This window comes from Gossypium hirsutum, chromosome D05 (assembly GCF_007990345.1).
Source record: "Gossypium hirsutum isolate 1008001.06 chromosome D05, Gossypium_hirsutum_v2.1, whole genome shotgun sequence".
Lineage (NCBI taxonomy): Eukaryota > Viridiplantae > Streptophyta > Magnoliopsida > Malvales > Malvaceae > Gossypium > Gossypium hirsutum.
In genome coordinates this window covers 52,243,876-52,315,964 of record NC_053441.1, presented here as the reverse complement: position 1 = coordinate 52,315,964, position 72,089 = coordinate 52,243,876, and the positions used below count along the sequence as shown (strand labels likewise).

Below are 72,089 nucleotides of genomic sequence, written 5' to 3'. Positions count from 1 at the left end.
AGTTTTAACATGAACAGTGAAATAAAATATTTAGGTTTGTTTAAGTATTCGAAAAGTTTTTAATGTTCCCGGTTTGAACCTGAACCATTTCTGTTGCATGTTTTAGTGTCTCGAGAGTTCTTTTAGGGACATATTGATTGAATGTGTGTGAATTAATTTTAAAAACAACTTTTTATGCTCCGAACTAGTAAGTTAAGTCAGGTAAAGCCTCGTGCTCGACTCCGGCAGCAGTCTCGGGTAAGGGGTGTTACATTTATAACTCATCAAAGATGTCTTAGTCCATGTTATTTCAAACATATGCATGTTTTCCCACAAGATTAGGGCACTTTGTCATAGTTAGCAACTAACATGCCCTATCGATGGCATCACCTATAACGTCAGGCTGGTTAGCAACTAACATGCCTTACCAGAAACTCAGCACATATGCCAATTTGATTAGCAACTAACATGTCCTACCAGTGGCCCATCATCTTCGCCAACTTGGTTAGCAACTAGCACGCCCTACTAGTGGCCCAACACATACGCCAATTTAGTTAGCAACTAACATGCCCTACCAGTGGCCCATCATATTCAGATATCGAGTTTGCGCACCAAGAAAGTCGTGTTTATTTCTTATCATTGATATGCGAATGGTTACATGCAACAACTTACCACGTTTAAAGGAGACGATTTTACTTTAATTCATAACCTTTAACTATTACATCCCAAAAACTAACAATATACAGGGACTCAGAGTAGACTCATAGGAAACCCACACAAATTGGATACTCACAGAAGAGATCCAAGTAGCTGGTTACCCCACAAGTCTTTTTCTACACTCCACAACTTTACTTTTATTCGGACACTTGTTGGTTCTTCTCTGACGAGGTTATTCCCTATTTTCTTGGGGTACAAGAAATAAAAACAAGGTAGAAGAAAAGAAAGAAAAGAACCCTCGTTACAACAACCACACCATTATTTATAGCCCACACAACTCTCACAATAACCCTACACGTAGCCAACCATGCAAAGCTGACTCAACACCCTTTTGTGGCTGACATATAATTTCTAAACAAATCCTACCTTAAACATACTTGCAATCTAGTTTATTTCCATCTAGGTCTTAATAAGAAACTAACTAAAACTATACAACATACCCACGTGGTCATAAAGAAAACTATCAGGTCCATGACCTAACAATTTGCCACTAGTAGATACTAATAGAAGGGTCCGTCAACATAAGGCTTGCCTAGAGAATCTATTGATTGGTGGGTCCTACACAACAACTATGCCAAGACGTATAGATCAATAACCTATACTTCGTCAAAAGATGAACCTTCAACCAAGTCTTTACCAACTTACCTGATTGGCCAAACAATCCGCCAATCATGACGCGACAACTAGCACTATCTTAACCTGGAGGATACGGCGTAAATCAACCTTTCTTGACCTATACTTTATCCAACAATCCGCCCACACAAAAAACCAATTGGGACTACACAGGGCAGGGTGTTACAGTGCTCATGCAGCGGCAATATTGTGAAAAATGCTTTAAAAATTATTTTAAAACGATTTCATGCCTTTTAGTGAAAAAGGTTTTATTCCCTGAAGTGAATGTAATAGTACATAACAATTATAAAAAATTAAAATATGGAAATCATGGTTTTCGTTTTAATTGAAGATGTTGTTGGAGACATATTAATAATTATTATCATGGTGGTTATAATAGTGGTACTTCTATCCACTAGAAAAATAATAATAAGGAAAAATAAGAAAATGATGGTCAAAATATTCGAAGGTTATTGAAAATTCATGCTACCAATGTGGTATGAAAATGCATTGGTCACATACCTGTCATATGTTTAAGCATCTAGTAAAACTTTACCAAAGCATCCATTAAAAAAAAGGGGGAAACAATATTGAGATAAATTTTATTATCCCAAAATGATTAAATGGAGGATAGTTTTTCGGAAAAAGATTAAAATTTTTTCTATGATGCTAAAGCTGACCATGCATACAAGGATGATTAATATGTTCTTAATTTGTGTCAAAATTTTGTTGGGATCCAAGCATTGAAATTTAAGTTTTTGGCTTAAGAATCATTAGAATCAATGGCTACTTGATATTTTCTTGGGGATGATATTTTTCTCTTCATTACAAAGGATGTTTATAATCATTTCTCATCTACGGTAACCTAAGTCCGCCTAATCAACATCTTTTGAAATTTGATGTGATTTCTATTAAGTGTAATTTATATAATTCTCTATCCATAACTCTATGAATTTATAAACTCTCCATGCATTTAGTTATTGAGATTTTTATGTAGAGATAAATGTTTTTAAAAGAATTGATTGATTTAATTTTAATTTTGATTAAGATGTATGATTATTACGAAATGGGAGTAAAAATACTTGTCCTGAATTTTGGGATATTTACCAAATCTGGATAGTTTCATGATTGAGAAAATGTTTATGTTTAAAATTTTATATCTGTAAAGTTACTTTAATCTAACCTTATAATATTTTGTATTTTATTGTGTTATGATATAAAAAAAAGATTATCTAATCGCATGCTTATTAAAGTGATTGATTAGTGACATGAATTTTTTTGTTTAACATTTGTTTTATTTATAGTTATTTTTTATACAAATATACATTTTCTTTTATATGGATAAATACAATTTTTAAGGATCCAAATTTTTTATCATCAATGTTGAAATGAATAGCAAAATTTCTTTTTACTTAAAATAAATTAGACATTCATTAAGGTTATATGACAAAGTAATATTTTATTACAGACTCCTGAAGAGCTAATTAATATTGCATTAGATTGTAAAAAGCTCTTGAAGAGCTAATGTTGCACCTTATTGTGATGCAAAATCTTGTAAAACATAATATTGTTATTTTTAGATCAAGAAGATATAAATATTGAAGGAAATCTTTACATGTTTTACATTAAAACCATGGTTGAAAATGACATGAGATACTCATGTTTTTGTATTATAAATATTCTCGAAGGAATACATTACACGTATATGATTGACATATGAGATAGTGAAAAGAAGTTCATAGTGTTGGTATGACCGGTTAGACCATCCCGAGTCAATAATGATGCAAAATAATTTGATGAAAATTTATATGATTTTATTGAAGAATTAGAAGTTACATTTTAATAATTGTCATCAATACTAGTTCTTTGGACAACATATTGAACTAACAGCAGCTAAAGTTAGAGGTTGATTGCATTTTTGGATGATAACCAAATAATATATGAGCTCATGTATCACATGTGTGCAACCCGAAGTTTGCGATATTATTTCTTGAAATAATTTGTTTGTGCACAATCTTTATAGTATGCAATTTGTGTTAACAACGCTGATGCATTATATCCCAAGCTTGATTTTCGTAGTTTTAGCTGGGATAATATTAAGTTGTCTATGCCTATATATGTTATACTTAATGGTTAGCAAAACTATGTCTCCATTTAATCGCTTAACCATTAATATAAGAATAACTTTACAATAAGCAAGTAATTTTATTTGCATCAAGCCAACATGTAAGAAATATTTCTCTCATGAGAATTGACTTTCTTTTATAAGCCATTAAATTTTATCTAAGAATGTCTAGATGTGCAATATCTATTTCATATTCCACCATAATGCACTAAGATGAATCATCAAGTATGAAGTTGAGAAAAATTAGAATTTTCATTAGATGATAAAAGTTGAAAGGAGATATATTTATAATTTTTAAAAAATATATTGTCATGTTGCAAATTTTCTCAATATTAAGGGGAGACAAGTTGGTTAAATAATTATGTCATTATTTTTTTTTGATCTTCACTAATATTATATGCACAAAGTTTGAAGGATAAAATAATTTTCCAAACATGTTTAGTGATGACATTTAGAGATTGCATATACTAGCTGAAACATATACAGCTAAAATGCTCCAAATAATTATATGTCCCAGAAGGACAATGTGATAAAAATAAGTCTTGAGCATGCTAGAAACATGGTAAACCATTCGATTCCATAAAACGAAAATTTCTTGAAAGAAAGGAGAAAGAACAAATATAGTCACATGCTAAAGGAGGTGGGTATTCATGAAGAGACCCAAGACATAACTTTTGATAAAACCCTAAAAGAGGTTCAGGTACCTAAAATTATGAATAAAATGAGATATCTCAACTAGTTATGTCAAACCAAGGATGATGGAGCTGAAAAAAGGAAATATTATGGAAAAGTGAGGATTTTGAATGAGAATATACTTGAATGCATTGAGATGAGAACAAGTCATCAAAATAAATAAAGGCTTCTATTATAACTTATGAAATGTATCTCGGACATGAAGTCCAAACATCCAGATGGTGTAAAGTCAAGGGGAGTACATGTTAGCATAATAGTGAAAAAAATACAAGTCATAATATATAGAATTGACTTGTAACACAAACTTTCACAAGACACTTGAATTTGGTTATGAAAAATGATCAATTTGTTGTAGATGCAATAGTCTAGAATTAAATAAAGTTATTTATTTAGGTCTAGTGAATTTGTATTAAGTTGATATAAATTATTTGATAATATTGATTCCTGAAGCATAAAACTCGAGTTTCATGAGAACATCATTAAATGTAAATATGATTTTGTTAAGGAGTTTTTATTAATTAATTCATTTAAACATATAGGTTATTATTATCATTGTTGATATTTATGTATCAAATATCATTGGAGTTCTTGAAGAATTTTCAAGAGTAATAATTATCCGGTAGATAAACTTTATAATGAAGGTATATCTAAAAATGAATTTTTTTCTCGACGTGAAGATCTATTGTTCAATAATGACAAAATGTTAAACAATGATATTATAAAAAATTGTTATTGAGTATCCAATAGTGTTTATATAATCAAAATTAATCAGACTAATTTTTCATGTAGATTGTAGATATTGAAGAGGAATATAAATGGTCAAACAATAATGTTATAAACGATGGTCTTGAAGTGCCATTTCTTTACGTGTCCAATGCACTCATTGTATTAGTAATAGTGAATGACACAATACATCATGCTTTATAAAGTTGTTGGTGACATCTAAAGGATGAGAATGCAATTGAATTTTATTGATATATTGATACGCGTCAACAAATTTTTTTGTATATGCTGATGATTTATTATTGATAAATAATATTGAATGACTCAATATTGAGTTATAAAATGATATTCAAATAAGGGGGAGCAAAATATGCACTGTTGTAACACCCTTCACCCAATGCAAAGAATAATCGAGATTCAATTAGGCACTCCCTACCGCTACATTTGAGAAGTTAATTTTCAGAATTGTATTGTGTAGTTTCAAATATCTTAAGTGATGCTTACATGAGGGAAGTAAATTCGCACTACATTTTTCTTTTAAGGTTGTGACATAATGTGTATTAAAGTATAATGTACTCATTTTTCCTTCACTAAGTTTTTGTCCCACAAGGTTTTTCCTAATAAAGTTTTTAATGAGGCATATCCTTTATACAATGAACATCCAATGAGGAGTGTTATGAATGCTATTAAGTGGATGTTCATTATAATCAACCTTTCACCTTTCATCTTTCTTAACTCTTCACCTTTCATCTTCTTGTAACCCCTTTCCTATTTATGTATTAGAAAATGAGGAGTCTAATGTCTCTCTTTCTCTCTCTCTCTCTCTCTCTCTATATATATATATATATATATATATAGATTGATAGATTGATAGATAGATAGATAGATAGATAGATAGATAGATAGATAGATAGATAGATAGGAGCATACTACTTGTAACGATGATGGAAAAGAAGAGAAATGCAATAGAAATTTCTCTTTGTTCTCTTATATTATTATTGTGTTCTCTGCATTATTATTATTATTATTATTTTATAATAGAATTATCATTATATGAGAGAAAAAATTTAAATTTATTTTAAAACGAGTAAACTTGAGATTTTAAGTGTAAAAAATCCAATTCTAAATTTGTAGACACAAATAATTTTACAAATTAAAATTGTAGTAATATATCATAATCAAATTCATAATCATTCTAATAGTATGTAAAATAAATATATAATATAGAGCGAATATGTAGTATAATAAATAATATGAATTACATAAAGCATAGGCTAAGAAAAGCAAAATTAGTAGGTTGGAGAATAATGTTGGAGCAACTATTTGACGCGTGCTAGCTAAGAATGCATGGCCTTAATCTAGGGTTAAGGCTGCCACATGCGCCGTCATGCATGACTCATATTTATCACAATCTTTTATTAATATTATCAAAATAATAATTTCTCATATCATTTTCGAAAATTCAATGATATTAAACTAAAATCTACATTTCGTTAGATTATATAAAAATCAAAATCAAACAAAATTTAAAATATTATATGCCATTTTGGAGAATCAAAGGCAAAGGAAAACATGTGAATGCAAGATATGATCCATATGGGTTTGGCTAACTGTCAAACTGCTACCGATCTTAATTATAAGCTCTGTGTTTTTCTTCTTCCATTCACTCTTTTGTTGATTAAAATAATATGGATAGCCGATAGCCCATAAGCCTTTTGGATTCCGCGTGATTTAGGTGTCATTCATGACTTTGTTTTAGCTTAATTTTAAGATTTGTATTTGGAAATAAAATACGCTTTATTATTTTACAAAATATTTGTATTCATATTAAATTGATAAAAGTATTATGAGTTTCGAATTGCATTTTATCTTTTTTATTAAAAAAATAAATAAATTAATTTATGTAATTAGATTAAAGAATAAATTGGTCTTTTTGTCAAAAATTTCATCAAATTTTACATTTAAAAACTGGTTTGACTATTTTGTCAACCATATCAGTTGTTAATAGTAGAGATGAATGGAAATTTTAATAGAAAAGACCAATTTTCTTTTTAATTAACGTGTAAGGATTAATTCATACATTTATTTTATTAAAGACGGTAAAATGTTATTTAACTCATAATACATGGATCTCTAAAATATTTTTTCTTATTGAATTTTATTTGTATTTATTAATAATTAATACGGTTATGTACAATCTTTACGTATATATATTCATATTTTAAAATAATTGTGTATTATGAAATTATTGAAGGAAGAATTATTTAAAAGCTTTTTAATGTTTTAAGCGATGGAAGTAATCAACCCTAGGCTGAATCCTGGCCCCCTCCGGTGAAGAGTTAAAACTGACTGACATTAGTCAATTACTCTCGCTTGCTTAGTTTTGGAAATTGCGTAAATCCAGTTGTAGTTGTAATTGATATGGAAATAATAGTGTTAGTCTCAGCGGATAAGATTTTGTTAAGAGGGATGAATTATGTTATAATAGTATTATTCTCAATGGATCAGAGATGAATTGGTAATTAGAAAAATAATTCGCTAAGGTGAGATGCACAATTAACTTAAATGATTTGGTCTCAATTCCCTACTTTTATTACTTTAGTCTCACTTGTTAAGAATTTCCCCAATTTACTAACTTGAAATGCCATCCCTTGTTAATATAACGTATAACTTTTACAACTCTCCATCTTTTAATGTTTAGATAGAAACCTCCCCCTCCTTTCACTACAGCTAAGATAGTACCACTCTAGTGTTAAATGTGTAACATTCCAAAAATTTTGGTGTTGTTAATGATACTATTATGTAAATACAAATAGTACATGCTTGTGAGAATAGAAGATATTATTTGAATAATATTAGTATAATTAAATTAGACACTCCGTTAGTATTGACATTGTTACTAATACAGGAGGATGTGAGTTCGAGCGCGTTGAAGCATGTTTATCCTCATATTTAAGGGTTTGGGAGGGATTATAGGTAGTTCTCGGTTTTGTATAAAAACACTTAGAAAGATCATTAGAATAGAGAAAAAAATGAATTTGAAATCCAAGTATTGACCCAAGGGGTATTTTTCAAAAATATGAAATGTGTGCATATGTGGAATAAAAGAAAATAAAAGAAATGATCAATTTATCCTTACGTTTATATTGATGAGAGATACTTTTGGGGACACAATGGTCATTTTAAATATTCATGGCTAAATTGATGTGCAAATGCCTATCACACATGTAGGTCATGCATCCACCTCCAACCTTAGTCTTGTGGACACCTACTGTGTTCCTACCTTAGCTTTTAATCATATTTCTATTGGATAGCTTTGTGATATTAATCTTAAATTTTTTTTCTTTTTCTAGTTGTCAGGTGCGGACCTGAATACGGGGATGATTCTTAGAATAGGTCAAAAAATGGGAAGATTTTTTGAGCTCGTTACGCTGCATCTACCTGAGAAAACTATCTATGATGTCACCACCTTGCAGCATTATTTACTTCAGTGGCATCTTCAACTTAGTCATGCCTCTGAAGGTAAACTTCATCCATTAGTGTCTCATGGATTATTAGGATCCACCAAATTTGAGTCGTTTAAGTGTATTGAGTGTCAACTTGTTAAACAACCACATTTGTCTTTTACTAGTAGCCCTTCTATTACTACATCTCCTTTCAAACTTATTCACTCTGACATTTGGGGTCCTTCCCCTATTTCTACTGTTAGTGGTTCTTAGTGTTTCATTATTATTATTGATGATTACTCTCATTTCACCTGGATTTACTTTATGAAAAATTGTTTCTAACTATCTACTATTTCCATTATTTTTTTAATATGATCAAAACTCAATTTTCTTCTATTATTAAAAACATTTTGTACTGATAATGCTACAGAATACAAAGAATCATCTCTTCTCCAATTCTTTGCTCAACAAGGCACTCAGGTTCAACATTCTTGTCCCAATACTTCCCAACAAAATGGCAGAGCTGAGCATAAACATAGACACATCCTGTATTCCACTAGGGCCCTCATTCTTCTAGGAAAATGTCCTAAAAAATTCGGGAGGCGAGGGGAGCAGCTTTAACCATTGTCCATACGATCAATCGTATACCCACTAAAGTTCTTAATGATCTCTCTCCACATAAACACATTTTTTACAACTTTCCAGATTATTCAGTTCTCAAAATCTTTGGATGTGCTTGCTTTGTACTCCTCTAACCTCATGAACATACTAAACTTGAACCTCGTACTCGTCTTTGTTGTTTTCTTAGGTATGGCTTTGAGCGTAAAGGCTATCATTGTTGGGATCCAAAATCCAATAAATTGTGTATCTCTCGGCATGTTACATTATGGGAAATGTTAAGTTTTCTTTTTTTTCCACATTTCATTCTTCATTTTCTTATTCTCTATCTTCTTTTATAGGTGCTTCTGTTGAGTTGTTCCCCTGTTCTAATGCATTTGATGAGCTCAGTTCTCTTCCATCTTTCACTTCTACATCCACTGAATTTGAACCAGTTGAAGATCTTGTTCTTACTTTTGTTATTCATCGGTCTAATTAGGTAAGAGAACCACCTTCTCACTTAAAAGATTATCATTGTTTTGCTACCTTTGTCACCCTCCATGAGCCCCAATCCAATCGTGAGGTTAGTACTAATCCTTTTTGGCAACAAGTAATGTTTCAAAAACTTCAGGCACTAGAGAAAGCTCATACTTGAGATTTGGTGGATTTTTCTTTTGAAAAGATACCAATTGGTTGTAAATTGGTGTACAAAATCAAGACCCGTTCTGATGGACCTGTTGAGCGCTATAAAGCTCAATTTGTATCCAAAGGATATACCCAGATGTATGGTATGGACTATGAGGAAATGTTTGCTCCTGTAGCTCGTCTCACTTCTTTTCATAGTCTGTTTGCCATATCTATAGTTAAATGCTAGAAATTGCATCAAATGGTTGTCAAGAATGCCTTTCTCAATGGTGACTTATAGGAGGAAATCTACATGTTGTTGGAAAAAATCTGATTTGAAAACGGTTTTCTTGTATAGTGGAAAATAAAAATTTTGAAAATCAACCCGGTTTTGTGATATTTATAGCAATAAACCCTAGACCGAAATTGTACATTTGTTTTCAGATAAATAGACCCTTATCATTCCCTACTTTCAACCAAACAATCTTCTCACCTATTCTTGTACCACGAATTACTTCAAGTGTGGGCTCGAACAAAATAGACCAAACACAGAGACGAGAAATAGTTTTCTTTTCTTTTGGGTGAAAATGAAAATTCTCTTCTCAAATAGAAACCGACAGAATTGTTATTCTAGAAAATATATTTAATTCTTAGAGAATAAAAGTCTCTCTATTTTCGGGCAGAATAACGATACCTGAAAGTTGTTTAATAGCCCTACTAGTGCCATCTATTTATTGGGAGAGATGGTAGAACCCTTGTTGAATTGTCAAAGTTTATTTTAACTGGAAAAATGAAATTGTAGTTCTACTAGGATGTAGAGGTGGCAACCCTAGTTAATAATACTAGGTTTTGTCATCTCCCTTTATTACTTAATGGACTTTTGGGCCTCTTCCATTTCGAGTCCAATTACAAGTACTTCTCGGGCTTTTAACCCAATACTTAATGGACTTAATTTGATCCAACCTAATATTTGTTTCTCTATTTTCCCAAAATAAACTTCAATATATTTCCAATTAAATAATTTTCTCCACCAAATTCTAATTTTGTTTAAATCTCGGTGACATTACCGTAAAAGAATCTATGAGAAAATATATTTAATATTTTCGCATTCAATGGTTCACTATACCTAATAATTTATTTCCATTTTCAAACTTCATTTAATTTGGAAAACATAAATTCATTTTTAGGTCATTTTCATTTTCATTTTGGAACAACTGTATTTGCTTTTACTTTTCAGATCGATTGACCGTCATTCAACATCAACTCATAGGATTGCAACTTCTTCATAAGTTGTGTAAGCAGTAGGGTTTTGTTGCCAAGGTTATATACGACCCGAAATCCAACAAAATTCTTGGACAAGCTCTTGAACACCATTTCAATCTGAGTGTTCTAGTCCAAATTGGCCTTATTGTCTGCGACCTTGGTAAAGTATCCCATAAGAGTTATCATATGGCTTTTGACTAAAGTATTGGGCTTTTGCTGGATATTCATCAATCTAGTTATAGTAGACTGTCAAGCCAAGGTAGCTTGGCCTCCGAACATGTCTTCTAGCTTATCCAGAATTGTTTTGGTAGTCTTACAACTCTTCAGTTGCTTATATAGGATGCTGGTCATACTTGCCAGCATATAGCAATGAGCTATCTCATCAGACTCCTCCTAGAGTTTTCTAGCCTTAGCTTGAGAGGTCGTAGGACACTTATTATCAAGAACTAATTTAAGTTTCTCATAGCTCATGACAGTTATTAGGTTCCTTTTCCATTCCTTGTAGTTATTTCCATTCAGTTTGTTTTAGTGAATATGTTCAATAAGGGAGTTTTTGTCATTTTCGAACTGAAAATAAAACATTCATATATTAATATCTTTGTATTAAGAAAATATTTGGAAATGTTCACTACATTGCGATATACATTAAGAAGATACATGCGTCTTACATTAAACCTTGAAAATATTTGTAAGTCATTACAACAATAATTCCTACACCCATTTAATCAAGCCACCTTGGGGTGATCATGATCAACTAGTAAGAACATGGATCTCCATCCAATTAGTACATGAACCTAATTCCTTAGGCATTCACAGATACTAATAATCGTGTAACGTTTGGTCATCACTCTAACTTAAGCATAGCTCATTAGGGAGTTTCTTAATTAGAAGATCTTGAGTGTATAACCATAAACTCAACACCTATCACATCATGCACCACAAATGAGTCATCTTGGGACAATATCAATGAATAGCATATTGTGACTAGTGTCCTCTTTGAAGATAGAATTTCTTGATATATTACATGTAATACCTACCATAGAGGCGGGTCCAGCCATCATACGATTATAATAAAGTTCTACTTACTTTCAGGAAGTCTTCCTAATGAAATCCACATGACAACATCTACCTTAGGGCAGACCTATTTCATGTCATCATAAAAGACCATTGATGGAGGTCGTAGGTGTTGCCTAGGGACCTTCACCCACTTAACATTTAAAGAACATGCAAGGTCTTTAATTTCTGGTTTCAATCATGAATAATCAATATATGAATGATAAGTATATGTGACATTCTCCCTAATCTATATGGCATGCTTATCTCATATATGTATGAACATACTTTCGCATTCATTTAAATATCATCATGCTTATCTCATTGTCAGGCCCCCAAAATTGGGCCTAGGAGTTTTGAGGGTAAATTAGGAATTTTAGTTTGGAATGGGTTTGGAAATTTTGAATTGTGGTAACCCGAAATTATTTTCGATTGTAGCTTTTTGAAAATCAACTCAATTTTTGAAAATAAGGTAGGAAATAACTTCGATTTTGAAAATGGGATTGTTTTGTAAAAAAGGTTAAATTAAGAGTAGTTTTAAATCAAATAAACCAAGTTTTGCAATCAACCCAATTTAGCCCCCATTTCACCCTATTTTGACGTTTAAAAAGAAAGAGAGCATTCTTTACCTATTTTCTATCGTCCCTTGAAACCCCAACCTTTATTCATCTATTTTTATCTTCCAAACTCTAATATTTTGATTTCTATCAAATCCCAAATACCATATCCCTCTCAAATTCCAAGAGAAACACTAAAAACACCATTGATTTACCATTGTTCAAATTCGTGGGTTTTTTGAATTTTCAACCAAATGTCCATTTTTCTCCCATAAAAGGTAACAAATCATTTTCCTATTAGTCTTTGATGTTATCGAGTCTTTTAAATAGAGTTTTTACCTATTAAATCAAATGTTTTGAATAAAAGTTGAAAATTGGGTCGTAATGGTGGATTTCAGGATTTTGAATTAAAATAAGGTTTCAAAGTGTTTTTCCATTATTTTTTATGTTATTAGAAGGTTTCTAAACATTCCTTAAAGTTTCGTTAAAGAATTCCAATGTTTTAATAAATTTTCGTGAAAATTGCCATTGTATGTCGAAATTTTGAATCCATAAATCTGTATATTTTTGAGTAATTTTAAGGTTGGTAATTTCTCTTAGATGTATAATTAGATGATTGGAATCGATTATAGGCAATGGGAATGAGTAAAGATTAAGATATTTGAGTTTTATTTTTTTAGTCAAAATTTTAATTTCATGAGGAATATACCTTAGGCTTGCAATTTTGGTTGGTTTAGGTGTCTTTGGCTACTATTTGATTGTGTATATTGTGTGGTTATTATGTGTGAAACATGGGAACCATTGGAGCTTTCTACGAGCAAGGCAAAAGGTAAGAAAAAGCTAGTTTAAACTTTCAGCAATTAGGCGAAAGCATGATCGGTGAGTGTTTGGAATCGCTGCTAGTAGACATGATTCATAATGTTAATTGGAAGCTTAGGAGTAGTTTAAAACCCTACTCTAAGTTCCGAGTGTAAGATTTCTTATACCCTTCGTTTAATTTGTAAAGTATGTGATTGTGTGATGTCGATTGAGTATCAAGTTATGATAATGTGACATGTGATATATATTGTGATAGCCCTTGTGAATGTGTTAGTTGTGGGTATAACATGCTGAATGACAGTGATGATGTTGTGTTAGCGATATAAATGTTCATTGAAAGTGTGTAAAAATGGTAAGTATGTATGCGTTGAATTGTGGAATGTGATGCTAATGTAACAGGTAATGTGTGTGAATACTTGTATATGATAAATTGATTTTAATTTACACATGTCAGATTTGATAAATGATTGCTCAACGAGCATTATTGTGGCACTTAAAGTGCAATTGAATGTGAATTCGATAAGTGCGCATCATGTATGAGATTGTGATGTGAATTGATGAATATGAAAAGAGATTATGTGCATTAAAACAACAATTAAATGTGTGTATTGCAGATATTTTGGCCTTGTGATCTCTTGAAACCATTGGATATAATTGACATGCCATAAGATTGTGAGTACTCACTTTTGTGTTTTGTGATTTGGACAGTGTGGCCTTAGGACAGTTTGGAGAGATAAAGGAATGTGAGCTAAGCTCTATTCATTGGGACATGTTGGTGTGTTGGAGAGTGTTTAGCTTTATGCTAAACTTATGAGATATGTTAGAGTCTTTGAGTCATTGGTGTGATAGAGATCTGTGTATCTAATGTGTGGTGATAAAGCCCACTTTTATGTTTCATGTTTCCAAGTTGCCAAATTATCATAACGTGATTAATATATGAAAATTTTGTGTGTAAATGCATGTGAATATATAGGTTAGACTTGTGAGTTATTAAAGCATGAATACGTTGTTTTGTCCTGGTGAATTATCGTTAAATGAATTATATATATACGAGTTGAGTGTAATTGCATGTAAGAGTATATGCTAGTTTTATGATTTAATGAAGTGTGAATATGTTATTTAGACTTGGTTAGAATATGGTTGTGAATGTTTTGCAGTATGCTCATTTTTAACCTTTGAAGTTGTGTATACTTTGTGGTTATTTCGACATTCACTGAGCTTGTTTAAGCTCACTCACTCTTTCTAACCATTGTAGATATTTAGCTTTTACGGTGTGAGCGGTGCAGAAATTCCAAGGAAGTGATCCAAGTTAGGTTTAGTCAATTGAGTAGGTGATTTTATTACTATTATTTTAACTAGGGGAGTAAGGCAATGTGGCAGACTTGTGGTTGCTTATTGCAATGATATTTTTGGATGTTTGCATGATTTCATTACTCATAGAAATTATGGATGTATGTCATCGGTTTGTCGGTTTACATGGTTTAGTTTGTTGACGATTCATTAAACTGCAAATATGGACATTTTATTGATGATTGTTGAGGTTTTATGAACTTATTGATATGGTATGTGCTTAATTGTGTTAAATGCCCTATTTTGGTATAATTTTTGCTACTAATTAAAGAGGTATCGATAATTGTATTAAATGCCATGTTATGAGCATAAGTATCGATACTTCTAAGCTAATTCAAATATGTAGGAAAATAATAGCTCATTTTGGCATGGATACCATTTCTCGAGTATCGATACTTGGGGTAAAATATCGATAATTGTTGGGTTTTAAATTTTGAAGGAAAACAAAATGCTGATTTGGTACCGATTTTTTTATCAGTATCGATACCATATATTAGAAATATCGATACCATTGAATTAGTGTCGATACCTACGTGATTTTTTGGTAATTTTTGTTAAGTAGTTCTTAGATGTATAATTGTTATGGGCTTGTTTTTATGTATGTTTGGCATAACTTAACGTCGCCTAGGGTATTCTTGGCTTGGAATATCTATAATTGATTCAAATTTGATGACGTTTGCATGCTAATGAGATGTTATGTGATGTGTGATGTGTGACGGTGGTGTAGTATTAATTACTCGAGCCCGACAACCGAGTCGAGTATAGGGTGTTACACTAATAAATATAAAAACATAAAATTTAAATGACCTTGACCAGCCAAAGTTTCCATGATTCCATCCTAGAAAAAATAAAAAAATTACAAAATTACAAAATTCACCCCAAAGTGTACTTTGGGTCTTCAATTTTGCCAGCACAGACTTCTGTTGCGATATCGGTTCACGTTTCCGTCATTTTTATCTTTCAACTATTGATTCCGTGTTGTCATCAGCCATTGTTGGACTACCAGTAACCTCTTACTGTCAGACCACCGTCGATCACTTGTCAGTTTGGCTGGGTCGAGTTTATGTCATCTCGATTGGTTTGGATGTGTCTCAATTTTTCAAGTTTCATCGAGAAAAATTAGGTTACAAAATTTCTATATCTATTTTCGACTCACATATTTTATTCTAAATAAATAATAAAATAAAACACTATGTGGAGATGATTGTCCATGATCTAAAGTATACATGCCCAAAATAATAATGAATTATATTTAAATTTCTAGGAATCACAACTTTAGAAAAATCATTTTATCATCTATACTAATAAAATAATAAAATAATACTATACAACCATTCACATATATTCTCCTAAACATGCATACAATTATGAGAATATCACATCTTATCAAATATAATCATACATGAAGAAGAGAGAGAATTTCAGTCTCGGTCTACATTATAAACATAGTACAATTGTAGCTCTAATACCAATTGTTGGAAAAATTCTAGTTCAAAAATGATTTTCTTGTACAGCGAAAATAAAATTTTCAAAATCAACCCGATTTTGTGATATTTATAGAACAATAACCCATAGACTGAAATCAGTTGGGAAATGTAATAATATTGTAGTAAACATGTAACTATTTTTTATTTATTTGAACGATGAATAAATAAGTAAAGTTAATTTCACATTTCACTATTATGCCTTTTGTATTTATGTCTTTTATATTTTGCATGCATTGCGAAATTGTGACAAGCAAATATTAGCTCATTGATTGTCTAAAGTTCAAACTGAAGATAAGTGGTATTGTAAAGAATATTTGCATTGCGAGAAAGACAACTTACTTCAGTAGATAATCTAAATGAGTCCGTAATCTTGTAAAAGAATCAAAGTGAGCATTTGATTCAAATAATGGAATGATTATCATGTCGTCTACAATTCCAATTGGGGAGATGACTAGTCTTGGCTATCGGAGCAGTTGACTCCACAAGTAGAGACATAGATGTATTCATTGGTAGAATGATACATTGGACTGGACCCAAAATAAATTAATTTCGAATCTGTTTGTGAATTAATTCGCTTGTGACGTTCATGGTGTGATTTACCTAAATCCTGAGTTAGTCACTAACCATGAGTATGCAACTCATATGCTTTGATATAAGTGGAGGCTAATGGTCTAAAGATGATCGAGCCCATAGCCGATATGTTGGGTCAATGACTTGTGTATGGCATGGCTTTACTAGCAACAATGAATTTATAGCTCAATTAAAGAGTTAATGATATCCTCTCATTGGCCTTGTGTGTATTAATAAATATGGAACATGACCATGGGTTGCTCGTTCTCGAAGGAGCAATTTATCATAGTCATTTGTTGGCAGTGATCATATTAATCATTAAGAAAACACAATGCTAACAATGAGATAAGTAGGATTGTATTGAGTGAATGGACTTAACTAAAAGGAAACAAGGATATCATAGGAGGGTAACACACACATGACGAGGTCATTGGACAAAGTAGTTGGATAAATTACTTTCGTAAAGGGTATACAATAAGGATTTTTCAATCATGGTACTTCTTTTGGATTGACTCCATGATTAAGTAATTGCAAATTATCGAAACGATACTTCTAGACATATTTGCAATCACTAGAGTCTAATTGTGTATGTCCAATTGGTCCCTCCGCTAGCTCAACAAAAGTTCGACCGGAATACATTTGAATCAGAAGAAAATGCTACGACTTTGGGAATTATTTAATTGAGTCGATTTATTCGATGTGAAATTAAATTAGATGGTAGTAAGAATTGTTCAACTAGAGAATTTGATTAAAGAATTTTCTTGAAAAATTAATTTGGAAACTCTAAGTGATTTTTGGAAAAATTAATTTTGATCAAATAAAATTAAATTAATCAAATCAATTAAAATTAATATGATATTTTTGGTAGTTAATTTTCAAGTCAGACAATTGGCCCAATGGGTAATTGAACTTGAAAATTGGACCTGAGATCATAAATTGGGCCCGGGGGCCCCAAACTAAGACCAAGACCAAAAAACTGGTTGAATCGGGCCAACGGTCCAATCGATGGCTAGACTGGACTAGTTGGGTTGTCACTGACCCAGACTGAACCGACAACAATCGAACTATCTTAGGATGCCGTAAGGGTGTCGCACCTGCATCACTGAACATGGTAGTGTCGGTGGCTGTGGCGACGACGTCCTGGTGGTCGAAGGCGGTTGGTCATCTATGGTTGAGCAGTGGAAGGGTTACACTCCTGTTGGGACTCTACCAGATAATTTGATTTCGTATTAATTATTCAAAAAATATTATTATTTTAATAGTTTAATATTAAATTTAGATTTAATACTTATCTTAATAGTATTTTATTAGTTTAATATTTAAGTGATTATCTTAATATTAAATTAAATTTAATGTTTATCTTGTAGATAAACATTCTATTGTTTTAATAAGATTTAAATAAATATTATATTAATTTAATATTAAAGTGATTAAGTTTAATCATAGTTGAATTCTCTAAACTCTCCTATATAAAGAGAACATTGGGTCATTATTTACACACACTTGAATTCAAGAGAAAGTTGTAGAGAGAAAATTCTCTGAAGAGATTGTTCCAGAAAATTTCTAAAGATATTGTTCTGTTTTACAACTTGACCCAAAATCTTAGAGAAATTGCAAAATTACCCCACTGGTAATTTTTGTGAAAAATTATCTGATTTGAAGCGAGCCCACACTTGGCAGACGTGAGCTTGAGGATAGCGGAGAAGAATACTCGGTCGAAGCGCTTATCCTACACAAATAAAAAATGTACAATTTTGATTAAGTATTTATTACTTTAGCTAACACAACCAAGATCTTGTTTTGGAAAAAATTGTAAAACTCTAGTTTTTCCCTAAATTTATTTTCGTTGCGTTTTCCAAACCCATTTTTTTCAACAAAATCATACTTTTGTTTTTGGATAAACATACCCTTTTCGTTCCCTACTTTCAACCAAACGATCTTCTCCCCTATTCTCGTATCACGAATTGCTTCAAGTGTGGGCTCGAAGAAAATAAATCAAACACAGAGACAAGAAATAGTTTTCTTTTCTTTTGGGTGAAAACGAAAATTCTCTTCTCAAATAGAAACTGACAGAATCATTATTCTGGAAAATATATTTAATTCTTAGAAAATAAAAGTCTCTCTATTTTCAGACAGAATAAAAATACCTAAAAGTTGTGTTAATAACCCTACTGGTGCCATCCATTTATTGGGAGAGAATGTAGAACCCTTTTGGAATACTAGAAGTTTATTTTAACTAGAAAAACGAAATTGTAGTTCTATTAGGATGTATGGCTGGCAACCCTAGTTAATAATACTAGGTTTTGTTATCCCCCTTTATTACTTAATGGGCTTTTGGGCCTCTTCCATATCGGATCCAATTACAAGTACTTCCCGGGCTTTTAACCCAATATGTAACCTCCCAAACCCGACCTAGACGTTATGGCTAGATTGAGAAGGCTACATTAGCCACCGAAATGGCTAAGCTAACTTATGTTACTTTTGAAGTCTTTAAACAAACTCATTTTAGAGAAACCTGTAATATCCCTAAACCGGGTCTAGTAGTTTTTGGTATATTTTTTGGGTTCCGAGCATGAATTCAGGAATTTATAGGGTTAATAGTAATTTTTAATTTAATTTAGGAGGTCAATTTCATCTAAAATCGATTAAACAATAATCCAGAAAAATAAAAAAATACTCTTGGAAAATTATTTTTAAATTAATTAAATAATTATTAGTGAAATAATTAATTTGGGTCAAAAAATAATTTTAAAATAATTTTTATTAAGGGTTAATTTGAGGTAAATTAAAATAATAATTAAATTGGATTTAATTATAAAATAAGGGAAATTTTGGAGTAATTATTTGGCAAATAAACCTTTAAATTCAGAATTTTGGAGGGAAATGATCAATTGGTAAAGTAAGGGAAATGTGGGTGTGGCGATTAGGCAAATTTTCCAATTTTTAAATTTCTGGTGGGTTGTTTTAGTTTTAAACACAATGCATCTAGCCTACTTTTCACACCATTTACATTAGATTAGAGAGTTATAAAATTTGTTTTCTTTGCATGATTTTAAAGATCTATCATCAGAGAATAGATTCAACAAATTTCATTCTCAAAATACTCTCTCTTTTCACCCGAAATTATTCACAAAAGTAGCAAAAAATATTTTGAAATTTCTCAAGATTCTTAAATCAAGATTTTCAATCAAAGGATTTAGAACGAATCAAAGGTAATTATTATTTCTAAACTTATTTTTATGATAATTAGAAGCATATTTACATGATTTGAGTGATTATTATATGGTTTTTTTATCAATGTCATATTCTTCAAAAGCTTAAGCTGCTTTAATGGTGGATCTTGAATTTTGAAAGGAAATCCACAAATCAATGGATATTCCAACTCAAAATGGATCTATTAGAAGGTTTTGATGTTATTTATCAAGATTAAACATGTTTTGTAAGGCAATTTAAAGAAATTCGAATTTCATTATCTTCATGAATCGATTTTTTGAATTTTTGTGAAACTGATGCTTAGTATATGTTTATTTGGCCTAGTATTGATGTTTGGAAGTGATTAAGAGGGTTGGAATGATCGATTTTGTGAGGAATCAAAATTTTGACTTGATGATACATATCCGATAAGGTAACTTTGAGTGAGAATTTCGTGTAGCCTAGTTGATGAAAATTTGTGTTTATTATATCTTTTGAAAGGTGGTAATATCTATTTTATCTCTATTGAAGCTCCGATTCTTGAAGAGGATCGAGCTAATCGAAATTGAAGCTTGGATTTGCTTGGTTGATCACTTGGTTGTGGTTGAGTTAGTTGTGTGGTCAATGTTATTAAAGGGCGATTTGGTAAATTGACCCTCACTTATGTTTAATTGGATGATTAATTACTGATTGCAAATATTTAATTGAGTTTTGGTTGGTTAATTTTGCAAGATTATTGATATATGTTTAAGTAATGAAATTTTTGTTAAGTGTTAGTAATTTATCATTTAGTGATTTTATGTGCTTGATTTGATTGATTATAATGGTGAACTAAGCAAGTATGCTGGAGTTTTTGGTTCATGGTATGTTGATATTTCAATTGATAAATGAACATTGATAATAGGTAATTGGTATGCTAGATTTAATTTGATGTTAAAATGGCTATGTTACATGATTCACATATGCATTTTGGCACTTTAAATTGAGCACATTATTAACTAAAATTATGTTATGATTGATTGATTAGATTGGCATTATAGCATGGTGGATCCATTGGATATAGTTGGCATGCCATAGGATTTGTGAGTAATCACCATAATAATATGTTATTTGTGAGCAATGACGCTCTAGGTGGACTGATTTGGAGTAGAGAAGGGAATGTTGAGCTTGTATCTCCACTCAACGGGGCTGATTTGAGGCGATATAAGGGAGCGTGTAGCCTCGACCCGTTCAATTCGAGACTGATTCTGATTCTGATTCTGATTGGGAGTAAGGAGATCCGTGTATGATCACCCGATTAAGCCATGATTGCATATGCCAATATAAATGTATGAAATGTTATATGCTAAATTGATGATAATATGCCATGATTAATTATGATTTTTGATACATGGTTGAGCATATGACATTGAACTATTATGGAATGATATTATGACTAAAAATTTGTATTTGATTGGTTTCGATTCAAGCATGATTTGGGTGCTAATTTACTCATCGTTTTATTAACATTCACTGAGCTTTTTAAGCTCACACCCACATTCGTGCAATTAACCGATGGGATTGAGGAGTTGAGGAGCCAGGCAATAGAGTTCCAAGAGATTAAGGCTCGATAGAGATTTAGGGCCAGTTCTTTATTGCTTTTGAGAAGTGCTTTTGAGAAATTTGAGTGTTTGGTATTGCTGTCAAAAAGTGCTTTTGAAAAATAAAATGTCTATTTTAGACATGAGATTATAAAGTAACAAATATGTATTTAAATAATGTTCAAATTAGTTAATATTATGATATTTTAGCAAAAATATAAAAAAATAATTAATATTAATATTAATTTTAAAAATTTCTAAGTAATTAATATTAATTATTTATAAAAATTAATTAGAATATATAAACTATATTTAAATATTTAAATATAAAAATTAAATATTTGTAATTAGATATTGACACGATTATATTATTATAAAAATTATTTTTTATTTTTAATTAATGATTTTAACACATTTTATTATTTTATGTTAAAATGTATTTGAATATATAACTCATATATATGCTAACATAACATAGAAAACATAAACCTAACTAATTAAAATATTACATATATTTGGATAAAAGTTTTAAAAAGGGATAATATTTATATATCAAATATAAATACTAAAAATTTTACAATAGCATTTACAAATTAAAGTGAATTCATTAAACTAGAAGCTATAGCATCTCTTGTTAATTCCATTTCAAAACCACTTGAATTGTTTGATTCACCGTCATCATCACCATCATCATCGTCGTCGTCGTCGTCATCATCACTTTCTCGACCATGCACATTTTCTGAATCAATAATATTCTCATATGCCCAGTTAATATCTTCGTATTCCATAAAATCTACATCATTTCGACCGACATATTAAACTTAAATATATTGTAAATCATTTACAAAATATATTGTAAACCATATTAAACTTTTTTAACCTTAGTAATAAGAGAAAACTTTGATAAAACTTTAACTTATTGCATAATAAACCAAGAATTCAAGAATTTTAACAGATGAAATTTTTGAACGTATTTAACAGATGAAATTAACCTTTTTTTAACTATGCAAACAACAATGCCAAATAATGAAGCTTTTCATGCTACAATATTTACTGTGAAAAAGAGAAGATAAATAAACAAACTTAAAGCATGCAGTCATCATGCTACCATATTTGTCATACTACAGTGATCCTTTTTGGCCATCAGGATATCTATAAAATTCTTTGTAGGCACATTATTTCTAAAACTTATTTCTGGTTAGAACAAAACCTAGTACAACATGCCACAACACCAGTCCTAGGCTAGAACCCACATGGATGCCAAAGTCATTTCAATATAAGATTGATTGAAACAACTTTAACCACCTGAAACTTTAATATATGTTTTCTTAAACCAAGCTTTTAAATTTCTAGCATTGTTTTCAGTCAAAAGATAACATTAATTTTCACCTTATAAACTAACGAAAAATACTTTGAATAAACCACGCATAAAAAAAATTCAAAATTTACAGTAATATCAAGCATTCAACAAATAATGAAGCTTTTCATGCTACAATAATTTACAATTAAATTAAAAAAAGAAGGGTCAACCCTATCGAAATTTATGATTATGGGTTAGTATTTTTCGTATATTATTACAATTAAGTTGATTTAATGAATACATTTAATTTATACAAAAATATAGAAAAGATTATGAAAAAGAAGAATGAGCCGCCCACTCAGCAGATGAAAAATCTCTTAAAGTCAAAATCTAGTATGATCATGCATTAATAGACAAGCTTAAACTATACTTGTTTAGGACAACAGTGGATTTGTAACTCATAGAGCATAAAAATTCATAGACAAGCTTAAACTATGATCATGCATTAATTGAATTAATAGAGCATAAAAATTCAATCACAAAATTTCTCCTAATGGATACATGGGAAGCGAAACTTGCTACTTTTCATAAAAATTATACCAGTTAAAGTTAGTAGTTTTGAATGCATTACTTAAGGCAGTTTTAGTTGTTTTGAGCATTAGTTTTGAATGCATTCCCAAGCTCAATGGGAACACATTTTCCCTCAGTGCTACTGAAACAAACCTTCGGTATGCATAGTTTAGCAGCTAAGCCAGTCAAACCATAACGCAGCTTATATTCTATTTTCGGTTCAGTTTGACATTTGAGTAGTTAACTAGACAAGCAGTGGAACAAAACAAGCATATGCACAAATTTATAACATAAAACATAACATGCACGTCAATTGAATTTTGCTAGAGTGTGGTTCAGCAAGAGAAGTCGGTTATTCTTTTTCATCTCTTAACAGCAAAAGCAGTATAAAGAAGGAATCCATCCTAGAACCACTAGTACCGTGAACAAAATGCTTTGATGCATACCAGCTTTTCCTCCATTGATTATTTCTAGCTCGAATAACATCAAGACGAGCAACAACAAATGCTTGAACACAGTTTAAGAATCTTCAAAGGCAAACGGATCCCATTTTTTTTTTTTTTTTGCTCTCAGAAACCACCAGATTAGACAAATTTTAATAAAGATATTCAGCTAATAAGTCGAGTTGTTCTCATTCTCTTTGGTTATTGATTATTGGGGAAGTTCAACAAACAGAAGGAGAGAAAAATAAGACAATGAGAGAAAGGAAGATTGAAACAAGAAAAGAAGCCATAGTTGAAATCATTTGTCTCAAGAAATACCAGAAAATCAACAGCTTCAAACTCTTAATCAACAGCAAATCAACAACAAATCAACAGCTTCAAAATATTAAACAGAAGAGGAACTAATTAAACAGAAGAAGAAATATAAAAGAAACTCTCACCTGCTGAGGAAGAGGAACAAAGAACTGAAAATAGAGCTTTGAAAGCTGAAAATGGGGAAAAGAAATCGGGTATAAAGCTCCAATTTCACTAGCAGAGGGGAAAGAACATTTAGGGAACCAGCAGAGGGGAAAAACGTTTGGGGGAGAAGACAGGTTAATTTGGTCAATTTTCATCCAAAAGCAGTTCCAGTAGAAGAAAAGGAGAATTTTTTAGCTTCTCCATCTAGAGAGAAGCACTTTTCTGATGGAGAAATTTTAAGAGAAAAGGAGCCTGTTCTTGGTTCCTTTTAAGAGAAAAGCACTTTTGAGTGAAAAAGTCATTCTCAAACGGAATAAAGAACGGGGCTTAATTACACGTTTTAGAGATGTTAATCGGGCATTGTGGAACTTCCGGGACTTAGTTTAGTTTTGGCTTAGTTTAGTTTTGGTTGTAATTGGACTTGGACATTTGACACTTTTAATTTTGGATGATTTTATAATATCATATATGCATGTTTGAGTTTGATTATTGAATAATTTACGGTTTATTGTTGCTTGATAACATAATGATTGATAACATGATGTGTGAGGCATGGTGTTTACACTAACCATTGTTTAAATGAAGCTTCCATAGAGTGGTTTACTAGCGACTAAGGTACGCCACTTGTTTCAATTAATTGGTGGGTGATATTCATGAAATTGAATGTTTAATTCTATTTAATTGAGGTTTAATTTATGTTAATAAATTCAATTGAAGGTGTATGACTATGTATGATATTTAATTGTAGCTAAATCGAGTTTAATTGGCCATTAGAATACTCAAATCAGGTTTAAAATCAATTTTTTCGCACAAAAAAAACTGTAGTGGACTGTTGGGGGTTTGAATTTTGGTCTTTTTAAATTGGTTCTCTAGTCCGTTTAAATTACAAATTAGTCTGTAACTTGATAAGTCTAATTAGAGCCTTAAATGATAAGGAAACTTGATAAAATTTTAGGATTAGACTTTTAATTATTAATTTTTTTTAGAAATGCACTCAATTTAATATTCAGGTATAGTACTGATTGTTTGAAATTGTTACAATTTAATCCTTAATGATAAAACTTGAATTAGACAGAAAATAAACTTGGATTAAGCTGAAATTTTTAGGGCTTACATAAATTGACTAAAAGAGGGTTGGTAAATTTATAGATCTACATTCGGGTTAGTTGAATCGTAGGTGGTAAAATGCCAAAAATGCCCTTAGGTTAAATTACTGATAAAAAAGTTTAAAATTGGTTCACAAATTGCTTCCCCATTAGTATATAACTAATAAATAGATAAGATTGAGGTGTTATAAGGTTTGGGTGTGTCTTAGGAGGTCGTTAACTAGAGAGTCACTTAGGTGGCTAATGTAACGCTTCGAATTCAGGCCGATCCATCCCTGTCGGGTTTGAGGTGTCACAAAATTGTAGTTGCACTTTGAGTTAGCTTAAAAGAATTAATTTTATTGTTGATAGTTTTGTTTTAGAAAAATCGTTTGCTTGTCACTCTTCTTTAAAAAGAACTCGATGTTAAACTAATGCAGAGGAAAAACCATTTTTCAAGTCATTTTGGAAACTTAGTTTCCTTATTGATTTGTTTTTCAGAAACGGTTCGTTTGCAATGTAGCGAAACTAGGGAACAATATCAAATTTTACTTAAGCTCGATATCATGCATTATTCGGTTATTATGCTTGAGTAATCCATGCATGCAAAAATCCCAGAAGAAAAGTTACTAAGCCACAGACTAGAAGTCATTAAAAATTACAAACCAAAACCAATAAAGACCGATTAATACTTATTAAAAAAATAATTCGAGGTCCAAGTTGATTCTCCAAATGCCGAATCTAGTCCCAATTTCAAGGTTTACCTGAAAAGTTAAATGTTATTGGGGGTGAGCTTATGAAAAGCTCAGTGTGAGTCGAAAAATTATTTAAACAAACATAAATATTGAATACAGTGAAACATATGAGCTTTAACAGAAGAACACAAAACCATCATTGGAATTTCATATCATTACATAGCCATTATCAATACTGATGTCAAACGGTGTATGAGCATGGGTCATCATTCACTCGAGTAACAATCATTAATTTCGATACCATTCAATACAACAAAATACAATACATAGCATAAATCAATAACATTTGAATATGTCGTGCACATAATGCAATGCAAAAAGGTTCCTACCATACCATTCACTACACACCACGACTTCCTCAGTACTCGTCATCCTAACACCAAAACATTATGGGCTTAAGCCCATTGTGGTTAAAATCACCGATAACAATATGCAGAAAATTCTGCCAGTAAAAATGTAGACAAGCTATAACACCCCTTAACCCGAATCCGTCGCCAGATTAGAATTACGAGACATTACCGATCAAAACCCAATTCAGAATTTTTTTTGACTAAACAACTCAAGTTAGACATCATATAAAATACTTATATATATTATACATATACAAGGCACCACTTAGCATATAATTATAGCCTAAAACATACAACTTCATAAATTTTATTACATCTAAAATCATATATCATACCAATCAAAATGAATCAAGTACAAAGCCGTATAAGTATAATTACAAACATCATAATATTTAAATTGTTAACAAAAGCATAAAGATTATATATAACTAGTATAGATGTGCCATTATTAATAACTAGAACGCAAGCATGAAAATGGATTATTTTCGTATGGTTACTTAAGTTCATAATTTTTAAACTAATCAAAAATTACAAGCAACCTAAAACACATTTAATTTAATAACATTAAATCCATGTACCATACACATTCGAATATATATATAACATTTTCTTTTTATAGCCATGACATTAAACCAAATCCATTTGTATCACATTGTATTATCTATCACAAGTTCCTACCATATCCGAATATACATGGGCTACAATACCAATTTAAAATCAAACATGCATCATTAATCAAATTTCATATACTAACCATATTTCAAAAATCCAAATATATCTTTATCATTTACCTAATCAAATCTTAATATCATAGCTCAAGCATATATCCAAACATTTATTTCATTTCAATTTACTAACTATACTACATATTACAACATAGGTAATCTACCCTATTTGGACAACTTTTATACATCAATTTGGGCAGCATATATATACAACAGTTTGAGCAGCATTTTTACACCAAAACTAGACAGCATATATGCAACAAATTGGGCAGCATTTAAGCATCCAAATTGGACAACAAATTGGGCAGCATTTAAGCATCAAAATTGGACAGCATATATGTAACAAATTGGGTAGCATTTAAGCATCAAAATTGGACAGCATATATGTAACAAATTGGTTCAACTCATAACCAAATCAATCCATCATCCAATGCATAACTATTATACATATACTAATCATTTAATCAAATTTAACATGTCCAAACTATATATATATCACATTTATTATCATATCACAAACTTATACCATAATTCAATATGCAAAATTATAAACCCCATTTCCATGACCATTAAAACGATATGCATAAACACTAAACTCGATCAAAATAAGATGAGTCATTTTCGCATGGCCATTTATATACATGTTCCAAAACTAACCAAAAACATAAGCAAGCCTATACATGCCATAATATCGAGTTCAAAAATTTATCAAAGTACCCAAAAGATGTCGATAGTGTGATAGACTTTATTGACGGTCCCCGAGCTCGTACCAACTTCCAAAATCTATAAACGAAAAGCAATATACACACAGTAAGCTATTTAAGCTTAGTAAGTCATAAGCAAACCTTATTCATTTTTTTTAATGTTAATATCAAACTACTTTACCAAGCCAACCAAATCAAATATAAGTAAACATTGAACTTTATAAAACTTAATGCACAAATACTCAAATTCTTGTATACTTAGCATTTTATAATTTAAAACTATGATAATAGCCCGATCTCCCTATACCACCAAATCACTTATAAATATGAACATGCTCACACATTATTCATATATCAATCAACTTTGAATCATCAATTCAATATACAACTTCCCTTAAATTTCATAGCATGATATAAATACATACCTAAACATTATTAATTCGATTTCACATTCGGTCATCACTTAACATTGCCCGTTGAACCACTCGGAATTAAAAAGGGTACATGGATAGTCGAAAACTCGTACAATACCAACGTCCCAGACGTGGTCTTACATGTAATCACATATCGATGCACTGTCCCAGATAGGGTCTTACACGTAAACACAAGTCGATACCAATGTCCCAGACGTGGTCTTACACGATAACACATATCGAAAATCCTATGTCATGACATATGTATCCTATCTATTCCTAAGGTTCGTACGGGACTTTCAGACAACGTATCTTGATCGAATCGAACTCGAATATAGCTCCTTTGCTCAATATACATTCGGTCATACACAAATATATTCAAAAAAAATTCCATCCAACATGTAACATATATATATTATCAAATTTAACGACATTTATATGCTTATAGACTTACCTCGGATATCGACGGACACAGTCGACTACTCGACTACTTTCGACTTCCCCCGATCCAATTTTGTTTTCTTCGTTTCTTGATCTAAACATATTAAAAATTAACTCTTTTATTTAATAAATCATTTAATTTAGTCCAAAAACACACAAATGGGAAAATTACCAATTTGCCCCTGACATTTCACACTTTTTACAATTTAGTCTCTATTTCACAAAATACAAAATTAACAAACTTTCATTGCACAATAGCTTAGCCGAATATTCACTAATCTCATGTAAGTCCATGCATGTCATATATTTCACATTTTAGTCCCTTAATTTACACTTTTCTTAATTTAGTCCTTAATACACATTTTTATTAAAACTTACTAATTAAAACATGAAAATCTAACAACATATATTTATTTTCCATCATATAACAACAAAAACAACAAGCTCTGCTCAATGGAATATCACAAAATACACAACCAATTCAAAAATTCAAGCATGAGCTTTAAAGATAACTTGGCAACGATATCAAAAACGTAAAAATTATCAAAAATCAAAACAAAACTAACATTGAATCAAGCTTGTAAATTGGCCGAACCTAGCTTATGTTTTTCTCTTTTTGTTTTCTTTAGTTTCAATCATAAGAAGATGAAGAATAATGAATTATATTTTGATATAATTTAACATATATTAACATATTACTAGTTTACTTATTTAACCTTTGTTTATAAATTTATATACCTTATAATACAAGGTCATTCTTGACCAATACCACCCACTCACTTAACAGTGGGCTAATAACCTATTAAGGACTCCATATTAAAAAGACATTAGCAATTTAACACTTTACACATTAACTAGCCTTTTTATCTTTTTACGCGATTAGGTCTTTTTTCTTTAATTAAACACTCAAACAATAAAATTAATTCACGAAACTTTCACACATGTAAATTCACACATAATAAACACAGAATAAAAATATTGAAATATTTTTCAGACTCGGATGTGTGGTCCCGAAACCACTGTTCCGATTTGGGCCAAAATCGGGCTGTTACACAAGCTACCAGTATAAATGCGATAAATCGTCATTCCCCTCGGTACTCAAGTGCAGTGCACTGACTACGAATAATGCGAACTTAATATGCCATCGATACTCCACGGAACTCCTCCGTCAACCACAAAATCTCAACCCAATGCATATGCAATATGTCACACAATCTCATACATGATCATATCTCAATACTTTTCACATTCATTTGACATGCTCAACATGTTCTCAATAATCACATACTTTCAGTAAATAGAAAAAGTGTTCCAATCTTTCAAATTACCATTGGGTTGGTATCAATCAATATCATTCAATTTCACATTCTTTATGAATTTTCATTGTGCATAAATAGCACCTTTTTCAGTACATAATATAATAAATATCTCATGCATTTAAATCATACAGAAGCTTAACATCTCATCACATTATATCATTCAGTCAAACATTTTCATATCTCATAACTCAAATATGCAATTACAAAATCAATGAAGCATTCATACTATCAAACTAGCAATGTTGCCAACATGTTAATCTTTTAAGGCTCGAAACATACCTAGTTCAGCCACTCACAAAATCAACAATTTGGCTATTAAGCCAATTAATCAGAAAGATAATTTATCACATATAACATTTTCAAATAATTTTAAGAGTTTAGGACCCACACCTTATTTTCCGCTTTCTCGCAGCACACTAGTGAATCTTCCAATTTTCCTTAATAATTCCTTAAATGAACCTAAACCAAAATTCAGTATAAATTTAATAAATTTACCATTAAAATATCCCCCAAATACCCACTTATGGGTTCAAACCATTTGTTGAAATTATAACTATTTTATGAATCCAAACTAGTTAGATTCCTTACACTGTATCGATGCGAACTGTATGTACAATCGTTCTTCACCTTTACGAATGATTTGGGTTGTTTGGGTCAGCACCTAATTCAATAATATACTGAAAAATAAGTAGCTAATTAATTATTAAATTCCTTCATTTAATCAATTCATGACCTTTACCCAACAACTACGTCGAAATAACAAACTAGTTATCCTTAATTGCACTTACGCTTCACGATTTGTGGGATCTAATTGCCTAATTGATCAAGAATGTCTCTCCATAATTAATATGTGATTAAAGGATATGAGGGTTCAAGAACTCAAATTAATGCTGGAAATAGATGGGCAAGAACCAAGAAACAAAACAGACCCCTTTCTTGCACATAGGCCCACGCACCACCACCCATGGTGGCCAAAATTGGGGCTGAATTTTAAAATTGTTTGAGATCTTATTAAAATCTTGAAAAATACCTTTGAAATCATTTAAAATCAACCAAATTAAATATATGAAAATTTTGGTTTTTAATTGACAATATTAATCAAGAAATTGAAGAGAAAAAAGAGATCTTACCCAAGCTAGTTGAGAGAAACGACAATGACACTTTCTTGGAAATGTTCAGGATCGATCTTGGGGTTCAATATTTTAGATTTGGGGCTGATTTATATGAGGATAAATGGAAACAATAGATTAAAGGATATGGTGCACAATCTTGATGCAAAAAGAAGAAGAAAGAGATGGTAAAATGGGAGGTGTAGGCGACGACAACTATGGGAGAAAGAAAGAAAATTGAAGAGAAAAGAGGAGAGGAGGAGGGTGAACGGCTTGTGTAGGGAAAATTTGAATTAAAGGCTGAAAAATACAATAAAAATTTGTATTTATACTTAGGGTTCAAGGGTATAGATGACACACACATTAAAAAATAAAGAATTTTGCAAAATTTAATTATTTCTCAAGGGAAATGATTCAAACTTAGGACCTCATTTAATCTCTATGCTTTCTCATATTTCTTTTAACCATTAGGCTTTTTCCTCATTCTTGAAATAATTTTGCAATATTTATTTTAAAAATAAGGCATGTCACATACTAGGGTTTAAGACAATTAGCAAAATAACAAAAATGGAGAGAGAGAAGAGATTTGAACTTGGGTTTCAAGGAACATTTCACTAACACTTAACCAACAAACTGGTACCTCATTTATTTTTAAAACGCATAGATAATCTCAAAATTTAGGGCATGACCACTCTCTCTCAATTCCCAAACTTGATTCTACTAACCCTCAATTTTTGGGATGTTACACAATACTTTATAATTTGATACATCCCAATATTTGTTTCTCTATTTCCTAAAAATAAACTTCAATATATTTCCAATTAAATAATTTTCTCAATCCAATTCTAATTTCGTTAAAATCATGACACCTTTACTGTAAAATAATCTATAAGAAAATATATTTAATATTTTCACATTCAATGGTTCTCTATAACCAAATGATTTATTTTCATTTTTTAGCTGCATTCAATTCGAAAAACATAAATTTATTTTCAGGTCATTTTAATTTTGAGAAAACCACATTCATTTCCAAATGATTCCATTTCTCCATTTTCATTTTTATTTTCATTTTGGAGATAACCATAATCATTCCCAAATGTTTCCTATTTCTCCATTCAACCATTTATGTTCATTTCATACATTACGCAATTCATTTCTTGTTTCGACGAGCTAACATAGAAATTGATTGGACATATGCAATTGAAGCTCAAATGATTTATAGTTAAGTTCCAATTTTTCACTTATTAATTATAAACTCATTTAGTCACGAAGTCATTCCACTGTAGTATTGTGATTGAGTTCTTCCTAATGGCATACCATTACAAAAGCAATCAATCAGTGCTCGTCCAATGACCTTGCCATAAGTGTGTTACCCTCGTAGGATATCCTTTGTCTCTTTGTGATAATATCCGTTCTCCCAGTATGATCCTATTTTATCTCATGGTAACCATTACATCTTCCTTCATGAAAAGTCAATTACTATCAAATAGTAATCAAGGCATTCATCACAAATACGAATGACTTATGGCCACGTTTACTTTTCATCTACCATGTAATTCCAATGAGAGAATATAATTTATCCATGTCTCAGGATATGAATTCCACTGCTGTGAATGACACTACATATTGCAGAATTCGTACACCCAACACACCAACTTTCAGTTCTTTATCTATTCGAATTCGAGATTTTACTTACATCAAAGTGTACGAGTTGTGCATACATAGCCCGTCATCCACTCGGGATTTAGGTATGCCACACTATGAACATCACAAGTGAATAAATCTATAAACAGATTCATGATCTATTCTTCTTGGGTCCATTCTGATGTACTATGAGTTTAGTCAGTCACATCCATGTCTTTATCTTCTGAGTGTCATCCATTCCGATGCCCAAAACAAAAAACATCTCCCCAATTGGACTTAATAGATGACATATAAGTCTTTCAATCGGTTTGCTCATTTTTTTATTAGACTAAGAACATGTTTAGGTTCATCAACTAATACAAGTAGTCTTTTCGTGTTATGATTCAACCACGTGTACCGCTTAGTATTAGTTTAAACATTAGACAACCAATGAGCAACATTTGCTTCTATTTTTCTCTGCGTGCAAAACCTATATGAGGACAATCATAAAAAGTATATTAATGTAATCAATGAATTTTTTTTATTAACCAATCTGTTCGAAAAATTACAAGTGTACATTGACAAAAATACTACACTTAGGGCACCAAATCCAACACATGCATCCTCCACCAGGGTATTTTCATTCTCCTAATCAAGTATGCAAACTTCAACGTGCTTTGTATGGTTTGAAACAGGCCCCTTGAGCTTGGTTTTCAAAATTCAGCTCTACTAAATCTGCTTTTTATTTTGTATCAAGTCCTCATGATTTTGCATTATTTATTCGATGCTATGATTAGAGTATGATCTTCCTTCTTCTCTATGTGGATGATATGATTATCATAAGGGATGACACAAATGTCATTGTCAAACTGCAACAGTACCTTAGTCAACATTTTGAGATGAAGGATCTTGGGTCTTTTAGTTATTTTTTGGGTCTTGAGATTTCCTCTGGCGATGATGGCTACTATCTTTCTCAGGAAAAACATGCTTCCAATTTACTTTCTCATGCCAATATTACTAATAGTAAGACTATTCCTACTCTTTCTAACCCTACTTTATACCAATAGCTTGTTGACAGTCTAGTCTATCTTACGGTGACTTGACTTGATATCGTTCATACAGTTTATATGGTTAATCAGTTCTTGACATCTCCTAGATAATCTCATTTTCATCAGTTTTTCGTATTCTTCGATATGTCTAGGATATACTTTCTTATGGCCTTCATTTCTCTACTCTTTCCTCTTTTGTTCTTGTTGGATATTTTGATGCTAATTGGGTAGGAGATCCTACAAACCGATGCTCAACCACTGGTTATTGTTTCTTTCTAGGTGATTCAGTCATTTCTTGGCGAAGTAAGAAACAGACTGTTGTAGCTCACTCTAACACTGAATCTGAATATCGTGCTCTTACTAATGCCACTTCGGAGTTACTTTGGCTACACCGACTAATTGAAGATATGGGACTCTCGTCTTCTACTGCTACTGTCCTGCATTGTAATAATCACAAAGCGATTCAAATAGCTCATAATTATGTGTTTCATGAACATACAAAACACATAGATATTGAATGTCATTTTGTACGATAGCGTGTTACTCAGGGTATTCTACACCTTGATTTTGTCTCCTTATTAGCTCAGATTGCAAATATTTTCACAAAGACGCATCTTCCAATCAAATTTCTTGACTTAGTTTCCAAATTCAAGCTACGGTCCACAGCACCACCTTGAGTTTGAGGGGGATGTTAATGTAAATTTGCATTTTAGCATTCAAATTAGGCTATAACTCAAGATTTTGACTAGTTAGTTTCCATTTATAGTTCCTAGTACTAGTATAAATACCTAGCACTTGTAAAGCAATAGATATATTGAAATTCATTCTTCTTTCTTTTCCTAAGTTTCATAACAATATAAAACATTTTGAGTATTTGGAAACTTGCAAAGACATTTATAATTCATAAAACGAGTGATCAAAGCTTCTCAACTTAAAAACAAGGTTTTGTGGGTTAAGATTAAGTAGAAGTTTTACTATAATTTAAACTTTAAAAACAATTTTAAAAAAAATCTTAGAAACTATATACAAGCATTTTGAAGGCTTTAAAATCAACTTAAAACATTTTAGAAACCTTTTTCAGGTGATAGAAGGTGTCCAAAGGTCATATACGAGCCTTGGAAGGCTCAAAACGGCCTAAACAATGCAGGAGCTCCATCCAGAGGCCTAGGTATGAAACTTAAGCCCATGTAATACAGGTTTTGGCATTCTACTAATTTGGGTATTGATACCCAAGGCAAAGGTTTTGAGCCCTTGGCCCCTGAAGCTGAAAATTAGTCCAAAAACACTTAAGATCATATATAAACATGTCCATATCCTTCCCATATGTTCCAAAACATAAAACTTCAATTTCAAAACTCATTTAAACTCGAAACACAAAGCATAAACACATCTAGTCCAATAACAAAATAAAGCTTGAATAATTACATTAAAACAACTTGAATTTCAAATCAAATTTTACTAATATCGCATTCAAGTTAAACCCTTATGTGCATCATAATTTCTAATATCTAAAGCATTTGAATCAATTAGGTACAAACTCAGGTGATTAATGATGCGAAGCTCCCAAGCCCGAACCTTATATATGTATCTTTAAATCCCAACCTACACATTTTAAACTATTAACATGTGAACTTAAATAGCTCAGCAAGTAGTCAAGGGTAATCTAACTTATCCTATTCCCTTATTAATAATGAGCCCAAAATTCATTACAAGATTAATTCATTTCTTCCTTTAGTAACTCAAACAAATTCATTTCTTATTTCCCAACTATAAGGGCTCAACTTACTCATTTTATGCCTTACTAACCCATCATAATAAGGAAATTCTTATTCAAGTTTTTTGTTTATGGTTCAAATGAAATTAGATTCAAAGTTTACTCCCTTAATTTGGAGCCTCTTAATATACTTTCATAAAAGCACAACTTATGGTCCTTAGTTCCTCATGTAAAATCGTACTCCTTATCACCCCTTCTTTACTACGGGCATAGGGATTTATAAATTTTGCTCTCCAATTAAATCGTATGGTTATAGTTAAAATTGTATGGTTTATAGTTGAATCTTAATACTTTATTACATTCTTTTATCCCATATTCATTAATTCACTTTCTTTTAACTTACAAGTTTTTAAGTCTTGATTCATGCCATTTTGGCCCGTATAACAATTCATATTTGAGTGCAAATTTCATTATTAGGATTTTTAATTTATTTCAACCTTAGTAAACTCTAGTAAAGCATGATTCAAATACTTAAGATCCATCCCACACAACTGAGAAGTAGATAAGTGCTAGGTACCATATCACATCCTTACAATACAAGCAAATTGCACACAAGTGCATCTATCCCACAACCAAATTGCACATAAATTCATCCATCCCACACAACCAGAAAGCATCGAAGTGCTAAACCTAAAGGCATGAAAATCTATATGTGAATGCAAGGTCTAAAGGCTAATAGAAAGTGCACTTAATATGTGCAAAGCCCAAGGTCACAAATCTTCAAATATAGAACTCTAAGTACAAAACTCCAAGTACACAACTATTTCTATTGGCATGTCAGTTATATACTATTTCACTAAATTTATTAGAACAATTAACTTACAAAATAATCAAACATGTAATATCATACTAGAATCGTTCAAAAGAACATTCATATGCATACTACTACATTTACTCAATTCACATAATTCATTTTGAGTCACTTGTTGATCCTCATTAATTGAGGTCACACATCAAGAGCTTATAGAGCCATGGATTATTATTTTATTCATTTTTTACTCATCACTTTAGTAATATACCTCACCAATTCACTTTCATGCACATTTAATATTCATACATTAGGCTTTATGTTCAATCTTTAAATTCAGGCTTTCATTTATATAAATCATACACATATTATCACATATCAATTTCTTTTATTGAAAAAGATGATCATATTGATATATTAATCATTAATTTGCTATGACAATATACTATCATAATTATTTTTATTGACATTATAACTCGTACATATTCAAATATATTCAATAATTTGATTAATTAATTCATGGCAACTAAATTTTCCCATAACATTCTTATTTAATATAATATTTCAAAATCAGGATATGATAATATTTTAAATCGATATGATAAAGATATTAAATCAATTAAAAAAATTTATATGCAATACAATTAGAAATATATTAATAAATTCAATAATTAAATTATTAAAATATTAATCATGTAAAAAATTAGTAAAATTATACTAATGATTCCTTTCCATAGATGAGAAAACATACATCCATTAGAAGCTAACAGAAACACGCATGTCTTATGGTTAAATCCATAAGGTTCTGGCGATTAAAATATATAATATCTATTTTTCAAATGTTAAACATAAAAGCTTTAAAAAAAATTATAATCGCGAATTTTTAAAATTTAAGGATTTTTTTTTAGTAAACAAAATCATATTTAGAAATCGAGATACTGGAATCATTTGTGACATGAAATCTTAAATTCAATCCTTAGAAATCCCACTTTTATCACATTCAATTGAATAAAAAAAAATCCTAAACAAACAGGCAAGACAATGTTTGCATTTCATATATCAATATGAGTTTTTAGTAAGATCTGACGATTCCAACACCAAAAAGAAAAAAGAAAAAAAACAAAATACCTCGGTGTTTATACCATATTGAATACTATATAAAAAATGCTGATTTGAAGCGATAATTGTTTCTTCTCTTTAAATGATTTTAGGACAGAGGTAAAACTTTGAATCTCTGAAAAACCTTACAATTGTCTCAGCTTTGTCTGCAGAAAGGTCTGTAGTTTCTAAAATGTATTCTTTTGATGCTTTAGCAATCCTTTCAATTGAACCAATTGCCTGATTTAGCTGCAAAGATAATCGAGTTATTCAACCATGAACATGAAAGATTTAAACTTTCTTTTGCCATGGATAAAATTTTAGTAAAATATTGCTACCATTTTAGAACGGTATTCACAGCATAGGAAAGTAAAAATAGCAGAATGCTAATTGCTCTAATTTCATATCAATTTTGTCAAGGGCATATATATTTGTGGGTATATATATGAAATAAACTTATATGAATAGGATAACAACTCTAAAAGAAGAAAGTAAACTGAACAAGCTCGACAAGGACAACATAAATACCGCATTTGCATCGTGGTTATCAATCCCTGGTATGGATGTTACCACTCTAATGAAATTTTCCAACTCCTGCACTGATTGGTTCCTCTTCACATGCAAGAAAATGAAAAGGAAACAAAATTTCCACATAATAGATCTTAATATGAAGAATGGAGACAAGTTATGATCTTCCAACGAACCTCAGCTTTCAATTTTGATTTAACCTCTTGCTGTTTGCTAACTGTAGTTACATAGCAGTTTATCAGTTACTATAAAGCTTAAAATTCCATGAAGGTAGAATAAATTACTATACATTTTTTTATATTTAAACACTAAGTTTAATGTTAAATATATATTAGATATAATTGATAGTTATAAAAAACTGCAGTGAGTTAATGGTATGTTTTTTTACCGATTCAATTTGATTTATACTAGCTGGATTAATAGCCAGTTTTTATTACTAATTGGACTTGTCTGCGGTTTTTGGTACAAGTGGCTCGACACATAGATCCAGTTTTTTAATCATTGCATTGGGTTAAAGTGTTCAAACGTAGATAGGATCTTCTTACCTCCACAAGAGTGAGCTATCTTCACAATCTTTTCAAAACCCATCTCAATGTCTTGAACTGGCACAAATGTAGGTCTACCAAGCTGCATTTCATACCTTTCCACCAAAATCATAAAATCTATGAATTAGTTATTTGAGAATTATTATACAGTCAAAACGCAAAAACCATAAAAAATGTAGTTTGGTTGGTATAAGAATTACTTGAAGTAAGAGCACAGAAAAGAATCATTTTGGTCCCTAGTTGGAAGGTTAAGAGTGACGTAGAGATGAGCAAACTGAGCCTTGAGCTTTTTTGCCCTGTAAATGTCAGATCAAATGATTCAGAAGATGATGCTAGAAGATGGATCAAATAAGAGCAATTATTAATATAATATTTCACCTGCTGAATATTGTTCCGACGTTGCCGCAATCCCATTTTGTTACAAAAATAAATGCTACAGACAATCCTCCACAATTGAAAATGAAGTCCTACAAATAATAAAAGCAGCTGAGTTAGGAACCAATCATCCGCACATCGGATGACAGTAATAAGGAGGAAAAGAAAAGAAAAAAAGGAAAACGAAGGAAATACAGGGGAAATTGGAACAAAGTTAAGGCGGAAAGAATTTGCAGCGAGGAAGGAGGAGATGAAACTGATGAAAGATGGGTGTTGTTGGTCCCTCCAGGTAGTGTTCATCATGCAAACCCCAGCAGAAACTGCTTTTATAAAACAAATTAATTGATACATTGAAGCGAAAATTCCTACAAAATACGATTGTGTTTGATCAAGCACTTGTTCAGCAAAGAAAAAGCAGCTAGTTTCTCCTCACAATCAAACATCTCAAATCACAAACAGCAGCTGCCTGATTCTATATGAAATATTATTCCTCAAAACCAATATAGTAGCAATGCATAATTGATTATATACCGGATGTTGTTCAGGAAAACAAAAATCGAATCGTCCTTTGCTTTCTCGAGAAACAAACAGAAACAAAAGTACAGAGAGTTTCTTTCTACCTGAACTCTTCGTAACCTTGGAACATGGATTTTCAAGCACTGGATCCGCGTAGCCCGATTTGAAATTCGCCATTTCGAGCTAAAATTTAGATCTTCCAACTGACACCAAATGAACCGTGGAAAACTTGGGCGGGAAATTCAAATAGCTACCTTCCCAATAATTTTTTTCCTTTTACGTAAATTAAATTAGTTTAACGTAATTTACGCAAATCTGACGTGTTTTTCTTTTAATCCCCACCAGCAAACAATATAAATATCAATGTGGGTAAAATATACACTTAGTCACCCTGTTGTTAGTGTATTTTGGTAATCTAATTATAAATTTTTTTATTTTCGTTACTAGTGTTATCCTTTAATTCTTAGTCACTTTCCGTTAAATTTTTAAAACAAATGATGACATTGCCCTTTTTTTTTGGTGAAATGAAAACATCAATTACATAAAGCAACCATCCATTTTATCTACTTGTAATAAATCTAAAATATCCTTAGGAGCTTCATCCATAACTTGTAAGCTTGATTTCCAACTCAAATTGTGTTTAGCAAGACAATCTGCTACCAAATTGTGATTTCTTGGAATATGCTTTATCCGCCACTCCCCCTCTGAATGCAAAATACGAAGAGTTCTTCGGATCACAGTGATCCCTGAATCTTCCAAATCCATATCAGACAAGATCTAGGCAATTTCAAGATTATTTGTCATAATAGTGACTCGTTTATAGCCCTTACTAAGTAAAATGAGGATCCCATCAAGAATAGCCCAAACTTCGGCTTCAAACGGAGAGCACACACCAAGGAAACGGTTAAAACCCACTATCCAATTTCCATCACGGTCACGAGCCACGCCTCCTGTTGCAGCATAACCAGAATCTCTGGCTACAGCTCTATCAGTGGATAAAAACACCCAATTGTCATCTGAATTGACTATCAAGGAAGAGCCCTGCTTGCTCTTAAAGTGATCTCCAACATAATAGTTGTAGTTTCGGCCCCAGCAACTGGAGACTTTCACCACTTCCGATGCTGTCCACGATATGTGTTGGAAGATGAACAGATTTCTATTCTTCCATAGACGCCAAGCGATTAATCCAAACAGGCATGACCACATAAGACCATAATCCTGCAATCTTTCATGAAAACAAAGGTTAAGAGAAAGCCAACCCTGAAAAGAAATAGAAAAAAACCTTTGTTTTAGCTGTTCTGGAATTACAAGCCGCCACACATCTTGCGCGGAAGGACAATCTCTGAGAACATGCACCAAATCTTCAATATCATAACCACAACTAGAACAGGAGCTGTACTGACCGATTCCCCTTCTAGCTCGTTCCGCATTAGTAAGAAGTTTTTGTTTGAAAGCAAGCCAAAGGAAGACTCTTACTCTCTGAGGACCTGGATATTTCCAAACAATCTTCTAGTAATCTTCCTGGGAATTCCAAGAATTCTCTTTCAGAAGCCAATAGGCACTACGAACCGAGAAGACGCCAGATGTAGACTGGGCCCAAATAATCCTATCCGACCCAGAGTCAAGGTGAGGAGGAGGAATGCTAATGATTCTATTTATTATATCTTCAGGCACCCAGGCGCGAAACAAATCCAAATTCCAGCAACCATCAGAATTGACCATCTCCCTGACACAACAATCCAAATCAAGGTTAGCAGAATGTTGAATTTTTGAAATTAAAGGGCCCATACCTGGAATCCAAGGATCTTTCCAACATCAAACACTAGCTCCATCTCCAATAGACCAAACAATATTTTCTCGAAGAATTGGCCAAATCTTAGAAAGTGCCCTCCATAAATGAGAACATTGGCTTCTATTGATAGAATCAGGGAGTTGATCTTTCCAACTGTATTTGGCATGAAGAACACGAACCCAAAGTGCATTCTTTTTAGAAGCAAGATTAAATCCAATCTTCATAAGAAAAGATGAGTTTTGATCTTCCAAGTGTCTGAACCCAAGGCCTCCCCGAGACATTGGTTGACAAATAGAATTCCATCCCACTAAGGATATTTTGGGTTGCCCGTCATTATTACCCCAAATAAACTGTCTGACCAGTCTTTCAATGTCATCACTAACACCTTTCAGAATCATCAAGGATTGCATGAAATAATTAGGAATAGAAAGAAGAACTGATTGGGCCAAAGTGATTCTTCCTGCAATGGATAATTTCCTAGCATCCAACTCTGCAATTTCTTCCTAACTTTATCCACAATAAAGCTCAGGGTACTTTTGGTAATCCTTTCGTGTAAAAGAGGAACACCTAAATAAGTACCAAGATTACGAACTTCCTGAAAACCAAAAAGTTGGTTAATTTGATTACGAACATTAGCTTCTGTATCTTTGAAAAAGAATATGTTACTTTTCCTAACATTGATTTGGTGACCTGAGATTTCACAAAATTGAGTTAGAATGCTATCCAGTAGACGAGCTTGATCAAGCTGAGCTTTACAGAAGATCACTAAATCATCCGCGAAGAACAGATGAGAAACTGAAGGGCTTGTGCGAGAAAGATAAATTGGATCCCATTTTCCAGAGTCAATTTCAGCCCAAATAAAATGTCCTAACCATTCTATGCAAAGCACAAAAAGATAAGGTGATAAAGGACAACCCTGACGAATTCCTCTCTTAGGCTTAAATTTTTGAATAGGCATCCCATTCCATAGAATTTGCATAGAAGAGGAAGAAATAGCGGACATGATAACTTTCCTTAAGGAGACTGGGATTCCAGCAGCAACCAAAGAAGCACTTATAAAGTCCCAACTAACTCTGTCATAGGCTTTCTCCAAATCTAACTTAATAGCCATCCACTTCCTTCCTTTCCTATTGCAACGCATAGAATGGATGATCTCTTGGGATAGAATAATATTATCAGAAATGTTGCTTCCATCTATGAACCCAGTTTGTTCTTGGGATATTAGCTTAGGAAAGATCACCTTGAACCGATTCACAATTACTTTCATTACCAACTTGTAGAGAACAGAACAAAGACTAATGGGCTAAAGTGGCTAAAGTCTTCAGGATTCTCTTTTTTAGGAATCAGCACAATCAGCATATTGTTCAATTCTGGTTCAATCAGACGTCCATAAAAATATCTTTAATCCACTTACAAATATCGTTCCAAAGAATATCCCATTGACTTTGAAAAAAGTGAGCATGGAAACCATCACTTCCGGGAGCTTTCAAAGGAGCCATGTCAAACAATGCCCTTTTAATCTCCTCATTACTGATAGAAGCCTCCAGAAAAGTAATCTCTGAAGAATTAAAGCTAGGAAAACCAATATTTGGAACATCCCTCAAGGTAGAAGAATTCCCTCCAAAGAGTCCTTCAAAGAAATCCACCGCCTTAGCCTGCAGGATGTCTTGATCAGTACACCAATCCCCATTATCAATGCGTAAGGTTGTGATACGATTAAATTTTCTTCTCCTCAATGTGCGACTGTGAAAAAACTTTGTATTTCGGTCCCCCAATTGAAGCCAATCACAGCGAGCCTTTTGCCTCCAAAGTAAATCTTCATGATTAAGCACATTTTCCAGCTCATCCCGAATTTCCAATTCTTTTCCTGCTAAATACGTAGAGGAAGAATGCTCCAAAGTTTTTTGGATATTGTTAAGAGATCTCATAAGATTTCTCTTACGAGTACCCAAAAAGCCATAAATATTCCTGTTCCAATCTTTAGCAAAAAAAGTGAAATTATTCAAAGAATCAAACATATTACCTGCGAAGTTCCACTTTTCTTTACAAGGTTGGAGAAATCACTATGCTTCGTCCATCCCGCTAAGAACCTGAAAGGTCTGCGTGGAGAAAAGCTAAAGTCGGCCATAGTAGATAACAAGAGAGGCCTATGATCGGACTTAATACGAGTAAGATGGTGGATAGAGTATTGTGGAAAAGCGGACACCCAAGCATCATTAGCTAAGGCCCGATCAAGTCTGATGAAAGTACCGCCTCTTTGCCAAGTGAAAGCAGGCCCATTAAACCCCAAATCCTGCAACTCACAAGAGTCAACAAAATTACCAAAAAAATCACAGTGCTTACCAGTAGAAACAAGACTCTTTTTATCTGTAGGAGATAAGATAGCATTAAAATCCCCCATAATTAACCAAGGAAAAGAAAGATTAGAATTAGCGGATTTTAAATCTTCCCACATAAGTTTTTGTTTAGACCTATCAGGACTACCATAAACAAAGGAGATAAAAAAATAATTATTAGGAATAAGATGATTAACACGTAAAAAAAATAAATTGTGGATGATTACGAATAATCTGAATTTGGATAGAATCCTTCCATCCAATCCATATGCCACCTGAAAAACCAATAGCTTCAACCCGATGTGAATGGTTAAACCCTAATTTTTCAATAATAATATTAGCCTTTATACCACTCACTCTCGGTTCCACCAAACAAACAATATCTGGCCTGTGCTTTGTATTGTATTCCTGAAAGACTCGTAAAAATTTCCTGCTAGCACACCCTTGACAATTCCATGAAAAAAATTTTAAATTTAAAGCCATAATAAAAACTAAAATAAAATAAAAATAAAATACACCAAAAGCCCAATAATAATTATAAAAAATATCAGAACAAATAAGGACTTATAAGAACACCCTTACCGTCCAGGAGCCCTATCTCTTTCTATCTGCGCAACAGTTTCAGTATTAGTTACAACCCCAAGATTAGGAATTGCAAGGGTCGAAATGCTCTCAGCGATATGCTTCATCGATTCCTTTAAAGGAGTTCTCTGGGCTCCTGATATTTTGAAGCGAGAGTTGCTACCATGAAGGAGTTTAGACTGTTTTTTAGCTTGACCTCTACCTTTATTTTTAAAAGGTTTACCCGAACTAGAGGATAGCATCAGAGAAGAATCAAAATTTTTAACGGAATGAGTAATGCTATTTTCCTTGATATGAAGATTCTTATGAAATACAATCGCCGAATGTCGACCAGAATCAAGATTTCCAACATCCAGAGAAACAGCAATATTATCTCGTCCTGAATCCTCCACAACTTTCTCATTTTTAGAGTTTTCTTCTTCCAGCCTGGAACCCATACCGTCGCCTGGGTTTGTTTGCATTTCATCTGCTGCAAAAGACCGACTGTCCCTTCCAGCAGAGGCAAAGAGATGCTGGGCTACCAACTCTAGAATAGAAGAGTCCAGAACTCCCCGGGCCTGACCAGCAGGTAAGCCCCCATTACCCAAACTATTAGCAGGCTTCTCTAAATTGTGAAAATTTTCCTTCAGACTAGAACTGGGCTTACTGGGCTCTGAATTTGGCATGCTATTCATTTTAAAAATAGGGCCACCCTTCTCCATCAAACCCAGCTCCTTTAAATTACTATTAATATTTTTTCGGCCATTAAGGAAAGTAGCAGAAGTTTTTCCCATAAAATTACCTTGTGAAATTCCTTTTCCTTTATAACGCCTGGAATCCAGCAAAAAACCTTCAACATCCTCTTTGTGCGTATCTTGGTCATTAAGGACTCTAAAACGAGAACCTTCTTTTTCAATCTGTTGGCTATTAGAGGAATTGTTCACATTTTCTCTAATTTTCCACCTTGATTTCTTTTCAACGATCATCCATGGTCCGAAATTCCCGTGTTCCTTCTCTGCGCCAATCTTGACCCTAATCTGATTTTCCGATGACATTTCCGATGAGGCATTCTCCTTTTCAGTATGCCTTTTAGAAATTTTGAAAGGACAAGAATTCTCCACATGCCCATATCTCCCACAGTGAAAACAAATTGTAGGTAAAGATTCATATTCAACATTCTGCTTTCGACCGTTAATCAAAATATGGGATACCAACGGCTTCTCCAGGTTGACATAAACAGCCAATCTAGCAAAACGTCCCCTAGTCCTACTATCCGTGTTCATGTCCAATTTAACCACTTTACCAACTGTTTCCCTTATCTCAGTGATGATCTTATGATTGTATAAATAACCAGGTAAACCAGGGAATCTAATCCATGCCATCATGACACTGGGGTAAGCTTGTGTGGGATCAAAGGCTAACGTCCAAGGTTGAACCGTCAAATATTGACCAAAGATGATCCAAGGACCCTCAGAAAGCACCTTTTCACAGTCTAATTTATTCTGAAATTTAACCAAGAAATATCCATTTTCTATATCCATCATATGTAGAGCCGCTGAAGGTCTCCAGAGATTGTATAATTTATTCTGCAAAATTGAAAAACCAATATTACGACCAAGAAGTTTTAAAATCACTGTGTTTTCCATACCTTGAATAAGGATTTTATGAATCCTATCCGAGAAGGAAATGGAAGGTATGCCATCGACAAAAGATTTTTGAATATCCCCATCCAAAATATCTAAATCATCTTTTCCTTCCAAAACATTGAAAGAATCCTTTGACGATTGACCGACAAGCATGTCCTTCCACGAGACAGGTTTTTCAGGGGACGAGTCGATCAACATATTACTATTTGTATCAACATTTTCGCCTCTGAAACAAACTTTCTTAGGGATCAATTCCTCAAAAATGGATTTTTCAAAGTTAGATTTTTCACAGAGAGAACTCATTATCGAAACCTTTTTTTTCTTCTGTTTAGTATAACTATGTGTCTCCCATTGCCTTTTTTTCAATTAGTATAATAACACTATTTCTCAACACTTATATATTATATCAATTTAATCCTAATTCTAAATAATTTAACAAATTTAACTTTTTATATTTACAAATTCTATCAATTTAGTCCTTAGAACTTTTCACCAATCAAATTTTATTTTATTTTTACCACTAATTTCTTCTTCCCTTCATCTTCAGCCACTAGTCGCCCTTGTTCCACCCTTGTGCTAACCATCAGCAACCCTTCTATCATCGACCAAAGCCTTCTCTCGCAGTCTTGCCTTACGCCTCTATCAAACTCTTCACAACACCCATTTCCCCATACCTTCAACCAACATTAGCATTGTGTTGTTGCTCCAATCACCAAGCACAAAACTTAGCACCCACAATTGATATAAGGTAGCGAAATAGGATCGAGATCAAGTTGTTTAGATGGTAAGCTTATTATTGAAAGGCACCTAAAATAACAAAAGAATGATCAGCAAACAAAACTTTAAACAACATGGTACATAATTGAAGCAAAGATAATAAGATAAGGATAAGAAAGGATAAGTTTTGATAGATTGGATAAGAGTTCTTTGGCACCTAAGAATAAGGTGTTGGATGATATGAACATCACATATATAATAAAAATAATTACATGTTATTATTTACTAAAAGGTTAACCCAAATTAAAAGAGATCTAATTTGGTTAAGACTTATTAGGCTTCAGTTATTAAATGAAGTTGTTGGATTGGTGCCTTAAGTGTAGTATTTTCGTCTATGTACACTTGTATTTTTCGAACAAAAATGTTTAATAATAATATTCATTAAATACATTAATACTCTTTGTATTTTCCTCAATGTTTTTGCATGCAAAGAAAAATGGAAGCAAATATTGACTCATTGATTATCTAATGTTTAACAAATACCAAGTCATTGAAAATTAGCTTGTAGTAGTAGATTAACCTAAACATACCCTTTGCCTAATCGAAAATTAGCAATGCGGTTGAAAGACTAATATGTTGTTTATCAAGTCTAATTGGGGAGACGCTTTGTCTTAAGCATTGGAGCGGATAACTCCTAGAAGATAGAGACATAGATGTGACTGACTAGATTGACATTGCAACGGGTAGGACCCAAGTAGAATAGAACCTAAATCCATTTTTGGATTTATTCAGTTGTGACGTTCATGGTGTGACATACCTTAATCTTGAGTGTATGATGAACTATTTATGCGTAATTCATATACTTTGATGTAAGAAAAAGCTTAAGTTCAAATAGATAAGTGTTGGATCACCGGTACGCCCCGTGGTGCAGCGGAAAAATTATTTCGGTGATCATCAACCATGAATACATGTACGAGGAACGGATAGGGTTGAAATAGGGTCGAAGATATACATTTTTTATTCAATTTGATCCCCTTGCGTGATGCCAATTCCAAGCCACAACAAAGTCCTCTCGGCCTCTACATAGTCCACTTAGTCAAAGAACAAAAAGAAAACTTGTAACACCTTAGGCGAATCCCATATCGACAAAGCATGGGAGAGACCTGGGTTATATAAAGGGGTAGTAACACTTAAATGGTAAGAGACCTTTTTGGGGTGTATGGGCGCTCCCAAGAATAAAGTCGTGTGGGTCATGTGTGGTTAAAGCGGACAATATCTTAATGGGTTAGGTGCTAGCTATGACATTTATTGGTATCAGAGCCACTCGCCGTGCCTCTTGAGCGATGGCGGGGAAAACCTCAGCGAGGATGCTAAGTCCTTAAGGGGGTAAATATAACATCCTAGGCGAATCCCACATCGGCAAAGCATGGGAGAGACCTAAACTATATAAAGGTGCAGCAACACTTAAGTGGTAAGAGGCCTTTTGGGGGTGTATGGGCACTCCCAAGAACAAAGCCATGTGGGTCATATGCGCCCAAAGCGAACAATATCTTATCAGACTGGGTGCTAGCGATGAAAAAAAATTTCGCTTGAACCTTTTAGAAAGAATTTTGAAAAACAGCTGCTAGACCCTCTCTGTTATTTCCTTGGTAAGCCTCACACTATCAGGGATTTTCCCTTTTTATTTTTATTTAATATCATGTAATTAGAAAAACAAAATTATCCCTAATTTTAGAGAAACATATGAAAGCATATTAAAAATATTATATTCTTTCCAAAAGAATATCAAATTCCTTGTCTTTTTTATCTTTGACCGAAATTATTATTATAACTATTTATATTAATAATTTCAGTAAACTATATTCAATTAATATTTTATATGAATTAAATTCATATATTAATTTTAACTATGTTCTCTATTTGTGTACAACACGTTTGTACATGTAATGTGTTCAATATTTAAATGTCAAATTAAATTAATTAAACAATTAATTTAATTCATGTGATAGTTAAACACAATACCAACTGTATTTGAATTCTGTTCGCTTCAACCATAGGGTGTGACCTTGTAGGCTTTGTAACGTTGGTAGTAATATTAGAACATTTCTAATGTCACAAGCAATGAGTTACATTTAGCAATGCATCGGTACTACCAAAGTTACAAGAAGTCGTAATTGGACATAACCTTTCTGTGATAAATTTTTCATGTATTTTATCTTTTTATCATGTATATCTAGATTGGACAAGAGTTATGGTATAGTCACACTTGTATAGTCCAATCTCATACTTCTTGATATTCTGAGTAAACTACAGTAAACAAATAAGTGTGATATCTCATATTAACTTATTTGAGTATGACCATGCATTTCTAGTTTCAATCCATCAAGTGGCCTAAGATATTGCTCCCATTATATAGGAGGGGAAAATGCTATCTTGATCAATCATATCCAACTACATAGATTGTGGCATACCCAACATCAGTTTTTATAGTACAACCTATTACGGTAGACATTTGACTATATCAAAATATACGACTCACGATGTTGGGACAATGACTATATCAAAAAACATGTATTGAGTTGAATTAAATTATAAAGTGTTGGGTTAAAAGTCCAGGAAGCACATATAATTGGACCCAATACAGGAGAGGTCTAATTCCTCTCATATTACATTTAAGGGGAAACAACCCTAGTGCATTTAACTATGGTGTGCCATCCCCTCTTCTAGTTCAAGTAGGGGATTGGTTTTTCTATTAAATAAATATTATTTATGTTTTACTAATTCAACCAGGATTCTCCAATCTCTCCTTATAAATAGATGGCACTAATAGCTCTTTAAATATACAAGTTTCACATAAGTTTCACATAACTTTGAGATATTGTTATTCTACCAAAAAAGGAGAGAGAATTTATTTTCTAAGTATAAATTCTATTTTCTAGGAATAACAATTCTATCAGATTCTATTGAGAGAGAATTAATTTCCTACTAAAGTAATAAATTATTTCTGGTTCTATGTTTGATTCATAATTGTTCAAACCCACACGTGAAGCAATTAGTGGTACAAGAATAGTGGGGAAGCTCGTTCAATGACCTTGTCTTAAATGTGGGTTACCCTCATTGGATATCTTTTAATCGTTTTGAGATAAATTTGTTTTCCTTATATGATTCTATTTTATCTCATCGTTACCATTATGTCTTGATTCATGAAAAGTCAATTATTATAAAATAGTAATTAAATCATTTATCATTGAGACAAATGACTTGTGACCATGTTATTTTTTATTTATCATGCAATATTGATGAAAGGATATTATTTACCCTTTATGGCTATGAGTTCTACTATTATGGAATGATGCTACATCAAGCAGAAGTCGTATGCCCAACACACCAACTTTCAGTTCCTTATCTTTTCGAACTCAAGCTTTCACTTATATCAAATTGTAAGAGTCACTCATATATATTCTATCATTGACTCCTGCTAAGGTATGCCACACTATGAACGTCACATGTGAATAAATCCATAAACGAATCTAGGATCTATTCTACTTGGTTGTCGTCCGATTAATTGTTAGTCTAGTCAGTCACATCTACGTTTTTGTCTTTTAGGAGTCATCAGCTTCAATACCCAAGAGAAGGTATCTCCTTAATTGGACTTGATAGACTATATATTAGACTTTCAATAAATTTGCTCAATTCCAATTAGACTAAGGATGTCTTAAGATTATCTACTAATAAAAGTTATCTTTTTGAATTACGACCCAACCACGTAATACCACTTAATATGTAACACCCTATACTTGTCTTTTCCAAGCCCGAATATCAAGATGCCACATCAACGTCTCGTGTCATACACAACATTTTAAAATCTTGTTGTAAAAGAAATGTCTTCTATTTTAGTATTCATATAGGTGTTAAGTCAATCTTCCTTTTTAGTTATCATCATTACATGCTAAACATACATCACATAGTCTTATAACAATAATTATACATGCATTTAGACAAATCGACAAATTTTCCAAACTGTTATGTAGGTATCAATACTAAAAGAGTGGTATTGATATTTCTCTCAAGTGGTATCGATACCACTTAGAAAATCGGTACCAAATTAACTTACTATTTCTTGTTTCAGAAACCCAAATTTTGGAAAATATCGGTACCACTGACGAAGTATCGATAATTTTACCCCGAGTACCGATACTCGAGATAAAATATCGATACCTACAAGCAAAATAGACTTCTTAAAATTCAAAAATAGCAGAGGTATCGGTTTTAAAGCCTGAATACCGATACCTTTGTTCTAGACCTTAAAAATATAACATGTATAAACACATTGATCATTCTCAATTAGTCCTAAACGTCAAGCATCAAATACCTTATAAAATACACAAAAAATACCTCAAATGGCAGTCCCAAACATCATATTTTCAAGTCTACAAAATAACAATCATAATAGGCATACAATCAACTAAAAATTCATAGTAAAATCACATAACTTCTACCACATTGCCTTTTATTCCCCAAACCCGATTAAACAAATAACACCTACTAATAGCAATTAAGTTCCTAGCTTGGATCACTCCTCGAGACCACATTGCTCACACTGACACTACTTATCTGCAATGGTTTAAAAGGAGTGGGTGAGGTTAACAAGCTTAGTGAATGCTCAGAATAACCACTATGCAAACAAGTCTTCATGCATTAACCAAACAACTTATAGCATTTTTCCAAAATGTCTTTAACTTAGTGCCATAATTTACATATTTAATCATCTTTCATGTATCCCTTTTACACATTTATATGCAGATATTTAGGCATACATTCCGATACATATTAATCACATATAGTCACATATAATCCCATTTAAACTCAATTTATAATAATTTGCATAGCATCTACATACTCGTTTAGGCATACATCACATTACACATATATACACTTTTCAAGATAATTTGGCACTTGAGCTATGTAACATAAAAGTGAGCTTTATCATCACTAATCAGATACACAGATCTCCAACACACCACACATAGACTTATAGAGTTGAACATATCTTATAAGTGTAGCTTATAGCAAACATTCTCCAACACACCAAACATACATATCCCGGTTAATGGAGCTTAGCTCGCATTCCCTTATCTCTCTAAAAACTATCCCTGGGCCTCAATGCCCCAAATATCACAACACATATAGGTGAGTACTCACAATCCTATGGCATGCCAACTATATCCAATGGTCTCATAAGTCATAAGGCCAAAATATCCATACTGTCATCAAATATTACTTTATCGATTATTTATACATATTCTCTGCATAACCATATCATTAGCACATTATACACACTGTCACATGACATGAATAACATACTCTCACATTTATCATCACAACAGTCATCACAACATGTTCATATTTTATCACATCATAACTCTCTTTACCACAATTCACAAACATATTTATCAAATATTTAGCATAGGTGAAAGAACACTTACACTCAGAATTTAGAGAAAGGGTTTTGGCTACCTCTAAATTCCTAAATAACACAATGAATCACTTACGAGCAACTAATCCAAACACTCACCAAAATATACGCTTTTGCCGAAAACCAAAAACTTAGACAAGTTTTTCTTTACCTTTATCTCTACTCGTTAAAGGTCCTATTGACTCTAACACTTCAACAAGACAAGCCACACAAACACACATTCAACAATCAGTCATCAACTTCATTCAAACAGTCAGAAAACATAAGCCTAAACTACATTTATCTTTTAACCTAAACTTTCAACATAGAAAACTTTAGATTCAAATATCTCGGTCTACACTTAATCTTTTCATACGAAATAAATTTTGTTCACCTACATATTCATCTACGGCTAATTATCAACTTTTAAACTACACAAAACTACACTTTTTAAGGTATCAAAATATTTCGACAAGTTTTGGCCTTTATAACGAAAATTCATTGAAACTCTTGAATTTCTTAACGAAACTTCAAAGTAGCTTTATAAAGCTTCTAATCATGTTAAAAAAGTTGAAAAACACTTTAAAATCAAGTTTTTATCCACAAACCCGAAATTCACCATTAATGACCCAATTTTTGGCTTTTATCATGAACATGTGTTTTACTGGCTAAATGTCACACCCCAAACCCGACCCAGACGTTATGGCTAAATCTAGCGGTGTCACATGGAAGTGTTTTTTTGTAAAGTGAGTTGTCATTAAAAAATTCTTTTCTTTATCACTGCTTTACACTCTCTTTTGCTTAATACCAATACATGCCGATCAATTTCAAACGTGATTCATATTCATAAGTTATTCTCTTTCAAAACGTTATAAATTTTCAAAACATTATTTTTCGCGGAAGCTTTTTAAAATAGTTTGTCAATTTGTGTGTATTTTGTTAAAACGTTTATTTCGTTTTGAAAACTCGATTATCCCTACTACTAGCAGTTGTAAGTCAAAACAATAAAAACCCCAAATTAAACATAAAAGTTTAGAGATGCCATTATTACAGTAAAATACCCCTAAAATAAAACCAAAATTATAATTAAGTACTAAATTGAATTAAATAGGTCGTGTGGCCACCATTGAGTCCTCCGTCGTACAGATCTACCTATGTCTAGGGATTATCTGTATAGTCAAATCAGAAGGGTGAGTTTATGAAAACTTTGTGTGTAATCCCATATAAAGAAAATGGACAGAAAGCAATCACAGTCTGGGCCTAGGCGCTTTTCAGTGTCAAAGACAATATCAGCTTGGGCTTTAGCCCATCTCAACACAGAAGCAATCATGTTTTTGGGCCTTGGCCCATTACAGTAACAATAATCAGTACAGTAACAGATTATACAGTATACAAGTCCTACCCAACCAGTCTCTACACTTCATCCCCGTCCAACCCTACACTCCATGTGGGGATATAATCAACCCACCCATCCCTACACTCTAAAAAGTAGCGAATGCGGCCCTAGGCAGTAGTTGCAGTTGAGCTGCCAGTAAGTTAGGCTCGAGGCCTTTCAGTACACTTCCTCCAATCACCCCTGACTACTCACACTAATCAATTTGTTGGGAAGAAAAACCGCTTCACGATCATCCCCTATATACAAACAACAGAATCAAAATCTTCTGAAACCAACTAAAAGAACACAACAACACTACTTACCATTATCACACGGAAACAAAAGTCGAGGAGCCAGATAGATCGAAACGAAAGATAAGGGGAAACACTAGAAATTTCGGCAACAAAACAAAAAAGAAAAAGAATTGAACAGGGAAAATGGCAGCAATGGGGGATTTCGGCTGAAAACAAAAGAAAAAGAAAATGTGGAGAGGGAAAAATTTGGCAGGTAGAGGGAAAGCACTCGAAATCTTGGTAGCAACACAGGAAGATTGAAGTCCAAAGAAAATGAAAAGGGGGTGGGGAAGAAAGAGACAGAATTCGACTATAGAGGCAGAGAAAAGAAAAAAATAAAAATGAAAGATGGTAGAGGAGAGTTCTACAGAGATGTTTGGAATCAAATGGTAACTCCCCAAACTCCTTGATTTATTCTACTAAACCAAATCCATTCCAACCACTTAGCATCCTAGTCCAACTCAAACGCCTCCACTCATTACTTTTCTCCTCAAATCCCTCAATCCACTCCCCAAAAACCGTCCACCCCTCCCTCAACCACCTAATTCAAATTCCACTCCAACTCTTCACTAGTTCGATTAGACTAAAACACCCACACGATACTAGCAGCAAAATAAATCACTCCATGACGCACACCAGTATTCGAACTCAAGACCATCAATACTTTGCCACTCTACTTATCCACCAAACTAGCAGGCCCATTCTGACATATTTCACAAACATTTATTTATAAGCCTACTGGCTAAAGATAGGGGTTTATTCAATTAAAAACAAAATTTTTACTTGTAACCTCTCAGACACTTCCCATAACACTTAACCACTAAAGTAGACATGTATTTATGTCACAAACATACGAAAATGGTTATATAAGGGATTTTTTTGGGGTGTTAGAACTCTACCCCTTAAAAGAAAATTTCGGCCTCAAAATTTTACTTGATCAAAACAGATGAGGATACTGCTATCGCATCACAGCCTTAGGCTCCCACGTGACCTCCTCAAAGCTATGATTACGCCAAAAAACCTTAAGTAGTGGGATGGATTTTCTTCTTAGAAGCTTTGCATCTCACTCCAATATCTAAACTGGCTGCTCCTCAAATGTCAAATCTGGCCTTATCTCGGTCTCCTTAATATGAGCAATATGCGTGGGATCAGAGCGATAGCGCCTCAACATAGAGACGTGGAACACGTCGTGAATTAGATCCAATTCTGGAGGTAATTCTAACTAGTATGCAACTTGTCCCACTCACTTAAGCACACGGTAAGGTCCAATAAATCTAGGGCTCAACTTGCCCTTGCGAGAAAATCTTAATACCTTATTTCACGGAGAGACGTTGAGGAAAACGAAGTCTTCCATTGAAAACTCAATCTCTCGACGCTTCAGGTCGGCGTAGGACTTTTGCTTATCAGATGCCACTTTCAGTCGGTCTCGAATCAACCTAACTTTATCCTCGGTATCAAAAACTAGCTCGGGACCTAGAACACACCGCTCGCTCAACTCAGTCCAACATGAAGGTGTGTGACACCTACGACTATATAAAGCCTCGTAAGGTGCCATCTGAATGCTAGACTGATAGTTGTTGTTATAAGAAAATTCAGCTAGCGGCAAGTAATCCTCCCAACTACCTCGGAAGTCAATCACACAACTTCTCAACATATCCTTCAGTATCTGAATCACCCTCTCTGACTGACCATTAGTCTAAGAATGGAACGCAGTACTGAAGTCTAATCTTGTACCCAGAGCTTCATGTAGCTCCTTCTAGAATCGAGACGTAAAGCGAGGATCCCTATAAGATATTATTGAAACTGGTATCCCATGCAATCTCACTATGTTAGACACATGCAATTTAGTCAGCTTTTGCAAAGAGTAGTCGGTCCAAACCGGTATGAAGTGGTCGGACTTGGTCAATCGATCCATAATGACACATACAAAATCATTCTCAATGGGTGTGAGGGGTAACCCACTATCGAAGTCCATAGTCACTCTCTCCCACTTCCAAAGCGGAATCTTGACTGGATGCAACAAACCTGAAGGTAACTGATGCTCAGCCTTAACCTGCTGGCAAGTCAGACACTTACCTACAAAATCTGTAACCTCACGCTTAAGACCTGGCCACCAATATAACTCACGAAGGTCTCAGTACATCTTATTTCTGCCAGAAAGCATAGCATAAGGGCTACTATGTGCCTCTTTCAATATAGACTGCCTCAATTCAGTATCTTTCGGTACACAGATTCTTCCATGGAAATAGAGCACCCCTTCACTATTCAGTCTAAAATCCTCGGTATTCCCACTCTCAATCTATCGAAAACGAAGACCCAACGACTTATCCATTATCTATTTACCCTTAATCTACTCTATCCACGTCGGTTTAACTCAAAGTTCATCCAACAGACTACCATCATCAAATAAAATGAAGTGAGCAAACATCGCCCTCAGGTTAGTCATAGCCCTACGGCTCAGTGCATCGGCCACCACATTGGCCTTACCAGGATGATATTCAATAGTACAATCGTAGTCTTTAAGCAACTCAATCTGTGACAGCCCAAAATTGACCCTAGTCGGGAAGTGGTTTCGGGACCACAAAACCGAGTCATAAAAATAATTGATTTCCATATTCTATGCTTATTATGTGTGTACATGAGTATGTGGAAGTTTCATTCTCCAATTTTGCCAATTGCATGAGAAATTATTAAATAGGGATTGATATGAGACATGGTGAAAATATGATAGGCTAATTTAAAATGGTCTATTAATGCATGTTGTGAAAATAATGGGTTTGCATGTCAAATTACCCAAAATTTGAGCTAGTGGTTGGCCATGCTATGGGTGGAAACATGTTGGGAACATGTTGGCCTAGTGAGGTATGTAGGAAAAAAATAAAATAAGGGGCATGGGCATAAAATAATGAAAAGGAGTATGATGAATACAAAAAAAAATGTGTGTAGTTGTTTTCCCCCCCATTGCCGTGAGCTAAAGAAAAGAAAGGAGAAAATTTTTGTTCATCCTTTCTCATCTTCATTTAGCCGAAACTAGAAAGAAAAAAAAATAAAGAAAAAAAATGCTCATCCTTTGGTTCATCCTTGGCCAAAAATTTTAAGGAGGAAGGAAGAAGAAAGGTTGAAGAGGTTCGGCCATGCATGTAGCTAGGCTAAGGTATGTTTGATGATGTTCCATGAGATGCATGCATGTTTTAGTTGTTAGCTTGAGTTCTACCTAGCCCATGGTCTAAATCTTGCTATGTGATGGAAATGACACTCGGCCATGGATGCATCATTCTTGGTTGATGTTTGATGTTGTGGTGATGAGGCATGAGGATGAGTTAAGATTCGGCCTAGGTGGAGTTTGTGTTAATGCCATTGCATGCTAAATATGAAGCTTGTTAATGATGCATGTGATGGTGGCTTGATGATTCTTGAACCTCCTTTTTAGCATTTTTGAGTGAGCACATATGTGCATTGGTTGCTAAATGGAGAAGAATCGGCTAGCAAGTTGTGTGCTAAGGCCGAATATAACTTTTGCATGTTAATGAGCAATGCATGTGTTAAATTGATGGAAAGGGAGAGGATGCTTTACTAGTGTGTATATGTGTGTATTAGCCAAGTTTTGAACTTGAAACAAAAGGGTGTTTAGTCAATACAAGTGACCATACTTGTAGAATGTATTAAGTGTTGAAATCGGCCCCAAAATAGACATGCATATTCGGCCAAGGGGGAAAAATTAGCTAAAATGTTGAGTTTGATTCATGATTCCGTACATATGTGACTTTAATGTCTAATGTATAAATATGGGCTAAGTGCCTTGTGTTCCTCTTTTCGATGCTCAAATGATTAAATCAATTTATTTGTTTAGCTAAGCTCAAGAGCAAAGGGGAACTAAATCCGATAAAGGGAAGGAAAAAGTGGTCGAATAGCTATCGGAATCGTTCGACAACACCCGAGGTAAGTTCTTGAGTAAGAGAGCTTAAATTATGATGTGATTAGATCATGTTTTAAGCAAATTAAAATCATGCTCTTTGTGTGGCTATTGAGCCGAATTTGCAAGAATGATAAATGTCTTGTGTTTGAGTTTTGCTAACGAAAATGGAATACGAATGGGCCATGATTTATTGTTAAATGTGCATGGTTATTTGAATGATGTCCGGGCTAAGTCCCGAAGGCTTGTGCTAAGTGACAATATCCGGACTAAGATCCGAAGGCATTTGTGCGAGATACTAATTCCGGGCTAAGCCCGAAGGCATTTGTGCGAGATACTAATTCCGGGCTAAGCCCAAAGGCATTTGTGCGAGATACTAATTCCGGGTTAAGCCCGAAGGCATTTGTGCGAGTTACTAAATCCGGGTTAAGTCCCGAAGGCATTTGTGCGAATTACTATAACCGGGCTATGTCCCGAAGGCATTTGAACGAGGAGCTATATCCGGTTAAATTCCGAAGGTACGTGATTTGGGAATGAATGAACTTGCTGTAAAATTCCAGTTAATACTCTCGAAACATCCCAACATTGAGGTATGTTTCGTATGTGCTTGAATTTAGTTGAGCCCTTACAAATAAGTATTCGCTCAGTTGATAAACGAGCTACCGGCCTTTGGCTGAGTTGATCTTTTGTGTATGTACATAAGGGTTGATAATGTGAAGCAAGTACGATATCGTAAATTTGTGCATATGAAATTATCCGTTTAGCTATATGAATGCTATACTTTTGTTGTGCTGGAATTCCTTGCTCAAAACTTACTAAGCATAAATTGCTTACTCCGTTTCATTGCTCCTCTGTTTTATAGATTTGGTTCTCCAGCTATCGGACTCGGGATCTTGAGGTCAAAGTCGCCCACACTATCAAAGCCCCCTTTTGGTACAATTTTGGTTGAACTTCGAAATGGCATGTATAGGACTACCCGTTTGTTGTGGGTCGTGGACCCTTTGGACTTGTATAAATTTTGGATAGCCATGCGAAAATGGCTTATATGTGTTTGAGTATATTGTTATAATCATTTGGTGTGGATATGCTTGACAAGGATTGGCCATGGGGATGGTTAATCACTTTCATAAATTGTGCTATTTATGCAAAAAGGGCTAGTTGAATCATGGAAACCATGAAATAGGTAAAGTCTACCTTAAAGGCAGATGCTGACAGCAGCAGTGATGTAGATTTGGAAAATCACTAAAAATAGTAGGAAGGGAATTAAATAGTGACTAAATTATGTAAACAAACCTTGATGAATCTAGTTTCATAGGAAAGTAACGAAACAATCATACAGACAGTATGTTAAGAGATATTCAGGTTCTCGTGAGACAGGGCCAGAACGGTTTCTGGATTTCTTGTTCCAACTTTGGAAATTCATTATAAATTAACCAGAGATAATTAAGAGTCATACCATATATGTATAGATTCCTCTCTGAGTCTAGTTTCTATAGAAACAAACGGCATCAGTATTGGAGCCCTGTACAAGGAGATATCTAAGTCGTAATGCGTAAAGGTCAGGGTAGTCGATCCCTGTAACATGGGAGACTTTGACTAATAAACTGTACTAATTGGCCCAACCAAAAATTCTAGAAAAAAATATGTAGATGAGCATATGAGTCTAGTTTCAGGAAAAATTTACGGAACTGGATTCTGAGTTGTGAAACTCAAGATATGATTTTTAAAGCGACTAGTACGCAGATTGGCATTGTCTGAGAAATATTTCTATAAGGGGCTTAAAGTCTGTTAACACCTCGTGTTCGACTCCGGTGTCGGTCTCGGGTTCGGGGTGTTACACAATCCGTCTACGATGCCTATGATTCAGCTCCGTCTGAGTGAGGAGGTACTTGAGGCTCTTATGATTGGTGTAAATGATACACTTCTCACATACAAGTAATGCCTCCAGATTTTTAGTGTGAACACCACTGCGGCCAACTGCAAGTCATGCGTCGGATAGTTCGCCTCATGAGTCTTAAGCTAACGAGACACATACGCTACCACCTTACCCTCTTGCATCAACACACATCCCAAATCGACATGTGATGCATCGCTGTAGACAGTAAACTCTTTTCCAGACTCTGGCTGTATCAAAACAGGGGCCTCAGTCAATATAGTTTTGAGCTTCTCAAGTCTCTCTTGCTGCGCATCAGTCCAGTTAAACGTCACACCCTTACGTAGCAGTTTAGTCAATGGTGCTGCAATCAATGAAAAAACCTCTACAAATCATTGATAATAGCATGCCAGTCCCAGAAAACTACGAATCTGAGATACGGTCTTAGGCTATTTTCAGTCCAACACCACCTCAATCTTTCGAGGATCAACCCCAATCCCCTTAGAAAAACCACATGGCCCAAAAATGTTACTTCTTATGACCAGAACTCACATTTACTGAACTTGGCGTACAGTTTTTTCTCTCGCAAAATCTGTAGAACTATTCTGAGGTGTTTATCGTGTTCATCCTCAGTTTTCGAATACACCAGTATATCATCAATAAATACAACTACGAACTGATTGAGATAGGGCTGAACACTCGGTTCCTTAGATCCATAAAAGTTGTCGGTGCATTCGTCAGTCCAAATGGCATCACTAGGAACTTGTAGTGACCATAATGAGTCCTAAATGTCGTCTTATGCATGTTAGCCTCTTTAACTCTCAACTGGTGATACCCTGATCGTAGATCAATCTTGGAGAAAACTGAAGCACCTCAAAATTGATCAAACAGATCGTTTATCTTAGGTAGGGGGTACTTATTCTTTATAGTCAACTTGTTCAATTACCGGTAATCAATACACATACGCATGGATCCATCTTTTCTTTCACAAACAGAACCGGTGGTCCCCATGGAGACACACTAAGGCGGATGAACCCACGATCCAATAGCTTTTGAGTCTGATCCTTAAGCTCCACAAGCTCTTTTGGTGCCATTCTATAAGGAGCGATGGACACCGAAGCTGTATCAAGAAAGAGCCCAATCCCAAACTCTACTTCATGATTCGGAGGTAACCCAGATAGCTCTTCAGGAAAAACGTCTGGAAACTTGTTAACCGTCCTGATATCCTTAATCGAAGAATCTTTAAAATTTAAAACACTGTTGTAAGCTAGATACGCCTCACATCCCTTACGAACTAACTTTTCAGCCCCTAATGTAGAAATCACATTCAATAAGTAGTTCCGACACTCCCTAATTACAACTACCTCGTTGTCTTCCACATTTTTCAGTACAACCCTTTTCGTCACACAATCTAAGCTCACTCGGTGTTGAACCAACCAGTCTATTCCTAGTATCAGATCAAATTTCCTAAAAGGCAGTTCCATCAGATTAGCCAAAAAGATAGCTCTTTGAACCACTAGAGGAACATCTTTAAACAGTTTGTTAACCCTTATTGACTGCCCCAACAGACTCAGTACAGTAACCTCACTCGTAGTGCTCTCAACCAATATACCCAAGTTTTCAGATACGGTACAAGTTATATAGGAGTGAGTGGATCCTATATCTATTAGTGCAGTATATGGTACATTATAAATAAAGAACGTACCCGTAATGACGTCCGGAGCATTTCCATCCTCTCGGTGTCGAGCAGCATAAACTAGAACCAGCTGCCTCGCATCAGTATGACCAGCACCTCTGTTCGGTGTCCTCTAACCACGACCCAAACCATTATCACCTCTAGCCTAACCCCGAGCTCTCGGTGGCTAATAAACTACCCTTGGTGGCTGCACAGTATTATTACCCGTAGCTTGCATTTGATCAGATCTCCGTAGACACTCTCTAATACGGTGCTCTAGAGAATCGCACCTCAAACATGCCCCAGTTCTTTTCTAACACTCGCCCTGATGGCGCCTACCAGAGTCAAAACACGACTGTCGAACAGCAACAATGAGAGCCCCAACTCTGATCGACCCATCAATTCTGGACTTTTTCTTAGGCCTCTGAACAAAACTCGAGGGCTCTACATCCGTCTTATTCCTACCTATCTCTCTGTTACGGTTCTGGCGCTCAATGCGCTTCACCTCTTCGACGATCTTCGCCTTATCAACTAGTGTAGTAAAGTCTCGCTCCCTCTGTGGAGCTATCAGAACCCTTAGATTATCCCTGAGGTCATCCTCGAAGTGAACACATCGATCATACTCAGTCACCACTATACCACGCGCATAGTGGCTCAGTCGTAAAAACTCGCCTCATACTCGGCCACTGATCTATCTCCCTAAATCAAATTTAAGAACTCCCTCCAACGGGCATTCACATAACTGGCACCCATATACATTCCCTGGAAAGAAGACTTAAAGAACTCCAAGGTCAGTCGATCGGGCTAAGTGCCCTCATTAACAATAAGCCACCACTAATAAGCCTTGTCTCGTAGCAGCGATACAGCACCCTTTAACTTCTACTCAGGAGTGCAGTCCAGGTCGTCCATAATGCTCTTTGTGGCCTCAATCCAGTATTCTGCCACATTAGGGGCAACTCCAGCAATACCTCTAAAAGGCTCAGCTCCGTTTGATCGGAGTCGTTCCGTAACTGACCCGCGGCCTCCAGCTCCTGTATTGGGCCTAGCGACCCTCTCTAGAATCCTTAACATGGCTTGGGACAGTATGTCGTCCCTAGCCACTTGATCATGATACCTAGTCTCAGTCACAGGTGAAGTCGGTGTCTCACTAGTTTCTAAATTAGGCAGATTGCCAGATGACGAAAACCCAGCTCGAGCACCTCTACGGCCTCTTGTACCCCATCTGCGAGTACCTCTTGAGCTTATTGTCTATTTGCATTAATCTGTATTAACAGTTTTATGCATCAGTTTATAGTTCCAGTGTTTAATAACCGATATTTTATGAAAACAGTATCAAAAGTGTAACGTTTGTTTTCGTATGACGCAGTGTTTTCCAGTATTTATCGATTTTACTACAGTTTCAGTATACACTAACCTGAGTGTTTTCAGTACAATCTATCTATAGTAGTCTCAGTATATACTATCTATAGCACTTTCCATTTTTAAACATATATCAGTTCAGAGGACTTACAGGATCGGTGCCAGAGACTCGATGTGCCACACATTCAGTAAAAATGTTTCAAATCATTCAGAAATCAGTACTTTAAAAACCAAGTTTTAAACCCAAATCCACGGTCGAGTTTTGTAACCTGGCTCTGATACCACTAAATGTACACCCCAAACCCGGTCTAGACGTTATGGCCGAATCTGGCGGTGTTACATGGAAGTGTTTTTCGTAAAGTGAGTTGTCGTTAAAAACCTCCTTTCTTTATCACTTCTTTACACTCTCTTTTTCTTAATACCAAGACGTGTCGATTCATTTCAAATTTGATTCATATTCATAAGTTATTCTCTTTCAAAACATTATAAATTTTCAAAATGTTATTTATCGCAGAAGTTTTTTAAAATAGTTTGCCAATTTGTTCGTATTTTGTTAAAACATTTGTTTCATTTTGAAAACTCGATTATCCGTACTACTAGCAGTTGTAAGTCAAAACAATAGAAGCCCCAAATTAAATATAAAAATCCAAATAGGCCATTATTATAGTAAAATACCCCAAAAATAGAACTGAAATTATAATTAAGTACTAAATCGAATTAAATAGGTCGTGTGGCCACCGCTGAGTCCTCCATCGTACCGATCTGCCTATGTCTAAGGATTACCTGTACAGTCAAATCAGAAGGGTAAGTTTACGAAAACTTAGTGTGATATCCTATATAAAGCAAACAGACAAAAAACAATCACGATCTGGGCGTAGGCCCTTTTCAGTGTCAGAGACAATATCAGTTTGTGCTTTAGCCCATCTCAGCACAAAAGCAATCATGTGTTTGGGCCTTGGCCCATTACAGTACAGGTCCTACCCAACCAGCCTCTACACTCCATCTCCGTCCAACCCCACACTCCATGTAGGGATATAATCAACCCACCCATCCCTACACTCCAAAAAGTACCGAATGCGGCACTAGGCAGTAGTTGTAGTTGAGCTGCTAGTAAGTTAAGTTCGAGGCCTTTCAGTACACTTCCTCTAATAAATATGAATCCGCAACCCAATGCAATGCATCATACAGTCATGTTATGGTATCATGTATAATCAGTGCAGTACAAATAACATGCTCAACATATAGACATATATATCTATCTCATATAGGCATATAACAGTCTTTTAGTCATTTCAGTCAATAAGGGGTCTAGGTAAACTTACTGACCCTACAGTAGGTCCACGGTCGACTCGGGCGACCCGTGCAACCTTAGCAGTCAAACAGTGAAAATGGGCCCAAAGGCCCATGTTGTATGCCCCTGTGGGCCCACATGCCTGTGTGGGACCCACATGCTCGTGTGGCCTACACGGTCTAATTCGGCCTGACCCATGTATCAAGCATGGTTGGCCTCGTCGATCACACGCCCATGTTCTGTTACACGGCCTAGCACACGGACGACTGAACGTCGGTGTGGCGTCGACAATCATATTTTCGACTTTTCATTTATTCCCGTTTTTAAAGATTTTTTACACACCTAAGTCATTCTTGATGCTTAAGCACTTCTTAACCTTTTTCAACCACAATCACGCCTGACTACTCGCACTAATCAATTCGTTGGAAAGAAAAACCGCTTCACGATCTCCCCTATATACAAACAATAGAATAAAAATCTGTCGAAACTAAAACTAAAAGAACACAACAACACTACTTACCGTTATCGCACGGAAATAAAAGGCGAGGAGCTAGATAGACAGATACAAAAGATAAGGGGAAACACTTGAAATTTTGGTAACAAAACAAAACAAAAAGAAAGAGAATTAAAAGGGAAAATGGCAGCAATGGGGGATTTCGGCTGAAAAAAAGATAAAAATGTGAAGAGGGAAAAATTCGACAGGTAGAGGGAAAGCACTCGAAATCTCGGTAGCAATACAGGATGATTGAAGTCCAAAGAAAACAAAAGGGGCTGGGGAAGAAAGGGACATAATTCGACTAAGGAGGTAGAGAAAAGAAGAAAAAATAAAAATGAAAGATGGTAGAGGAGAGTTCTGCAGAGATTTTCGGAATCAAAGGGTAACTCCCCAAACTCCTTGATTTACTCCACTAAACCACATCTAGTCCAACCACTCAGCATCCCAGTCCAACTCAAACGCCTCCACTCCTTTCTTTTCTCCCAAAATCCCTCAATCCACTCCCCAAAAACCATCCACCCCTCCCTCAACCATCTAATTCAAATTCCATTCCAACTCTTTAGTAGTTCGGTTAAACTAAAACACCCACACGACACTAGCAGCAAAATAAAACACTCATTGGAACAAACCAGTACTTGAACTCAAGACCACCAGCACTTTGCCACTCTACTTATCCACCAGACCAGCAGACCCATTCTAACATATTTCACTAATATTTATTTATAAGCCTACTGGCTAAAGATAGGGGTTTATTCAATTAAAAAAGGTTTGCCCAAGCTAAGGCTAAAACTTGGGACCTCTCAAACACTTCCCAGAACACTTAACCACTGAAGCAGACATGTATTTATGTCACAAACATACGAAAATAGATATATAAGGGATTTTTTTGGGGCATTACACCAAAAACCTAGTTTTAAATACTAGATAACATTAAAAACACATAAGGAATTGAATCATTACCTTAGATGAAAAAAATCTATTCGTTTGATCAAAAACCCAAAAAACTCGAAAGCTTGACAATGAAGGAACTATGATATTTTTGGGTGTTTTTCTTGGTCTTTTATAGAGGTTTAAGGTTTAAGGGTGATAGAAATCAAAGAGGATTTAGAATTGGAGTTCAAAATTGATTGAAATAGCAAGAGAGAATCAAAGGATGGCAACACTAACGAAATGAATTATTATCCGTATATGCCTGAAATACATGAAAATGATGTTACTTGATATGTTGAAAAATGAGATGAAAGATACATGTGTATGAAACTGGCTTGATGACTATGTACATTTGTGATTACGAGTTATTATATGAATTACATGACTAACATGCTTGATGAGGATATGTTTTTAGGCATTTGGCCAAATTGGTTTGAGCATGTTTAGTTTACTTACCTTAAATGTGAATTAAATGGTAAGTTAAATTCCATATTATACGAACTTACTAAGCTTTAAAGATTACTCTATTTTATTTTCCCTGTTTTATAGTAATTCAGAAGCTCGTTGGGTTGGAAGCTTGGCGGAGATATCTCACACTATCCATCTGCTCATTTCGGTATAAATAGTAAATTAATTTTGGTTATAATGGCATGTATAGATTAATTAGCCAATGTTGGCATGTAAATATTTTGGTTGTAACTAGCCATTGGAATGGCTTGTGATGGACATGTTTGATGTGAGTGTTTGGTATGGTTGATTGATAGTAATCTTATAGGTATGTTAATATTTGATACAAGTATGCCTATATGTATTTTGGGTCAAATAGGTAGGTTTGGATATTTGGATTTATGAAGTGATATTACATGCATAAAACTTGATTTTTTGGCTTAGTTTGAATGTCTTATTATGGTTTATTGATGTCCAACATTGTTTGGTTAGGTTGATACCAAATTGAGTGAGAAATGTGGCTTGGAAATGGCCTATTTTCGTCCACACACTAGAGACACGGGCGTGTGTCTCAGCCATGTGTGACACACGGCCATGTGACACGGCTGTGTGTCCCATGTATTTAAAAATTTTGTACAAGTTGTTATACTCAAATTTGATCACACGGCTTATCACACGGGCGTGTGGTTTGGCCGTGTGTCCCCTGCATCTTTTATTTTGCAAAACAAAATGCTCAACTTATTCACATGGCCTAGCACACAGGCATGTGGCTCGACCGTGTGACCCTTGTACCTTATTAATGCAAGTCAGTATGCTCACACGGCCTAGCACACAAGCGTGTGGCTTGGCCGTGTGACCTATGTCAGAGAGCTCTCAAGTTTGGACACGAGTTGGGACACAGGCTGGGACACAGCTGTGTGTTCCTAATTCGTATACCCACACGGCTTGGGACACGGGCATGTCTCTTGACCGTGTGAGACACACGGTCTGGCCACACGGGCGTGTGTGGCTTACATCTTGGAAAAATTTTGATGTTTTTCAAAAAAATTTCTAAGTACCCAGTTTAGTTACTACTTATTTCTAATGTGTATTTTGGGCCTCGAGAGCCCATATAAGGGATTTTATGATGAATTCCTGATATGAATACTGTATGATATGAAATATCTGTATACTTGATCTGTAAATTATGGTAATGCTTCGTAACCCTATTTCAGCGACGAATACGGGTTAGGGGTGTTACAGACGGGGTAGTTGAAGATAGTTAATTTGGGCAGAATGGAGGAATGAGAAGGTTGAGAAGGGGTTACAAGGGAGTTTTGTGGCATCACGGATGGTATTCGACTGGTTATTCGAGGCGACACTTTGACGACGGTATTTGACTAGTCCTTTAGGATGACACTATGACAACGGTATATTGGTCCTTTGGGGCAACACCGTATAAATGATATATAGGTCATTCAGGGTGACATCGTGTAAATGGTATATAGGTCTTTCGGGGTGACACCGTGAAAACAATATACTAGTCCTATGGGGTGACACCTAAAAAGGGGTTTAATGATTCTTCGAAATCAAATATCCATGGGTAACCATGGCATTATCTAGTGGCAAATAGCTACAACTCATGGCAAAAATAGAGTCCACAGGATGATGAATAAGAAGCCTGTTAGGGAATAAAAAATAAGGTTACTGTATGAATCGTGTGGCGAGTAGTTGACAAGACTATCATAGTGCGACTAAAAACACAAAACGCGGGTTAGTGTGTTAAATTAAGGAATCCACCAAAATGCGAAGATGAGAGGAACTGATAGAAGCGTTTAAATGCGACATATGTGGAAGGAAGGGGTATTTGCTTCAAGGTATTTGTAATAATTATTTGCCATTTCGAGTTTTCCATATTTGATGTAGAATCATCACTAGCTAAATGCTTACGGAAGGGTTCATCAGATTTGAAATCTTAAGTGATGGTGATAAGGAGGTCGCTAGGAAAAAGGGTAGTCCACCAAGGATTATCGTAGGTGGAAAGTCCGCTGGGAAATAACGATAGAAATAGGAGTCCGTTAGGACTATATTACTCGAGAAAATCCACTTGGGACTATCAAATGTGGAAGCCACCAAAGGAAACCTAAGAAAGAGGAAATCCTCTTGGAACTATCTATTTCTAGGAGTATTTTAGTAGAATGGACTAAAGTGGAATAGTCCTACGGGACCAATTTCTTGATAACAAGACCGCCATGAACGAGATGATCATGTATCAGCCAAACCTCAAATTCAAGACAGTAAATGAGATTATTAGTGAATGGATCTTTCTTAGAATAAGGGTCCAAGTACAGGTTAAGTCATAAGAAGAAAATTTTTAGGGTATTACAATAAGTCTATATTAAGTTCGGTATGAGAAGAAGGGATTTGAATAAGAATCTGCACTTGTGGCGAGATATCTGATAGTCCTCTAAAAGTAGTCATCAAGCCGCACATTTACGTATATGGTACCTTTGTTGAGTCAAGCCAAAAAGGTAATATGGGAGCTTAAGATGGAGCTAGCCAAGGTTAAGACCCAGAGAAGAGTTTCTTAAAAGAGAACACCTATGACTAAGTCGATCGATTTATTCATCGACGACTAATATAGAGAAAGTATGGGCATCGACAAAGCCAATCCTACTGAGGAATCTTCTAAAGCACACATGGAGTTTTAATTCTATTTATGAAATCTTACTTTCCCAAAATTTAATATTTTTCTATAAATATCGAGGTACAGGATCTCACTAAGTTCATCTGAACTTATAAACCTACTACGATGTATGCAGGGAAGATGAATGACTCAGGGATCTTTGTAGAGGGACCAAGCTAGACACTACCAGAGTTGCGTGAAGGGCATGGTAGTTGTATCAAGGATATAGAAGGGCACCCCTAGAGGCCACGCCTCGGGGATGAATTTAGTGTATATGTACTAAAATCTTTAATTATAAATTGTAATTAACCATTATGCTTAATAAAGTAGAAAGATTGTAAGAACTTAGTATTGGTATGATAAGGAATATAATAGGAGTTCAAATTTTGGAATCTAATGTTGATCCTGAAATTGAGTAAGATTGAAAAACAATAATGTTTTTATAAATTGGTATTGTCTAAGTTTGTAACTAAACCAGGTTAGAGATTTTGTTAAGTTCTTCGAGTTGATTGTGACACTTAGTACCCGGACTCGGTGATCGAGTCTGGTATAGGGTGTTATAGTTAAGTCTTTTCTTGTCCTCAAGCAAACACAGAAAACACTCAAATATGTTCTTTGAAATATGTTGAACAATAAGAAACATGACACCAAATATTGACTTTGTACAAAACCTATCTCACATGCAACTTAAGATTGATGTTTAGCTAATTTAAGTAGTCCTAAAGCAAATCTACCTTGTTCAATTAGTTAAAGAACTAGCAAACCTAGACACAATTTAAATGAATAAATATTCAATTATTTTATCTATCAGTATAAACTATATAGATACATAGTAGACAAAAAATGTGAATCACAAGTATTCATTAAGCTAACTATAAACAAGCCAAGAAAATCATGAAAAGGAAATGTTTAGGTGAAATAGGTTTTTTAGGCTTATAACATTTGGAGGCTTAAGACGATTTGAATTTCAAATGAAAAGATAACTCAAAACGGTTTGAAACACTAGAAATAGTAAGACACATGACATTGTCCCCTATTTGCCCCCCAAAGTAGTCATTAAGCTTACCACTTTATTTTTCCTTTCACCTTCCTTATCTCTTCAAAGAAATGGAATATATTATTCAATATTGGTGCATACAAAAAGCTAACGAGTACTTGTCATTACAAAATGAAAGATTTCTTTTAAGCTCAACAATTATTTTCGTTTGAGTGCTTTCTAGAGGTGTCCATGGGCTGGGTCCGGCCCAAAAAAGGGCCTAAATTTTGCGTAAGCCCAGCTCGGAAAAATGCTAAAACCCAGGCTAGGCCTAACCCACCCGTATTAATTTTTTATATTATTTTTAAAAAAATATAATACATCAAAAATACTAAAATAAATTAAAATAAATATTTCCCAATAAATTGAAAATAAATTAAGAAAATGTATACTTAAATAATAGTGTGTTATTTAATAACGAAAAAACATGTTATTTGTAGAAATAACACTATTATTTAAGTTACAATTATGTATTATATTAATCATATCTTAATAATAGTGTTATAATAACATGCTATATTAACGTTTTTAAGTAACAAATACAAATAATATTTTTTGTTATTTAACCTTGTGCAATTCTTAATAACATTGTTATTTGTTTCATAACATGCTATAATAACAGTGTTATAATAACAATGTTATAATATATTAATCCTATTTGTATCGGGTTTAATATGTTAGTAACACTAAGAAATAAAAAAAATGTATACTTAAATTGCAATGTTATTATCGTCTATTAAATAAAAACTGTTGTTCTGATATGGTTGCTTAAATTTTAGAGGTATGTCGCCTCATAAATTTAGTTTTGATATGTAAATTGTGAGGATCGTTAGCGTGTTTCTGATTAGGTAAGTATATGCATTTTTCATGAGCTATGTTTTGTTCCAATTCTCATGGCATGTGACATTGTGGTTATTTTGATTTAGGTGTTTGGTAATTATTGAAATCTGACATATATGTTTTACAAAGCATGAAAACTCATGCCAACTAAATTTTGTTAAATATGCGATTGCATGTTCAACATGCTTAGTGTTCTGATTCTGTATTTGCATTTAAACTTGATACGATAAGGAAGAAGTTCTGGCATTTTAATGATATGCACTATCTGGTGGTTTAACCACATCTGTTCTGGCAACTTGATTGCAATTTTAGTGGCTCGACCACACATATCTTTATGGCTGCTTGACTGTAATATAGTGACTTGACCACTTATATCTGATCTAGTAGTTTAACTGCAACTCTGTTGGCATTGTTCCAATTATCTATTGGTGTGCTTTTGGATGAATGAGCTCTGGGAAACTCTTTTTGGCGTGTAGCAGAGTTGGATAGGAAGTTTTCTAAAAAATCCGCATTATGTTTTCCAAAAACATTGCATTGACATAAGCATGCACATACAACTTTGCCATTTCAACTAATCGACAGAATTAGAAATAAGTGACGTTTAGGGAACTTAGATTGGTTTTTCGCATAAAATGGTTTGAATTATTAATAATTAAATTCTCTAGGCTTTTGGTTTTTGGATTAATTTTTGGATTAATTTTGATTACAGGTTTTTGTTATTTAGTTAAAGGTTTCTGCATGATTTTTATTAATTAAAATAAATGATTCGTTTTTAAAATTAAAATAACTAAGGATTTTCCGCTACAAATTTGAAATGGGTTTTATGAAAGTTAATAATGAAAGTTTCAAAATATGCTTAATCAGCAAAGTTATATGTTCCCACTTATCGAAATCACGATTTTTAAATTATCAACTCCGAAATTTCCGCTGCAACACAAAGTATCCAATTAAGTGTTTTTCCGTAAAATAAATAAGTCATGAGCATGATTTTCTGATAAATAAAAACATGTAAAATTATTTCTAGAAATAATATCTTTAGATCACTTGATTTCCAAAACTAGACTCTAATTTGGGTTTTCAAACGGGAAGCGTAATACCTCAAGATCTAGCCATAACGTCTAGTCCGGGTGTGGGTGTTACAAAAACAAAAGCAATTTTTTTAATTTTATTAAAATTGAAAATATTAGAAAAATAGGAAATAAGCAAACGGAGCAAGAAAGACATAAGACTATGTATCTCTCCACCCCCAATTAAATTACACATTGTCCCCAATGTGTCCCAACTAAAGATGAAGTTTAAGGAAAGCTCCAAATGTAGTGTGACTATAGTAAAGGGACCTACACAAGAAACAAACAAAACACACAAACAAAATATGCAAAAAAAAAAAAGAAAATAAAATAAAAACAAAATAAGGTCTAACGAAAAGACATCTTATCAACTTTTGGGCGATCCATATCATCTCTATAGAAGAATTTCCAATAGGTCCTTAACACATTGACTCGACGTTTGTTCTTCATTCTTGAGATCAAGACCTTCCTTGGAGATTGAGCATATCAGGCTCGTCGTATCTTCAACCGCCTAGACAACCACATCACAAGCCACTTCTTTCCAAACCTAGCCAACTCCATAACGCGTTCTAGGGTACTATAGTCTTAGGCAATATGAACTTAATATCATAAAAATTAGTATCCCATTGGATTGAACTTCCTGTATCGAAATAAAAAATATTGTGAAGTCTTTTGGTTGGCTTCTCCATCACAATCATCAGAAAGTGAGTTGGCTCCTTCATACTCTCACTTAACACTAGGTTTAGCTCATAAACAATGTCTACCTCTAGACCTACTTCTACTCCTAAATCAATTGGAGCGAGGACACTTTCTTCAACACTCACAAACTTATGTTGAATATCTATTCTCAACTCACCATGTACAACAATGGTAGAATAGATCTCTTCGAGTTCAAGAACATCATGCTCAACCTCCTCCATTAGAGAGTCCATTGTGGCTCGGCGTCAAATGACATCCAATAATTTTTTCTTTGTATTGGACATGGAGGACATGGTAGCTTGGCATG

The 72,089-nt window shown here is 33.8% G+C and overlaps 2 protein-coding genes across 4 annotated transcripts; both read right to left on the bottom strand.

Moving 5' to 3' along the window:
- Nucleotides 1-37,222: 37,222 nt before the first annotated feature.
- LOC107903797 (protein PARTING DANCERS homolog) lies at nt 37,223-39,564 on the bottom strand. Of its 3 annotated transcripts, none has more exons than XM_016829969.2 (8): nt 39,421-39,564; nt 38,996-39,120; nt 38,804-38,892; nt 38,626-38,721; nt 38,426-38,520; nt 38,057-38,097; nt 37,881-37,964; nt 37,223-37,601 (listed from the first exon to the last, which is right to left on the bottom strand). In XM_016829969.2, exons 1-8 carry the CDS (start codon nt 39,491-39,493, stop codon nt 37,452-37,454), a joined length of 753 nt encoding a protein of 250 aa, XP_016685458.1. In that variant the 5' UTR covers nt 39,494-39,564; the 3' UTR covers nt 37,223-37,451. The 3 variants fall into 3 exon arrangements, with proteins under 3 accessions (XP_016685458.1, XP_016685456.1, XP_040948068.1); XM_016829967.2 differs by having other exon boundaries at nt 38,996-39,165; nt 39,421-39,536; XM_041092134.1 differs by having other exon boundaries at nt 39,332-39,455.
- Nucleotides 39,565-39,853: 289 nt separating this feature from the next.
- Nucleotides 39,854-40,746, bottom strand: LOC107902329 (uncharacterized). The gene is made up of 3 exons (XM_016828535.1): nt 40,625-40,746; nt 40,184-40,541; nt 39,854-40,093 (listed from the first exon to the last, which is right to left on the bottom strand). The coding sequence occupies exons 1-3, from the start codon at nt 40,744-40,746 to the stop codon at nt 39,854-39,856; spliced, it is 720 nt and encodes a 239-aa protein (XP_016684024.1).
- Nucleotides 40,747-72,089: the final 31,343 nt, after the last annotated feature.

Coding starts and splice junctions, on each gene's coding strand:
- LOC107903797 (XM_016829967.2), bottom strand. CDS start 39,493: ATGGCGAATTTCAAATCGGGCTACGCGGATCCAGTGCTTGAAAATCCA. Junction 39,166..39,420: donor CAAGGTTACGAAGAGTTCAG/GTAGAAAGAAAC, acceptor CGTATTTTGTAG/GAATTTTCGCTTCAATGTAT. Junction 38,893..38,995: donor ACTTTGTTCCAATTTCCCCT/GTATTTCCTTCG, acceptor TATTATTTGTAG/GACTTCATTTTCAATTGTGG.
- LOC107902329 (XM_016828535.1), bottom strand. CDS start 40,746: ATGCGGAACGAGCTAGAAGGGGAATCGGTCAGTACAGCTCCTGTTCTA. Junction 40,542..40,624: donor CGCAAGATGTGTGGCGGCTT/GTAATTCCAGAA, acceptor TTTTCATGAAAG/ATTGCAGGATTATGGTCTTA. Junction 40,094..40,183: donor GCTCTCCGTTTGAAGCCGAA/GTTTGGGCTATT, acceptor GAAATTGCCTAG/ATCTTGTCTGATATGGATTT.